This window comes from Cervus elaphus, chromosome X (genome assembly GCF_910594005.1).
Source record: "Cervus elaphus chromosome X, mCerEla1.1, whole genome shotgun sequence".
Classification (NCBI taxonomy): domain Eukaryota; kingdom Metazoa; phylum Chordata; class Mammalia; order Artiodactyla; family Cervidae; genus Cervus; species Cervus elaphus.
The window spans coordinates 4,037,214-4,104,669 of NC_057848.1; positions in this window are offsets into that span (position 1 = coordinate 4,037,214).

Below are 67,456 nucleotides of genomic sequence, written 5' to 3' on the forward strand. Positions count from 1 at the left end.
GGGTCCTGCCCCTGGCCTGTGGGGCCTCTGAGCACAACCGGCCCTCTCCCGCTGGAAGACCTCCCCGGCTGCCTCCAAAGCCGCTTTGCAAGCACTCTCGCCGGCTGTTCCCGCCAGCTGCGCACAATGCTCCCAAGCCCGGGAGAAAAGCGCTTCGGGGTGGTGCTCTCTCCCGGCCCTTGCCCCTGATCCTGGGGGCCAGGCAGGGGGTCCACAGTCCCTGGCCAAGGCAGAACCACATGCACAGGTCTGTTCCTGCCCCATGCACCAGCAGAGAGCTCGGGGGAGCCAGAGACTGTCAGGCAGCTGCTGGGCTGGCCGCCCGTGTGGAAAGGGGCAGAGCCGACCTAGGGGCACACTGGGCCTCTTGCTCTCCCTGCTGCCCTGAGGCTGCTGGGCCAAAGAGTTCTTGGGCATCCAGCCCCTTGCTGGTCCCTTCCCTCTGACGAGGCCCTCTGAGCTCCAGCACCTTGCAGTGTGGAGACAGCCCCTGCCAGCAACCTCCTCTCCAAGGAGGCCTCAAGCGAGGCCTAGGCCCAGGGGAAAGGCACCAGCGGGGATGAGCCTGGGGAGGCGCCCAGGCATGTCAGGGCCCAGTCCCCACAGCCTGCCCCTTGGTGGGGCAGTACCCCCGGAGGCCAGGAAGGTCTGGGCAAAGCTGGCCAGGGGCAGGGGCCCTGCAGGGTCCTGCCCCTGGGTTTGGGGCCTCTGAGCACAACCGGCCCTCTCCCCCTGGAAGACCTCCCCGGCTGCCTCCAAAGGCCGCTTTGCAAGCACTCTCGCCGGCTGTTCCCGCCAGCCGCGCACAATGCTCCCAAGTCCGGGAGAAAAGCGCTTCGGGGTGGTGCTCTAGCCCGGCCCTTCCCCGTGAGACTGAGGGCCAGGCAGTGTGTCCACACTCCCAGGCCAAGGCAGAACCACATGCACACGTCTGTTCCTGCCCCCTGCACCGGCAGAGAGCTCAGGGGAGCCAGAGTCTGTCAGGCAGCTGCTGGGCTGGCCGCCCGTGTGGGAAGGGGCAGAGCCGACCTAGAGGCACAGTGGGCCTCTTGCTCTCCCTGCTGCCCTGAGGCTGCTGGGCCAAAGTGGTCCTGGACATCCAGCCCCTTGCTGGTCCCTTCCCTCTGACGAAGCCCTCTGAGCTCCAGCACCTTGCAGTGTGGAGACAGCCCCTGCCAGCAACCTCCTCTCCAAGGAGGCCTCAACCGAGGCCTAGGCCCATGGGAAAGGCACCAGCGGGGATGAGCCTGGGGAGGCGCCCGGGCATGTCTGGAACCCGTCCCCGCAGCCTGCCCCTTGGTGGGGCAGTACCCCCGGAGGCCAGGAAGGTCTGGGCAAGGCTGGCCAGGGGAAGAGGACCTGCTGGGTCCTGCCCCTGGCCTGTGGGGCCTCTGAGCACAACCGGCCCTCTCCCGCTGGAAGACGTCCCCGGCTGCCTCCAAAGGCCGCTTTACAAGCACTCTCGCCGGCTATTCCCGTCAGCCGCGATCAATGCTCACAAGTCCGGGAGAAAAGCGCTTCGGGGTGGTGCTCTCTCCTGGCCCTTCCCCCTGAGCCTGAGGGCCAGGCACGGGGTCCACACTCCCAGGCCAAGGCAGAACCACATGCACACGTCTGTTCCTGCCCCCTGCACCGGCAGAGAGCTCGGGGGAGCCAGAGTCTGTCAGGCAGCTGCTGGGCTGGCCGCCCGTGTGGGAAGGGGCAGAGCCGACCTAGAGGCACATTGGGCCTCTTGCTCTCCCTGCTGCCCTGAGGCTGCTGGGCCAAAGAGGTATTGGACATCCAGCCCCTTGCTGGTCCCTTCCCTCTGACGAAGACCTCTGAGCTCCAGCACCTTGCAGTGTGGAGACAGCCCCTGCCAGCAACCTCCTCTCCAAGGAGGCCTCAACCGAGGCCTAGGCCCAGGGGACAGGCACCAGAGGGGAAGAGCCTGGGGAGGCGCCCGGGCATGTCTTGACCCACTCCGCGCAGCCTGCCCCTTGGTGGGGCAGTACCCCCGGAGGCCAGGAAGGTCTGGGCAAGGCTCGCCAGGGGAAGGGGACCTACTAGGTCCTGCCCCTTGCCTGTTGGGCGTCTGAGCACAACCGGCCCTCTCCCGCTGGAAGACCTCCCCGGCTGCCTCCAAAGGCCTCTTTGCAAGGACTCTCGCCGGCTGTTCCCGCCAGCTGCGCACAATGCTCCCAAGCCCGGGAGAAAAGCACTTCCGGGTGGTGCTCTCTCCCGGCCCTTGCCCCTGAGCCTGGGGTCCAGGCAGTGGGTCCACAGTCCCTGGCCAAGGCAGAACCACATGCACAGATCTGTTCATGCCCCCTGCACCAGCAGAGAGCTCAGGGGAGCCAGAGACTGTCAGGCAGCTGTTGGGCTGGCCGCCTGTGTGGGAAGGGGCAGAGCCGACCTAGGGGCACACTGGGCCTCTTGCTCTCCCTGCTGCCCTGAGGCTGCTGGGCCAAAGAGGTCTTGGGCATCCAGCCCCTTGCTGGTCCCTTCCCTCTGACGAGGCCCTCTGAGCTCCAGCACCTTGCAGTGTGGAGACAGCCCCTGCCAGCAACCTCCTCTCCAAGGAGGCCTCAACCGAGGCCTAGGCCCAGGGAAAAGGCACCAGCGGGGATGAGCCTGGGGAGGCGCCCGGGCATGTCTGGACCCACTCCCCGCAGCCTGCCCCTTGGTGGGGCAGTACCCCCGGAGGCCAGGAAGGTCTGGGCAAGGCTGTCCTGGGGAAGAGGACCTGCTGGGTCCTGCCCCTGGCCTGTGGGGCCTCTGAGCACAACCGGCCCTCTCCCGCTAGAAGACCTCCCCGGCAGCCTCCAAAGGCTGCTTTGAAAGCACTCTCGCCGGCTGTTCCCGCCAGCCGCGCACAAGGCTCCCAAGTCCGGGAGAAAAGCGCTGCGGGGTGGTGCTCTCTCCCGGCCCTTCCCCCTGAGCCTGAGGGCCAGGCAGGGGGTCCACACTCCCAGGCCAAGGCAGAACCACATGCACACGTCTGTTCCTGCCCCCTGCACCGGCAGAGAGCTCGGGGAAGCCAGAGTCTGTCAGGCAGCTGCTGGGCTGGCCGCCCGTGTGGGAAGGGGCAGAGCCGACCTTGAGGCACAGTGGGCCTGTTGCTCTCCCTGCTGCCCTGAGGCTGCTGGGCCAAAGAGGTCTTGGGCATCCAGCCCCTTGCTGGTCCCTTCCCTCTGACGAAGCCCTCTGAGCTCCAGCACCTTGCAGTGTGGAGAGAGCCCCTGCCAGCAACCTCCTCTCCAAGGAGGCCTCAACCGAGACCTAGGCCCAGGGGAAAGGCACCAGCGGGGATGAGCCTGGGGAGGCGCCCGGGTATGTCTGGACCCAGTCCCCGCAGCCTGCCCCTTGGTGGGGCAGTACCCCCGGAGGCCAGGAAGGTCTGGGCAAGGCTGGCCAGGGGAAGGGGACCTGCTGGGTCCTGCCCCTGGCCTGTGGGGCCTCTGAGCACAACCGGCCCTCTCCCGCTGGAAGACCTCCCCGGCTGCCTCCAAAGGCCGCTTTGCAAGCACTCTCGCCGGCTGTTTCCGCTAGCTGCGCACAATGCTCCCAAGTCCGGGAGAAAAGCGCTTCTGGGTGGTGCTCTCTCCCGGCCCTTGCCCCTGAGCCTGAGGGCCAGGCAGGGGGTCCACAGTCCCTGGCCAAGGCAGAACCACATGCACAGGTCTGTTCCTGCCCCCTGCACCAGCAGAGAGCTCGGGGGAGCCAGAGACTATCAGGCAGCTGCTGGGCTGGCCGCCTGTGTGGGAAGGGGCAGAGCCGACCTAGGGGCACAGTGGGCCTCTTGCTCTCCTTGCTGCCCTGAGGCTGCTGGGCCAAAGAGGTCTTGGGCATCCAGCCCCTTGCTGGTCCCTTCCCTCTGACGAGACCCTCTGAGCTCCACACTTTGCAGTGTGGAGAGAGCCCCTGCCAGCAACCTCCTCTCCAAGGAGGCCTCAATCGAGGCCTAGGCCCAGGGGAAAGGCACCAGCGGGGATGAGCCTGGGGAGGAGCCCGGGCATGTCTGGATCCAGTCCCCGCAGCCTGCCCCTTGGTGGCGCAGTACCCCTGGAGGCCAGGAAGGTCTGGGCAAGGCTGGCCAGGGGAAGGGGACCTGCTGGGTCCTGCCCCTGGCCTGTGGGGCCTCTGAGCACAACCGGCCCTCTCCCGCTGAAAGATCTCTCCGGCAGCCTCCAAAGGCCGATTTGCAAGCACTCTCGCCGGCTGTTCCCGCCAGCTGCGCACAATGCTCCCAAGCCCGGGAGAAAAGCGCTTCGGGGTGGTGCTCTCTCCCGGCCCTTGCACCTGAGCCTGGGGGCCAGGCAGGGGTTCCACAGTCCCTGGCCAAGGCAGAACCACATGCACACGTCTGTTCCTGCCCCCTGCCCCGGCAGAGAGCTCGGGGGAGCCAGAGTCTGTCAGGCAGCTGCTGGGCTGGCCGCCCGTGTGGGAAGGGGCAGAGCCGACCTAGAGGCACAGTGGGCCTCTTGCTCTCCCTGCTGCCCTGAGGCTGCTGGGCCAAAGAGGTCTTGGGCATCCAGCCCCTTGCTGGTCCCTTCCCTCTGACGAAGCCCTCTGAGCTCCAGCACCTTGCAGTATGGAGAGAGCCCCTGCCAGCAACCTCCTCTCCAAGGAGGCCTCAACCGAGGCCTAGGCCCAGGGGAAAGGCACCAGCGGGGATGAGCCTGGGGAGGCGCCCGGGCATGTCTGGACCCAGTCCCCGCAGCCTGCCCCTTGGTGGGGCAGTACCCCCGGAGGCCAGGAAGGTCTGGGCAAGGCTGGCCAGGGGCAAGGGCCCTACTGGGTCCTGCACCTTGCCTGTGGGGCCTCTGAGCACAACCAGCCCTCTCCCACTGGAAGACCTCCCCGGCTGCCTACAAAAGCCGCTTTGCAAGCACACTCGCCGGCTGTTCCCGCCAGCTGCACACAATGCTCCCAAGCCTGGGAGAAAAGCGCTTCGGGGTGGTGCTCTCTCCCGGCCCTTGCACCTGAGCCTGGGGGCCAGGCAGGGGTTCCACAGTCCCTGGCCAAGGCAGAACCACATGCACACGTCTGTTCCTACCCCCTGCCCCGGCAGAGAGCTCGGGGGAGCCAGAGTCTGTCAGGCAGCTGCTGGGCTGGCCGCCCGTGTGGGGAGGGGCAGAGCCGACCTAGAGGCACAGTGGGCCTCTTGCTCTCCCTGCTGCCCTGAGGCTGCTGGGCCAAAGAGGTCTTGGGCGTCCAGCCCCTTGCTGGTCCCTTCCCTCTGACGAGGCCCTCTGAGTTTCAGCACCTTGCAGTGTGGAGACAGCCCCTGCCAGCAACCTCCTCTCCAAGGAGGCCTCAACCGAGGCCTAGGCCCAGGGGAAAGGCACCAGCGGGGATGAGCCTGGGGAGGAGCCCGGGCATGTCTGGGCCCAGTCCCCGCAGCCTGCCCCTTGGTGGGGCAGTACCCCCGGAGGCCAGGAAAGTCTGGGCAAGGCTGGCCAGGGGCAGGGGCCCTGCTGGGTCCTGCCCCTGGCCTGTGGTACCTCTGAGCACAACCGGCCCTCTCCCGCTGAAAGACGTCCCCGGCTGCCTCCAAAGGCCGCTTTGCAAGCACTCTCGCCGGCTGTTCCCGCCAGCCGCGAACAATGCTCCCAAGTCCGGGAGAAAAGACTTCGGGCTGGTGCTCTCTCCCGGCCCTTCCCCCTGAGCCTGAGGGCCAGGCAGGGGGTCCACACTCCCAGGCCAAGGCAGAACCACATGCACACGTCTGTTCCTGCCCCCTGCACCGGCAGAGAGCTCGGGGGAGCCAGAGTCTGTCAGGCAGCTGCTGGGCTGGCCGCCCGTGTGGGAAGGGGCAGAGCCGACCTAGAGGCACAGTGGGCCTCTTGCTCTCCCTGCTGCCCTGAGGCTGCTGGGCCAAAGAGGTCTTGGGCATTCAGCCCCTTGCTGGTCCCTTCCCTCTGACGAAGCCCTCTGAGCTCCAGCACCTTGCAGTGTGGAGAGAGCCCCTGCCAGCAACCTCCTCTCCAAGGAGGCCTCAACCGAGGCCTAGGCCCAGGGGAAAGGCACCAGCGGGGATGAGCCTGGGGAGGCGCCAGGGCATGTCTGGACCCAGTCCCCGCAGCCTGCCCCTTGGTGGGGCAGTACCCCCGGAGGCCAGGAAGGTCTGGGCAAGGCTGGCCAGGGGCAGGGGCCCTGCTGGGTCCTGCCCCTGGCCTGTGGGGCCTCTGAGAACAACCGGCCCTCTCCCGCTGGAAGACCTCCCCGGCTGCCTCCAAAGGCCGCTTTGCAAGCACTCTCGCCGGCTATTCCCGCCAGATGCGCACAATGCTCCAATGCCCGGGAGAAAAGCGCTTCGGGGTGGTGCTCTCTCCCGGCCCTTGCCCCTGAGACTGGGGGAAAGGCAGGGGTTCCACACTCCCAGGCCAAGGCAGAACCACATGCACACGTCTGTTCCTGCCCCCTGCACCGGCAGAGAGCTCGGGGGAGCCAGAGACTGTTAGGCAGCTGCTGGGCTGGCCGCTTGTGTGGGAAGGGGCAGAGCCGACCTAGGGGCACACTGGGCCTCTTGCTCTTCCTGCTGACCTGAGGCTGCTGGGCCAGAGGTCTTGGGCATCCAGCCCCTTGCTGGTCCCTTCCCTCTGACGAGGCCCTCTGAGCTCCAGCACCTTGCAGTGTGGAGAGAGCCCCTGCCAGCAACCTCCTCTCCAAGGAGGCCTCAACCGAGGCCTAGGCCCAGGGGAAAGGCACCAGCGGGGATGAGCCTGGGGAGGCGCCCGGGCATGTCTGGACCCAGTCCCCACAGCCTGCCCCTTGGTGGGGCAGCACCCCCGGAGGCCAGGAAGGTCTGGGCAAGGATGGCCAGGGGCAGGGGCCCTGCTGGGTCCTGCCCCTGGCCTGTGGGGCCTCTGAGCACAACCGGCCCTCTCCCGCTGGAAGACCTCCCCGGCTGCCTCCAAAGGCCGCTTTGCAAGCACTCTCGCCGGCTGTTCCCGCTAGCTGCGCACAATGCTCCCAAGCCCGGGAGAAAAGCGCTTCGGGGTGGTGCTCTCTCCCGGCCCTTGCCCCTGAGCCTGAGGGCCAGGCAGGGTGTCCACACTCCCAGGCCAAGGCAGAATCACATGCACAGGTGTGTTCCTGCCCCCTGCACCGGCAGAGAGCTCGGGGGAGCCAGAGTCTGTCAGGCAGCTGCTGGGTTGGCCGCCCGTGTGGGAAGGGGCAGAGCCGACCAAGAGGCACAGTGGGCCTCTTGGTCTCCCTGCTGCCCTGAGGCTGCTGGGCCAAAAGGTCTTCGGCATCCAGCCCCTTGCTGGTCCCTTCCCTCTGACGAAGCCCTCTGAGCTCCAGCTCCTTGCAGTGTGGAGAGAGCCCCTGCCAGCAACCTCCTCTCCAAGGAGGCCTCAACCGAGGCCTAGGCCCAGGGGAAAGGCACCAGCGGGGATGAGCCTTGGGAGGAGCCCGGGCATGTCTGGACCCAGTCCCCGCAGCCTGCCCCTTGCTGGGGCAGTACCCCCGGAGGCCAGGAAGGTCTGGGCAAGGCTGGCCAGGGGAAGGGGACCTGCTGGGTCCTGCCCCTGGCCTGTGGGGCCTCTGAGCACAACCGGCCCTCTCCCGCTGGAAGACTTCCCCGGCTGCCTCCAAAGGCCGCTTTGCAAGCACTCTCGCCGGCTATACGCGCCGGATGCGCACAATGCTCCCATGCCCGGGAGAAAAGCGCTTCGGAGTGGTGCTCTCTCCCGGCCCTTGCCCCTGAGCCTGGGGGAAAGGCAGGGGGTCCACACTCCCAGGCCAAGGCAGAACCACATGCACACGTCTGTTCCTGCCCCCTGCACCGGCAGAGAGCTCGAGCGAGCCAGAGACTGTCAGGCAAATGCTGGGCTGGCCGCCTGTGTAGAAAGGGGCAGAGCCGACCTAGGGGCACACTGGGCCTCTTGCTCTCCCTGCTGACCTGAGGCTGCTGGGCCAAAGAGGTCTTGGGCATCCAGCCCCTTGCTGGTCCCTTCCCTCTGACGAGGCCCTCTGAGCTCCAGCACCTTGCAGTGTGGAGAGAGCCCCTGCCAGCAACCTCCTCTCCAAGGAGGCCTCAACCGAGGCCTAGGCCCAGGGGAAAGGCACCAGCGGGGATGAGCCTGGGGAGGCGCCCAGGCATGTCTGGGCCCAGTCCCCGCAGCCTGCCCCTTGGTGGGGCAGTACCCCCGGAGGCCAGGAAAGTCTGGGCAAGGCTGGCCAGGGGCAGGGTCCCTGCTTGGTCCTGCCCCTGGCCTGTGGGGCCTCTGAGCACAACCGGCCCTCTCCCGCTGGAAGACCTCCCCGGCTGCCTCCAAAGGCCACTTTGCAAGCACTCTCGCCGGCTGTTCCCGCCAGCCGCGCACAATGCTCCCAAGTACGGGAGAAAAGCGCTTCGGGGTGGTGCTCTTTCCCGGCCCTTGCCCCTGAGCCTGGGGGCCAGGCAGGGGGTCCACAGTCCCTGGCCAATGCAGAACCACATGCACAGGTCTGTTCCTGCCCCCTGCACCAGCAGAGAGCTCGGGGGAGCCAGAGACTGTCAGGCAGCTGCTGGGCTGGCCGCCTGTGTGGGAAGGGGCAGAGCCGACCTAGGGGCACACTGGGCCTCTTGCTCTCCCTGCTGCCCTGAGGCTGCTGGGCCAAAGAGGTCTTGGGCATCCAGCCCCTTGCTGGTCCCTTCCCTCTGACGAGTCCCTCTGAGCTCCAGCACCTTGCAGTGTGGAGACAGCCCCTGCCAGCAACCTCCTCTCCAAGGAGGCCTCGACCGAGGCCTAGGCCCAGGGGAAAGGCACCAGCGGGGATGAGCCTGGGGAGGCGCCCGGGCATGTCTGGACCCAGTCCCCGCAGCCTGCCCTTTTGTGGGGCAGTACCCCCGGAGGCCAGGAAGGTCTGGACAAGGCTGGCCAGGGGAAGGGGACCTGCTGGGTCCTGCCCCTGACCTGTGGTGCCTCTGAGCACAACCGGCCCTCTGCCGCTGGAAGACCTCCCCGGCTGCCTTCAAAGGCCGCTTTGCAAGCACTCTCGCCGGCTGTTCCCGCCAGCTGCGCACAATGCTCCCAAGCCCCGGAGAAAAGCGCTTCGGGGTGGTGCTCTCTCTCGGCCCTTTCCCCTGAGCCTGGGGGCCAGGCAGGGGTTCCACAGTCCCTGGCCAAGTCAGAACCACATGCACAGGTCTGTTCCTGCTCCCTGCACCGGCATAGAACTCGGGGGAGCCAGAGTCTGTCAGGCAGCTGCTGGGCTGGCCGCCCGTGTGGGAAGGGGCTGAGCCGACCTAGAGGCACAGTGGGCCTCTTGCTCTCCCTGCTGCCCTGAGGCTGCTGGGCCAAAGAGGTCTTGGGCATCCAGCCCCTTGCTGGTCCCTTCCCTCTGACGAAGCCCTCTGAGCTCCAGCACCTTGCAGTGTGGAGACAGCCCCTGCCAGCAACCTCCTCTCCAAGGAGGCCTCAACTGAGGCCTAGGCCCAGGGGACAGGCACCAGCGGGGATGAGCCTGGGGAGGCTCCCGGGCATGTCTCTACCCAGTCCCCGCAGCCTGCCCCTTTGTGGGGTAGTACCCCCAGAGGCCAGGAAGGTCCGAGCAAGGATGGCCAGGGGAAGGGGCCCTGCTGGGTCCTGCCCTGGCCTGTGGGGCCTCTGAGCACAACCGGCCCTCTCCCGCTGGAAGACCTCCCCGGCTGCCTCAAAAGGCCGCTTTGCAAGCACTCTCGCCGGCTGTTCCCGCCAGCCGCGCACAGTGATCCCAGGTCCGGGAGAAAAGCGCTTCGGAGTCGTGCTCTCTCCCGGCCCTTCCCCCTGAGCCTGAGGGCCAGGCAGGGTGTCCACACTCCCAGGCAAAGGCAGAACCACATGCACACGTCTGTTCCTGCCCCCTGCACCAGCAGAGAGCTCGGGGGAGCCAGAGACTGTCAGGCAGCTGCTGGGCTGGCCGCCTGTGTGGGAAGGGGCAGAGCCGACCTAGGGGCACACTGGGCCTCTTGCTCTCCCTGCTGCCCTGAGGCTGCTGGGCCAAAGAGGTCTTGGGCATCCAGCCCCTTGCTGGTCCCTTCCCTCTGACGAGTCCCTCTGAGCTCCAGCACCTTGCAGTGTGGAGAGAGCCCCTGCCAGCAACCTCCTCTCCAAGGAGGCCTCAAACGAGGCCTAGGCCCAGGGGAAAGGCACCAGCGGGGATAAGCCTGGGGAGGCGCCCGGGCATGTCTGGACCCAGTCCCCGCAGCCTGCCCCTTGCTGGGGAAGTACCCCCGGAGGCCAGGAAGGTCTGGGCAAGGCTGGCAAGGGGAAGGGGACCTGCTGGGTCCTGCCCCTGGCCTGTGGGGCCTCTGAGCACAACCGGCCCTCTCCCGCTGGAAGACCTCCCCGGCTGCCTCCAAAGGCCGCTTTGCAAGCACTCTCGCCGGCTGTTCCCGCCAGCCGCGCACAATGCTCCCAAGTCCGGGAGAATAGCGCTTCGGGGTGGTGCTCTCTCCCGGCCCTTCCCCCTGAGCCTGAGGGCCAGGCAGGGGGTCAAAACTCCCAGGCCAAGGCAGAACCACATGCACACGTCTGTTCCTGCCCCCTGCACCGGCAGAGAGCTCGGGGGAGCCAGAGTCTGTCAGGCAGCTGCTGGGCTGGCCGCCCGTGTGGGAAGGGGCAGAGCCGACCTAGAGGCACAGTGGGCCTCTTGTTCTCCCTGCTGCCCTGAGGCTGCTGGGCCAAAGAGGTCTTGGGAATCCAGCCCCTTGCTGGTCCCTTCCCTCTGACGAAGCCCTCTGAGCTCCAGCACCTTGCAGTGTGGAGAGAGCCCCTGCCAGCAACCTCCTCTCCAAGGAGGCCTCAACCGAAGCCTAGGCCCAGGGGAAAGGCACCAGCGGGGATGAGCCTGGGGAGGCGCCCGGGCATGTCTGGACCCAGTCCCCGCAGCCTGCCCCTTGGTGGGGCAGTACCCCCGGAGGCCAGGAAGGTCTGGGCAAGGCTGGCCAGGGGCAGGGGCCCTGCTGGGTCCTGCCCCTGGCCTGTGGGGCCTCTGAGCACAACCGGCCCTCTCCCGCTGGAAGACCTCCCCGGCTGCCTCCAAAGGCCGCTTTGCAAGCACTCTCGCCGGCTGTTCCCGCCAGCCGCGCACAATGCTCCCAAGTCCGGGAGAATAGCGCTTCGGGGTGGTGCTCTCTCCCGGCCCTTCCCCCTGAGCCTGAGGGCCAGGCAGGCGGTTCACACTCCCAGGCCAAGGCAGAACCATATGCACACGTCTGTTCCTGCCCCATGCACCAGCAGAGATCTCGTGGGAGCCAGAGTCTGTCAGGAACCTGCTGGGCTGGCCGCCAGTGTGGGAAGGGGCAGAGCCGACCAAGAGGCACAATGGGCCTCTTGGTCTCCCTGCTGCTCTGAGACTGCTGGGCCAAAGAGGTCTTGGGCATCCAGCCCCTTGCTGTTCCCTTCCCTCTGACGAGGCCCTCTGAGCTCCAGCACCTTGCAGTGTGGAGAGTGCCCCTGCCAGCAACCTGCTCTCCAAGGAGGCCTCAACCGAGGCCTAGGCCCAGGGAAAAGGCACCAGCGGGGATGAGCCTGGGGAGGCGCCCGGGCATGTCTGGACCCACTCCACGCAGCCTGCCCCTTGGTGGGGCAGTAGCCCCGGAGGCCAGGAAGGTCTGGGCAAGGCTGGCCAGGGGAAGGGGCCCTGCTGGGTCCTGCCCCTGGCCTGTGGGGCCTCTGAGCACAACCGGCCCTCTCCCGCTGGAAGACCTCCCCGGCTGCCTCCAAAGGCCGCTTTGCAAGCACTCTCGCCGGCTGTTCCCGCCAGCCGCGCACAATGCTCCCAAGCCCGGGAGAAAAGTGCTTCGGGGTGGTGCTCTCTCCCGGCCCTTGCCCCTGAGCCTGGGGGCCAGGCAGGGGGTCCACAGTCCCTGGCCAAGGCAGAACCACATGCACATGTCTGTTCCTGCCCCCTGAACCAGCAGAGAGCTCGGGGGAGCCAGAGACTGTCAGGCAGCTGCTGGGCTGGCCGCCTGTGTGGGAAGGGGCAGAGCCGACCTAGGGGCACACTGGGCCTCTTGCTCTCCCTGCTGCCCTGAGGCTGCTGGGCCAAAGAGGTCTTGGGCATCCAGCCCCTTGCTGGTCCCTTCCCTCTGACGAGTCCCTCTGAGCTCCTGCACCTTGCAGTGTGGAGACAGCACCTGCCAGCAACCTCTTCTCCAAGGAGGCCTCAACCGAGGCCTAGGCCCAGGGGAAAGGCACCAGTGGGGATGAGCCTGGGGGGGCGCCCAGGCATGTCTGGGCCCAGTCCCCGCAGCCTGCCCCTTGGTGGGGCAGTACCCCCGAAGGCCAGGAAAGTCTGGGCAAGGCTGGCCAGGGGCAGGGGCCCTGCTGGGTCCTGCCCCTGGCCTGTGGGGCCTCTGAGCACAACCGGCCCTCTCCCGCTGGAAGACCTCCCCGGCTGCCTCCAAAGGCCGCTTTGCAAGCACTCTCGCCGGCTGTTCCCGCCAGCCGCGCACAATGCTCCCAAGCCCGGGAGAAAAGTGCTTCGGGGTGGTGCTCTCTCCCGGCCCTTGCCCCTGAGCCTGGGGGCCAGGCACGGGTCCACAGTCCCTGGCCAAGGCAGAACCACATGCACATGTCTGTTCCTGCCCCCTGCACCGGCAGAGAGCTTAGGGGAGCCAGAGACTGTCAGGCAGCTGCTGGGCTGGCCGCCTGTGTGGGAAGGGGCAGAGCCGACCTAGGGGCACACTGGGACTCTTGCTCTCCCTGCTGCCCTGAGGCTGCTGGGCCAAAGAGGTCTTGGGCATCCAGCCCCTTGCTGGTCCCTTCCCTCTGACGAAACCCTCTGAGCTCCAGCACCTTGCAGTGTGGAGACAGCCCCTGCCAGCAACCTCCTCTCCAAGGAGGCCTCAACCGAGGCCTAGGCCCAGGGGAAAGGCACCAGCGGGGATGAGCCTGGGGAGGCGCCCGGGCATGTCTGGACCCACTCCCCGCAGCCTGCCCCTTGGTGGGGCAGTACCCCCGGAGGCCAGGAAGGTCTGGGCAAGGCTGGCCAGGGCAGGGGCCCTGCTGGGTCCTGCCCCTGGCCTGTGGGGCCTCTGAGCGCAACCGGCCCTCTCCCGCTGGAAGACCTCCCCGGCTGCCTCCAACGGCCGCTTTGCAAGCACTCTTGCTGGCTGTTCCCGCCAGCTGCGCACAATGCTCCCAAGTCCGGGAGAAAAGCGCTTCGGGGTGGTGCTATCTCCCGGCCCTTGCCCCTGATCCTGGGGGCCAGGCAGGGGGTCCACAGTCCCAGGCCAAGGCAGAACCACATGCACACGTCTGTTCCTGCCCCCTGCACCGGCAGAGAGCTCGGGGGAGCCAGAGACTGTCAGGCAGCTGCTGGGCTGGCCGCCTGTGTGGGAAGGGGCAGAGCCGACCTAGGGGCACACTGAGCCTCTTGCTCTCCCTCCTGCCCTGAGGCTGCTGGGCCAAAGAGGTTTGGGCATCCAGCCCCTTGCTGGTCCCTTCCCTCTGACGAGTCCCTCTGAGCTCCAGCACCTTGCAGTGTGGAGACAGCACCTGCCAGCAACCTCCTCTCCAAGGAGGCCTCAACCGAGGCCTAGGCCCAGGGGAAAGGCACCAGCGGGGATGAGCCTGGGGAGGCGCCCAGGCATGTCTGGACCCAGTCCCCGCAGCCTTTCCATTGGTGGGGCAGTACCCCCGGAGGCCAGGAAGGTCTGGGCAAAGCTGGCCAGGGTCAGGGGCCCTGCTGGGTCCTGCCCCTGGCCTGTGGGGCCTCTGAGCACAACCGGACCTCTCCCGCTGGAAGACCTCCCCGGCTGCCTCCAAAGGCCGATTTGCAAGCACTCTCGCCGGCTGTTCCCGCCAGCCGCGCACAATGCTCCCAAGTCCGGGAGAAAAGCGCTTCGGGGTGGTGCTCTCTCCCGGCCCTTCCCCCTGAGCCTGAGGGCCAGGCAGGGGGTCCACACTCCCAGGCCAAGGCAGAACCACATGCACACGTCTGTTCCTGCCCCTTGCACCAGCAGAGAGCTCGGGGGAGCCAGAGTCTGTCAGGCAGCTGCTGGGCTGGCCGCCTGTGTGGGAAGGGGCAGAGCCGACCTAGGGGCACTCTGGGCCTCTTGCTCTCCCTGCTGCCATGAGGCTGCTGGGCCAAAGAGGTCTTGGGCATCCAGCCCCTTGCTGGTCCCTTCCCTCTGACGAGGCCCTCTGAGCTCCAACACCTTGCAGTGTGGAGACAGCCCCTGCCAGCAACCTCCTCTCCAAGGAGGCCTCAACCGAGGCCTAGGCCCAGGGGAAAGGCACCAGCGGGGATGAGCCTGGGGAGGCGCCCGGGCATGTCTGGACCCAGTCCCCGCAGCCTGCCCCTTGTTGGGGCAGTACCACCGGAGGCCAGGAAGGTCTGGGCAAGGCTGGCCAGGGGAAGGGAACCTGCTGGGTCCTTCCCCTGGCCTGTGGGGCCTCTGAGCACAACCGGCCCTCTCCCGCTGGAAGACCTCCCCGGCTGCCTCCAAAGGCCGCTTTGCAAGCACTCTCGCCGGCTGTTCCCGCCAGCCGTGCACAATGCTCCCAAGCCCGGGAGAAAAGCGCTTCGGGGTGGTGCTCTCTCCCGGCCCTTGCCCCTGAGCCTGGGGGCCAGGCAGGGGGTCCACAGTCCCTGGCCAAGGCAGAACCACATGCACATGTCTGTTCCTGCCCCCTGCACCAGCAAAGAGCTCCGGGGAGCCAGAGACTGTCAGGCAGCTGCTGGGCTGGCCGCCTGTGTGGGAAGGGGCAGAGCCGACCTAGGGGCACACTGGGCCTCTTGCTCTCCCTGCTGCCCTGAGGCTGCTGGGCTAAAGAGGTCTTGGGCATCCAGCCCCTTGCTGGTCCCTTCCCTCTGAAGAGGCCCTCTGAGCTCCAGCACCTTGCAGTGTGGAGACAGCCCCTGCCAGCAACCTCCTCTCCAAGGAGGCCTCAACCGAGGCCTAGGCCCAGGGGAAAGGCACCAGCGGGGATGAGCCTGGGGAGGCGCCCGGGCATATCTGGGCCCAGTCCCCGCAGCCTGCCCCTTGGTGGGGCAGTACCCCCGGAGGCCAGGAAGGTCTGGGCAAGGCTGGCCAGGGGCAAGGGCCCTACTGGGTCCTGCACCTTGCCTGTGGGGCCTCTGAGCACAACCAGCCCTTTCCCACTGGAAGACCTCCCCGGCTGCCTACAAAAGCCGCTTTGCAAGCACACTCGCCGGCTGTTCCCGCCAGCTGCGCACAATGCTCCCAAGCCCGGGAGAAAAGCGCTTCGGGGTGGTGCTCTCTCCCGGCCCCTGCCCCTGAGCCTGGGGGCCAGGCAGGGGGTTCACAGTCCCAGGCCAAGGCAGAACCACATGCACACGTCTGTTCCTGCCCCCTGCACCGGCAGAGAGCTTAGGGGAGCCAGAGACTGTCAGGCAGCTGCTGGGCTGGCCGCCTGTGTGGGAAGGGGCAGAGCCGACCTAGTGGCAGACTGGGCCTCTTGCTCTCCCTGCTGCCCTGAGGCTGCTGGGCCAAAGAGGTCTTGGGCATCCAGCCCCTTGCTGGTCCCTTCCCTCTGACGAAACCCTCTGAGCTCCAGCACCTTGCAGTGTGGAGACAGCCCCTGCCAGCAACCTCCTCTCCAAGGAGGCCTCAACCGAGGCCTAGGCCCAGGGGAAAGGCACCAGCGGGGATGAGCCTGGGGAGGCGCCCGGGCATGTCTGGACCCACTCCCCGCAGCCTGCCCCTTGGTGGGGCAGTACCCCCGGAGGCCAGGAAGGTCTGGGCAAGGCTGGCCAGGGGAAGGGGCCCTGCTTGGTCCTGCCCCTTGCCTGTGGGGCCTCTGAGCGCAACCGGCCCTCTCCCGCTGGAAGACCTCCCCGGCTGCCTCCAACGGCCGCTTTGCAAGCACTCTTGCTGGCTGTTCCCGCCAGCTGCGCACAATGCTCCCAAGTCCGGGAGAAAAGCGCTTCGGGGTGGTGCTATCTCCCGGCCCTTGCCCCTGATCCTGGGGGCCAGGCAGGGGGTCCACAGTCCCAGGCCAAGGCAGAACCACATGCACACGTCTGTTCCTGCCCCCTGCACCGGCAGAGAGCTCGGGGGAGCCAGAGACTGTCAGGCAGCTGCTGGGCTGGCCGCCTGTGTGGGAAGGGGCAGAGCCGACCTAGGGGCACACTGAGCCTCTTGCTCTCCCTCCTGCCCTGAGGCTGCTGGGCCAAAGAGGTTTGGGCATCCAGCCCCTTGCTGGTCCCTTCCCTCTGACGAGTCCCTCTGAGCTCCAGCACCTTGCAGTGTGGAGACAGTACCTGCCAGCAACCTCCTCTCCAAGGAGGCCTCAACCGAGGCCTAGGCCCAGGGGAAAGGCACCAGCGGGAATGAGCCTGGGGAGGCGCCCAGGCATGTCTGGACCCAGTCCCCGCAGCCTTTCCATTGGTGGGGCAGTACCCCCGGAGGCCAGGAAGGTCTGGGCAAAGCTGGCCAGGGTCAGGGGCCCTGCTGGGTCCTGCCCCTGGCCTGTGGGGCCTCTGAGCACAACCGGCCCTCTCCCGCTGGAAGACCTCCCCGGCTGCCTCCAAAGGCCGCTTTGCAAGCACTCTCGCCGGCTGTTCCCGCCAGCCGCGCACAATGCTCCCAAGTCCGGGAGAAAAGCGCTTCGGGGTGGTGCTCTCTCCCGGCCCTTCCCCCTGAGCCTGAGGGCCAGGCAGGGGGTCCACACTCCCAGGCCAAGGCAGAACCACATGCACACGTCTGTTCCTGCCCCCTGCACCGGCAGAGAGCTCGGGGGAGCCAGAGTCTGTCAGGCAGCTGCTGGGCTGGCCGCCTGTGTGGGAAGGGGCAGAGCCGACCTAGGGGCACTCTGGGCCTCTTGCTCTCCCTGCTGCCATGAGGCTGCTGGGCCAAAGAGGTCTTGGGCATCCAGCCCCTTGCTGGTCCCTTCCCTCTGACGAGGCCCTCTGAGCTCCAACACCTTGCAGTGTGGAGACAGCCCCTGCCAGCAACCTCCTCTCCAAGGAGGCCTCAACCGAGGCCTAGGCCCAGGGGAAAGGCACCAGCGGGGATGAGCCTGGGGAGGCGCCCGGGCATGTCTGGACCCAGTCCCCGCAGCCTGCCCCTTGGTGGGGCAGTACCACCGGAGGCCAGGAAGGTCTGGGCAAGGCTGGCCAGGGGAAGGGAACCTGCTGGGTCCTTCCCCTGGCCTGTGGGGCCTCTGAGTACAACCGGCCCTCTCCCGCTGGAAGACCTCCCCGGCTGCCTCCAAAGGCCGCTTTGCAAGCACTCTCGCCGGCTGTTCCCGCCAGCCGCGCACAATGCTCCCAAGCCCGGGAGAAAAGCGCTTCGGGGTGGTGCTCTCTCCCGGCCCTTGCCCCTGAGCCTGGGGGCCAGGCAGGGGGTCCACAGTCCCTGGCCAAGGCAGAACCACATGCACATGTCTGTTCCTGCCCCCTGCACCAGCAAAGAGCTCCGGGGAGCCTGAGACTGTCAGGCAGCTGCTGGGCTGGCCGCCTGTGTGGGAAGGGGCAGAGCCGACCTAGGGGCACACTGGGCCTCTTGCTCTCCCTGCTGACCTGAGGCTGCTGGGCTAAAGAGGTCTTGGGCATCCAGCCCCTTGCTGGTCCCTTCCCTCTGACGAGTCCCTCTGAGCTCCTGCATCTTGCAGTGTGGAGACAGCACCTGCCAGCAACCTCCTCTCCAAGGAGGCCTCAACCGAGGCCTAGGCCCAGGGGAAAGGCACCAGCGGGGATGAGCCTGGGGGGGCGCCCAAGCATGTCTGGGCCCAGTCCCCGCAGCCTGCCCCTTGGTGGGGCAGTACCCCCGGAGGCCAGGAAGGTCTGGGCAAGGCTGGCCAGGGGCAGGGGCCCTGCTGGGTCCTGCCCCTGGCCTGTGGGGCCTCTGAGCACAACCGGCCCTCTCCCGCTGGAAGACCTCCCCGGCTGCCTCCAAAGGCCGCTTTGCAAGCACTCTCGCCGGCTGTTCCCGCCAGCCGCGCACAATGCTCCCAAGTCCGGGAGAAAAGCGCTTAGGGGTGGTGCTCTCTCCCGGCCCTTCCCCATGTGCCTGAGGGCCAGGCAGGGGGTCCACAGTCCCAGGCCAAGGCAGAACCACATGCACACGTCTGTTCCTGCCCCCTGCACCGGCAGAGAGCTCGGGGGAGCCAGAGTCTGTCAGGCAGCTGCTGGGCTGGCCGCCCGTGTGGGAAGGGGCAGAGCCGACCAAGAGGCACATTGGGCCTCTTGGTCTCCCTGCTGCCCTGAGGCTGCTGGGCCAAAGAGGTCTTGGGCATCCAGCCCCTTGCTGGTCCCTTCCCTCTGACGAGGCCCTCTGAGCTCCAGCACCTTGCAGTGTGGAGACAGCCCCTGCCAGCAACCTCCTCTCCAAGGAGGCCTCAACCGAGGCCTAGGCCCAGGGGAAAGGCACCAGCGGGTATGAGCCTGGGGAGGCGCCCGGGCATGTCTGGACCCAGTCCCCACAGCCTGCCCCTTGGTGGGGCAGCACCCCCGGAGGCCAGGAAGGTCTGGGCAAGGCTGGCCAGGGGCAAGGGCCCGGCTGGTCCTGCAACTTGCCTGTGGGGCCTCTGAGCACAACCGGCCCTCTCCCCCTGGAAGACCTCCCCGGCTGCCTCCAAAGGCCGCTTTGCAAGCACTCTCGCCGGCTGTTCCCGCCAGCTGCGCACAATGCTCCCAAGCCCGGGAGAAAAGCGCTTCGGGGTGGTGCTCTCTCCCGGCCCTTGCCCCTGAGCCTGGGGGCCAGGCAGGGGGTGCACAGTCCCAGGCCAGTGCAGAACCACATGCACACGTCTGTTCCTGCCCCCTGCACCGGCAGAGAGCTTGGGGGAGCCAGAGACTGTCAGGCAGCTGCTGGGCTGGCCGCCTGTGTGGGAAGGGGCAGAGCCGACCTAGGGGCAGACTGGGCCTCTTGCTCTCCCTGCTGCCCTGAGGCTGCTGGGCCAACGAGGTCTTGGGCATCCAGCCCCTTGCTGGTCCCTTCCCTCTGACGAGGCCCTCTGAGCTCCAGCACCTTGCAGTGTGGAGAGTGCCCCTGCCAGCAACCTCCTCTCCAAGGAGGCCTCAACCGAGGCCTAGGCCCAGGGGAAAGGCACCAGCGGGGATGAGCCTGGGGAGGCGCCCGGGCATGTCTGGACCCACTCCCCGCAGCCTGCCCCTTGGTGGGGCAGTACCCCCGGAGGCCAGGAAGGTCTGGGGAAGGCTGGCCAGGGGAAGGGGCCCTGCTGGGTCCTGCTCCTTGCCTGTGGGGCCTCTGAGCACAACCGGCCCTCTCCCGCTGGAAGACCTCCCCGGCTGCCTCCAAAGGCCGCTTTGCAAGCACTCTCGCCGGCTGTTCCCGCCAGCTGCGCACAATGCTCCCAAGTCCGGGTGAAAAGCGCTTCGGGGTGGTGCTATCTCCCGGCCCTTGCCCCTGAGCCTGGGGGCCAGGCAGGGGGTCCACAGTCCCAGGCCAAGGCAGAACCACATGCACACGTCTGTTCCTGCCCCCTGCACCGGCAGAGAGCTCGGGGGAGCCAGAGTCTGTCAGGCAGCTGCTGGGCTGGCCGCCCGTGTGGGAAGGGGCAGAACCGACCTATGGGCACACTGGGCCTCTTGCTCTCCCTGCTGACCTGAGGCTGCTGGGCCAAAGAGGTCTTGGGCATCCAGCCCCTTGCTGGTCCCTTCCCTCTGACGAGGCCCTCTGAGCTCCAGCACCTTGCAGTGTGGAGACAGCCCCTGCCAGCAACCTCCTCTTCAAGGAGGCCTCAAGCGAGGCCTAGGCCCAGGGGAAAGGCACCAGCGGGGATGAGCCTGGGGAGGAGCCCGGGCATGTCTGGATCAAGTCCCCGCAGCCTGCCCCTTGGTGGGGCAGTACCCCCGGAGGCCAGGAAGGTCTGGGCAAGGCTGGCCAGGGGAAGGGGACCTGCTGGGTCCTGCCCCTGGCCTGTGGGGTCTCTGAGCACAACCGGCCCTCTCCCGCTGGAAGACCTCCCCGGCTGCCTCCAAAGGCCGCTTTGCAAGCACTCTCGCCGGCTGTTCCCGCCAGCCGCGCACAATGATCCCAAGCCCGGGAGAAAAGTGCTTCGGGGTGGTGCTCTCTCCCGGCCCTTGCCCCTGAGCCTGGGGGCCAGGCAGGGGGTCCACAGTCCCTGGCCAAGTCAGAACCACATGCACATGTCTGTTGCTGCCCCCTGAACCTGCAAAGAGCTCGGGGGAGCCAGAGACTGTCAGGCAGCTGCTGGGCTGGCCGCCTGTGTGGGAAGGGGCAGAGCCGACCTAGGGTCACACTGGGCCTCTTGCTCTCCCTGCTGCCCTGAGGCTGCTGGGCCAAAGAGGTCTTGGGCATCCAGCCCCTTGCTGGTCCCTTCCCTCTGACGATTCCCTCTGAGCTCCTGCACCTTGCAGTGTGGAGACAGCACCTGCCAGCAACCTCCTCTCCAAGGAGGCCTCAACCGAGGCCTAGGCCCAGGGGAAAGGCACCAGCCGGGATGAGCTTGGGGGGGCGCCCAGGCATGTATGGGCCCAGTCCCCGCAGCCTGCCACTTGGTGGGGCAGTACCCCCGGAGGCCAGGAAGGTCTGGGCAAGGCTGGCCAGGGGCAGGGGCCCTGCTGGGTCCTGCCCCTGGCCTGTGGGGCCTCTGAGCACAACCGGCCCTCTCCCCCTGGAAGACCTCCCCGGCTGCCTCCAAAGGCCGCTTTGCAAGCACTCTCGCCGGCTGTTCCCGCCAGCTGCGCACAATGCTCCCAAGCCCGGGAGAAAAGCGCTTCGGGGTGGTGCTCTCTCCCGGCCTCTGCCCCTGAGCCTGGGGGCCAGGCAGGGTGTCCACAGTCCCAGGCCAAGGCAGAACCACATGCACAGGTCTGTTCCTGACCCCTGCACCAGCAGAGAGCTCGGGGGAGCCAGAGACTGTCAGGCAGCTGCTGGGCTGGCCGCCTGTGTGGGAAGGGGCAGAGCCGACCTAGGGGCACACTGGGCCTCTTGCTCTCCCTGCTGCCCTGAGGCTGCTGGGCCAAAGAGGTCTTGGGCATCCAGCCCCTTGCTGGTCCCTTCCCTCTGACGAGGCCCTCTGAGCTCCAGCACCTTGCAGTGTGGAGAGAGCCCCTGCCAGCAACCTCCTCTCCAAGGAGGCCTCAACCGAGGCCTAGGCCCAGGGGAAAGGCACCAGCGGGGATGAGCCTGGGGAGGCGCCCAGGCATGTCTGGGCCCAGTCCCCGCAGCCTGCCCCTTGTTGGGGCAGTACCCCCGGAGGCCAGGAAAGTCTGGGCAAGGCTGGCCAGGGGCAGGGGCCCTGCTGGGTCCTGCCCCTGGCCTGTGGGGCCTCTGAACACAACCGGCCCTCTCCCGCTGGAAGACCTCCCCGGCTGCCTACAAAGGCCGCTTAGCAAGCACTCTCGCCGGCTGTTCCCGCCAGCCGCGCACAATGCTCCCAAGTTCGGGAGAAAAGCGCTTCGGGGTGGTGCTCTCTCCCGGCCCTTCCCCCTGAGCCTGAGGACCAGGCAGGGTGTCCACACTCCCAGGCCAAGGCAGAACCACATGCACACATCTGTTCCTGCCCCCTGCACCGGCAGAGAGCTCGGGGGAGCCAGAGTCTGTCAGGCAGCTGCTGGGCTGGCCGCCCGTGTGGGAGGGGGCAGAGCCGACCAAGAGGCACAGTGGGCCTCTTGGTCTCCCTGCTGCCCTGAGGCTGCTGGGCCAAAGAGGTCTTGGGCATCCAGCCCCTTGCTAGTCCCTTCCCTCTGACGAGGCCCTCTGAGCTTCAGCACCTTGCAGTGTGGAGACAGCCCCTGCCAGCAACCTCCTTTCCAAGGAGGCCTCAACCGAGGCCTAGGCCCAGGGGAAAGGCACCAGCGGGGATGAGCCTGGGAGGGCGCCCGGGCATGTCTGGACCCAGTCCCCGCAGCCTGCCCCTTGGTGGGGCAGTACCCCCGGAGGCCAGGAAGGTCTGGGCAAGGCTGGCCAGAGGAAGGCGACCTGCTGGGTCCTGCCCCTGGCCTGTGGGGCCTCTGAGCACAACCGGCCCTCTCCCGCTGGAAGACCTCCCCGGCTGCCTCCCAAGGCCGCTTTGCAAGCACTCACGCCGGCTGTTCCCGCCAGCTGCGCACAATGCTCCCAAGCCCGGGAGAAAAGCGCTTGGGGTTGGTGCTCTCTCCCGGCCCTTGCCCCTGAGCCTGGGGGCCAGGCAGGGGTTCCACAGTCCCTGGCCAAGGCAGAACCACATGCACAGGTCTGTTCCTGACCCCTGCACCGGCATAGAGCTCGGGGGAGCCAGAGTCTGTCAGGCAGCTGCTGGGCTGGCCGCCCGTGTGGGATGGGGCAGAGCCGACCTGGAGGCACAGTGGGCCTCTTGCTCTCCCTGTTGCCCTGAGGATGCTGGGCCAAAGAGGTCTTGGGCATCCAGCCCCTTGCTGGTCCCTTCCCTCTGACGAAGCCCTCTGAGCTCCAGCACCTTGCAGTGTGGAGAGAGCCCCTGCCAGCAACCTCCTCTCCAAGGAGGCCTCAACCGGGGCCTAGGCCCAGGGGAAAGGCACCAGCGGGGATGAGCCTGGGGAGGGGCCCGGGCATGTCTGGACCCAGTCCCCGCAGCCTGCCCCTTGGTGGGGCAGTACCCCCAGAGGCCAGGAAGGTCTGGGCAAGGCTGGCCAGGGGCAGGGGCCCTGCTGGGTCCTGCCCATGGCCTGTGGGGCCTCTGAGTACAACCGGCCCTCTCCCGCTGGAAGACCTCCCCGGCTGCCTCCAAAGGCCGCTTTGCAAGCACTCTCGCCGGCTGTTCCCGCCAGCCGCGCACAATGCTCCCAGGTCCGGGAGAAAAGCGCTTCGGGGTGGTGCTCTCTCCCGGCCCTTCCCCCTGAGCCTGAGGGCCAGGCAGGGTGTCCACACTCCCAGGCCAAGGCAGAACCACATGCACACGTCTGTTCCTGCCCCTTGCACCAGCAGAGAGCTCGGGGGAGCCAGAGACTGTCAGGCAGCTGCGGGGCTGGCCGCCTGTGTGGGAAGGGGCAGAGCCGACCTAGGGGCACATTGGGCCTCTTGCTCTCCCTGCTGCCCTGAGGCTGCTGGGCCAAAGAGGTCTTGGGCATCCAGCCCCTTGCTGGTCCCTTCCCTCTGACGAGGCCCTCTGAGCTCCAGCACCTTGCAGTGTGGAGACAGCCCCTGCCAGCAACCTCCTCTCCAAGGAGGCCTCAACCGAGGCCTAGGCCCAGGGGAAAGGCACCAGCGGGGATGAGCCTGGGGAGGCGCCCGGGCATGTCTGGACCCAGTCCCCGCAGCCTGCCCCTTGGTGGGGCAGTACCCCCGGAGGCCAGGAAGGTTGGGCAAGGCTGGCAAGGGGAAGGGGACCTGCTGGGTCCCGCCCCTGGCCTGTGGGGCCTCTGAACACAACCGGCCCTCTCCCGCTGGAAGACCTCCCCGGCTGCCTCCAAAGGCCGCTTTGCAAGCACTCTCGCCGGCTGTTCCCGCCAGCTGCGCACAATGCTCCCAAGCCCGGGAGAAAAGCGCTTCGGGGTGGTGCTCTCTCCCGGCCCTTATCCCTGAGCCTGGGGGGCAGGCAGGGGGTCCACAGTCCCTGGCCAAGGTAGAACCACATGCACAGGTCTGTTCCTGCCCCCTGCACCAGCAGAGAGCTCGGGGGAGCCAGAGACTGTCAGGCAGCTGCTGGGCTGGCCGCCTGTGTGGGAAGGGGCAGAGCCGACCTAGGAGCACACTGGGCCTCTTGCTCTCCCTGCTGCCCTGAGTCTTCTGGGCCAAAGAGGTCTTGGGCATCCAGCCCCTTGCTGGTCCCTTCCCTCTGACAAGTCCCTCTGAGCTCCAGCACCTTGCAGTGTGGAGACAGCCCCTGCCAGCAACCTCCTCTCCAAGGAGGCCTCAACGGAGGCCTAGGCCCAGGGGAAAGGCACCAGCGGGGATGAGCCTGGGGAGGCGCCCAGGCATGTCTGGGCCCAGTCCCCGCAGCCTGCCCCTTGGTGGGGCAGTACCCCCGGAGGCCAGGAAGGTCTGGGCAAGGCTGGCCAGGGGCAGGGGCCCTGCTGGGTCCTGCCCCTGGCCTGTGGGGCCTCTGAGCACAACCGGCCCTCTCCCGCTGGAAGACCTCCCTGGCTTCCTCCAAAGGCCGCTTTGCAAGCACTCTCGCCGGCTGTTCCCGCCAGCCGCGCACAATGCTCCCAAGTCCGGGAGAAAAGCGCTTCGGGGTGGTGCTCTCTCCCGGCCCTTCCCCCTGAGCCTGAGGGCCAGGCAGGGGGTCCACACTCCCAGGCCAAGGCAGAACCACATGCACACGTCTGTTCCTGCCCCCTGCACCGGCAGAGAGGTCGGGGGAGCCAGAGTCTGTCAGGCAGCTGCTGGGCTGGCCGCCCGCGTGGGAAGGGGCAGAGCCGATCTAAAGGCACTGTGGGTCTTTTGCTCTCCCTGCTGCCCTGAGGCTGCTGGGCCAAAGAGGTCTTGGGCATCCAGCCCCTTGCTGGTCCCTTCCCTCTGACAAAGCCCTCTGAGCTCCAGCACCTTGCAGTGTGTTGAGAGCCCCTGCCAGCAACCTCCTCTCCAAGGAGGCCTCAAGCGAGGCCGAGGCCCAGGGGAAAGGCACCAGCGGGGATGAGCCTGGGGAGGCGCCCGGGCATGTCTGGGCCCAGTCCCCGCAGCCTGCCCATTGGTGGGGCAGTACCCCCAGAGGCCAGGAAGGTCTGGGCAAGGCTGGCCAGGGGAAGGGGACCTGCTGGGTCCTGCCCCTGGCCTGTGGGGCCTCTGAGCACAACCGGCCCTCTCCCGCTGGAAGAACTCCCCGGCTGCCTCCAAAGGCCGCTTTGCAAGCACTCTCGCCGGCTATTCCCGCCAGATGCGCACAATGCTTCCAAGTCCGTGAGAAAAGCTCTTCGGGGTGGTGCTCTCTCCCGGCCCTTGCCCCTGAGCCTGAGGGCCAGGCAGGGGGTCCACAGTCCCTGGCCAAGGCAGAACCACATGCACATGTCTGTTCCTGCCCCCTGCACCAGCAGAGAGCTCGGGGGAGCCAGAGACTATCAGGCAGCTGCTGGGCTGGCCGCCTGTGTGGGAAGGGGCAGAGCCGACATAGCGGCACACTGGGCCTCTTGCTCTCCCTGCTGCCCTGAGGCTGCTGGGCCAAAGAGGTCTTGGGCATCCAGCCCCTTGCTGGTCCCTTCCCTCTGACAAAGCCCTCTGAGCTTCAGCACCTTGCAGTGTGGAGAGAGCCCCTGCCAGCAACCTCCTCTCCAAGGAGGCCTCAACCGAGGCCTATGCCCAGGGGAAAGGCACCAGCGGGGATGAGCCTGGGGAGGCGCCCGGGCATGTCTGGACCCAGTCCCAGCAGCCTGCACCTTGGTGGTGCAGTACCCCCAGAGGCCAGGAAGGTCTGTGCAAGGCTGGCCAGGGGCAGGGGCCCGGCTGGGTCCTGCCCATGGCCTGTGGGGCCTCTGAGTACAACCGGCCCTCTCCCGCTGGAAGACCTCCCCGGCTGCCTCCAAAGGCCGCTTTGCAAGCACTCTCGCCGGCTGTTCCCGCCAGCCGCGCACAATGCTCCCAGATCCGGGAGAAAAGCGCTTCGGGGTGGTGCTCTCTCCCGGCCCTTCCCCCTGAGCCTGAGGGCCAGGCAGGGGGTCCACACTCCCAGGCCAAGGCAGAACCACATGCACACGTCTTTTCCTGCCCCCTGCACCAGCAGAGAGCTCGGGGGAGCGAGAGACTGTCAGGCAGCTACTGGGCTGGCCGCCTGTGTGGGAAGGGGCAGAACCGACCTAGGGGCACATTGGGCCTCTTGCTCTCCCTGCTGCCCTGAGGCTGCTGGGCCAAAGAGGTCTTGGGCATCCAGCCCCTTGCTGGTCCCTTCCCTCTGACGAGGCCCTCTGAGCTCCAGCACCTTGCAGTGTGGAGACAGCCCCTGCCAGCAACCTCCTCTCCAAGGAGGCCTCAACCGAGGCCTAGGCCCAGGGGAAAGGCACCAGCGGGGATGAGCCTGGGGAGGCGCCCGGGCATGTCTGGACCCAGTCCCCGCAGCCTGCCCCTTGCTGGGGCAGTACCCCCGGAGGCCAGGAAGGTCTGGGCAAGGCTGGGCAGGGGCAGGGTCCCTACTGGGCCACTGCCCCTGGCCTGTGGGGCCTCTGAGCACAACCGACCTCTCCCGCTGGAAGACCTCCCCGGCTGCCTCCAAAGGCCGCTTTGCAAGCACTCTCGCCGGCTGTTCCCGCCAGCCGCGCACAATGCTCCCAGATCCGGGAGAAAAGCGCTTCGGGGTGGTGCTCTCTCCCGGCCCTTCCCCCTGAGCCTGAGGGCCAGGCAGGGGGTCCACACTCCCAGGCCAAGGCAGAACCACATGCACACGTCTTTTCCTGCCCCCTGCACCAGCAGAGAGCTCGGGGGAGCGAGAGACTGTCAGGCAGCTACTGGGCTGGCCGCCTGTGTGGGAAGGGGCAGAACCGACCTAGGGGCACATTGGGCCTCTTGCTCTCCCTGCTGCCCTGAGGCTGCTGGGCCAAAGAGGTCTTGGGCATCCAGCCCCTTGCTGGTCCCTTCCCTCTGACGAGGCCCTCTGAGCTCCAGCACCTTGCAGTGTGGAGACAGCCCCTGCCAGCAACCTCCTCTCCAAGGAGGCCTCAACCGAGGCCTAGGCCCAGGGGAAAGGCACCAGCGGGGATGAGCCTGGGGAGGCGCCCGGGCATGTCCGGGCCCAGTCCCCGCAGCCTGCCCCTTGGTGGGGCAGTACCCCCAGAGGCCAGGAAAGTCTGGGCAAGGCTGGCCAGGGGCAGGGGCCCTGCTGTGTCCTGCCCCTGGCCTGTGGGGCCTCTGAGCACAACCGGCCCTCTCCCGCTGGAAGACCTCCCCGGCTGCCTCCAAAGGCCGCTTTGCAAGCACTCTCGCCGGCTGTTCCCGCCAGCCGCGCACAATGCTCCCAAGTCCGGGAGAAAAGCGCTTCGGGGTGGTGCTCTCTCCCGGCACTTCCCCCTGAGCCTGAGGACCAGGCAGGGTGTCCACACTCCCAGGCCAAGGCAGAACCACATGCACACGTCTGTTCCTGCCCCCTGCACCGGCAGAGAGCTCGGGGGAGCCAGAGTCTGTCAGGCAGCTGCTGGGCTGGCCGCCTGTGTGGGAAGGGGCAGAGCCGACCTACGGGCACACTGGGCCTCTTGCTCTCCCTGCTGACCTGAGGCTGCTGGGCCAGAGGTCTTGGGCATCCAGCCCCTTGCTGGTCCCTTCCCTCTGACGAGGCCCTCTGAGCTCCAGCACCTTGCAGTGTGTAGAGAGCCCCTGCCAGCAACCTCCTCTCCAAGGAGGCCTCAACCGAGGCCTAGGCCCAGGGGAAAGGCACCGGCGGGGATGAGCCTGGGGAGGCGCCCGGGCATGTCTGGGCCCAGTCCCCGCAGCCTGCCCATTGGTGGGGCAGTACCCCCAAAGGCCAGGAAGGTCTGGGCAAGGCTGGCCAGGGGAAGGGGACCTGCTGGGTCCTGCCCCTGGCCTGTGGGGCCTCTGAGCACAACCGGCCCTCTCCCGCTGGAAGACCTCCCCGGCTGCCTCCAAAGGCCGCTTTGCAAGCACTCTCGCCAGCTATTCCCGCCAGATGCGCACAATGCTCCCATGCCCGGGAGAAAAGCGCTTCGGGGTGGTGCTCTCTCCCGGCCCTTGCCCCTGAGCCTGGGGGAAAGGCAGGGGGTCCACACTCCCAGGCCAAGGCAGAACCACATGCACACGTCTGTTCCTGCCCCCTGCACCGGCAGAGAGCTCGGGGGAGCCAGAGACTGTTAGGCAGCTGCTGGGCTGGCCGCCTGTGTGGGAAGGGGCAGAGCCGACCTAGGGTCACACTGGGCCTCTTGCTCTCCCTGCTGACCTGAGGCTGCTGGGCCAGAGGTCTTGGGCATCCAGCCCCTTGCTGGTCCCTTCCCTCTGACGAGGCCCTCTGAGCTCCAGCACCTTGCAGTGTGGAGAGAGCCCCTGCCAGCAACCTCCTCTCCAAGGAGGCCTCAACCGAGGCTTAGGCCCAGGGGAAAGGCACCAGCGGGGATGAGCCTGGGGAGGCGCCCGGGCATGTCTGGGCCCAGTCCCCGCAGCCTGCCCCTTGGTGGGGCAGTACCCCCGGAGGCCAGGAAGGTCTGGGCAAGGCGGGCCAGGGGCAGGGGCCCTGCTGGGTCCTGCCCCTGGCCTGTGGGGTCTCTGAGCACAACCGGCCCTCTCCCGTTGGAAGACCTCCCCGGCTGCCTCCAAAGGCCGCTTTGCAAGCACTCTCGCCAGCTGTTCCCGCCAGCCGCGCACAATGCTCCCAAGTCCGGGAGAAAAGCGCTTCGGGGTGGTGCTCTCTCCCGGCCCTTGCCCCTGAGCCTGAGGGCCAGGCAGGGGGTCCACAGTCCCTGGCCAAGGCAGAACCACATGCACAGTTCTGTTCCTGCCCCCTGCACCAGCAGAGAGCTCGGGGGAGCCAGAGACTATCAGGCAGCTGCTGGGCTGGCCGCCTGTGTGGGAAGGGGCAGAGCCGACCTAGCGGCACACTGGGCCTCTTGCTCTCCCTGCTGCCCTGAGGCTGCTGGGCCAAAGAGGTCTTGGGCATCCAGCACCTTGCTGGTCCCTTCCCTCTGACGAAGCCCTCTGAGCTTCAGCACATTGCAGTGTGGAGAGAGCCCCTGCCAGCAACCTCCTCTCCAAGGAGGCCTCAACCGAGGCCTATGCCCAGGGGAAAGGCACCAGCGGGGATGAGCCTGGGGAGGCGCCCGGGCATGTCTGGACCCAGTCCCCGCAGCCTGCACCTTGGTGGTGCAGTACCCCCAGAGGCCAGGAAGGTCTGTGCAAGGCTGGCCAGGGGCAGGGGCCCGACTGGGTCCTGCCCATGGCCTGTGGGGCCTCTGAGTACAACCGGCCCTCTCCCGCTGGAAGACCTCCCCGGCTGCCTCCAAAGGCCGCTTTGCAAGCACTCTCGCCGGCTGTTCCCGCCAGCCGCGCACAATGCTCCCAGATCCGGGAGAAAAGCGCTTCGGGGTGGTGCTCTCTCCCGGCCCTTCCCCCTGAGCCTGAGGGCCAGGCAGGGTGTCCACACTCCCAGGCCAAGGCAGAACCACATGCACACGTCTTTTCCTGCCCCCTGCACCAGCAGAGAGCTCGGGGGAGCCAGAGACTGTCAGGCAGCTACTGGGCTGGCCGCCTGTGTGGGAAGGGGCATAACCGACCTAGGGGCACATTGGGCCTCTTGCTCTCCCTGCTGCCCTGAGGCTGCTGGGCCAAAGAGGTCTTGGGCATCCAGCCCCTTGCTGGTCCCTTCCCTCTGACGAGGCCCTCTGAGCTCCAGCACCTTGCAGTGTGGAGACAGCCCCTGCCAGCAACCTCCTCTCCAAGGAGGCCTCAACCGAGGCCTAGGCCCAGGGGAAAGGCACCAGCGGGGATGAGCCTGGGGAGGCGCCCGGGCATGTCTGGGCCCAGTCCCCGCAGCCTGCCCCTTGGTGGGGCAGTACCCCCAGAGGCCAGGAAAGTCTGGGCAAGGCTGGCCAGGGGCAGGGGCCCTGCTGGGTCCTGCCCCTGGCCTGTGGGGCCGCTGAGCACAACCGGCCCTCTCCCGCTGGAAGACCTCCCCGGCTGCCTCCAAAGGCCGCTTTGCAAGCACTCTCGCCGGCTGTTCCCGCCAGCCGCGCACAATGCTCCCAAGTCCGGGAGAAAAGCGCTTCGGGGTGGTGCTCTCTCCCGGCACTTCCCCCTGAGCCTGAGGGCCAGGCAGGGTGTCCACACTCCCAGGCCAAGGCAGAACCACATGCACACGTCTGTTCCTGCCCCCTGCACCAGCAGAGAGCACGGGGGAGCCAGAGACTGTCAGGCAGCTGCTGGGCTGGCCGCCTGTGTGGGAAGGGGCAGAGCCGACCTAGGGGCACACTGGGCCTCTTGCTCTCCCTGCTGACCTGAGGCTGCTGGGCCAGAGGTCTTGGGCATCCAGCCCCTTGCTGGTCCCTTCCCTCTGACGAGGCCCTCTGAGCTCCAGCACCTTGCAGTGTGGAGAGAGCCCCTGCCAGCAACCTCCTCTCCAAGGAGGCCTCAACCGAGGCCTAGGCCCAGGGGAAAGGCACCAGCGGGTATGAGCCTGGGGAGGCGCCCGGGCATGTCTGGACCCAGTCCCCACAGCCTGCCCCTTGGTGGGGCAGCACCCCCGGAGGCCAGGAAGGTCTGGGCAAGGCTGGCCAGGGGAAGGGGACCTGCTGGGTCCTGCCCCTGGCCTGTGGGGCCTCTGAGCACAACCGGCCCTCTCCCGCTGGAAGACCTCCCCGGCTGCCTCCAAAGGCCGCTTTGCAAGCACTCTCGCCGGCTGTTCCCGCCAGCTGCGCACAATGCTCCCAAGCCCGGGAGAAAAGCGCTTCGGGGTGGTGCTCTCTCCCGGCCCTTGCCCCTGAGCCTGAGGGCCAGGCAGGGGGTCCACAGTCCCTGGCCAAGGCAGAACCACATGCACAGGTCTGTTCCTGCCCCCTGCACCAGCAGAGAGCTCGGGGGAGCCAGAGACTATCAGGCAGCTGCTGGGCTGGCCGCCTGTGTGGGAAGGGGCAGAGCCGACCTAGCGGCACACTGGGCCTCTTGCTCTCCCTGCTGCCCTGAGGCTGCTGGGCCAAAGAGGTCTTGGGCATCCAGCCCCTTGCTGGTCCCTTCACTCTGACGAGACCCTCTGAGCTCCACACCTTGCAGTGTGGAGACAGCCCCTGCCAGCAACCTCCTCTCCAAGGAGGCCTCAACCGAGGCCTAGGCCCAGGGGAAAGGCACCAGCGGGGATGAGCCTGGGGAGGCGCCCGGGCATGTCTGGGCCCAGTCCCCGCAGCCTGCCCCTTGGTGGGGCAGTACCCCCGGAGGCCAGGAAGGTCTGGGCAAGGCGGGCCAGGGGCAGGGGCCCTGCTGTGTCCTGCCCCTGGCCTGTGGGGCCTCTGAGCACAACCGGCCCTCTCCCGCTGGAAGACCTCCCCGGCTGCCTCCAAAGGCCGCTTTGCAAGCACTCTCGCCGGCTGTTCCCGCCAGCCGCGCACAATGCTCCCAAGTCCGGGAGAAAAGCGCTTCGGGGTGGTGCTCTCTCCCGGCACTTCCCCCTGAGCCTGAGGACCAGGCAGGGTGTCCACACTCCCAGGCCAAGGCAGAACCACATGCACACGTCTGTTCCTGCCCCCTGCACCGGCAGAGAGCTCGGGGGAGCCAGAGTCTGTCAGGCAGCTGCTGGGCTGGCCGCCCGTTTGGGAAGGGGCAGAGCCGACCAAGAGGCACAGTGGGCCTCTTGCTCTCCCTGCTGCCCTGAGGCTGCTGGGCCAAAGAGGTCTTGGGCATCCAGCCCCTTGCTGGTCCCTTCCCTCTGACGAAGCCCTCTGAGCTTCAGCACCTTGCAGTGTGGAATGAGCCCCTGCCAGCAACCTCCTCTCCAAGGTGGCCTCAACCGAGGCCTAGGCCCAGGGGAAAGGCACCAGCGGGGATGAGCCTGGGAGGGCGCCCGGGCATGTCTGGACCCTGTCCCCGCAGCCTGCCTCTTGGTGGGGCAGTACCCCCGGAGGCCAGGAAGGTCTGGGCAAGGCTGGCCAGAGGAAGGCGACCTGCTGGGTCCTGCCCTTGGCCTGTGGGGCCTCTGAGCACAACCGGCCCTCTCCCGCTGGAAGACCTCCCCGGCTGCCTCCAAAGGCCGCTTTGCAAGCACTCTCGCCAGCTGTTCCCGCCAGCTGCGCACAATGCTCCCAAGCACGGGAGAAAAGCGCTTCGGGGTGGTGCTCTCTCCCGGCCCTTGCCCCTGAGCCTGGGGGCCAGGCAGGGGTTCCACAGTCCCTGGCCAAGGCAGAACCACATGCACAGGTCTGTTCCTGCCCCCTGCACCGGCAGAGAGCTCGGGGGAGCCAGAGTCTGTCAGGCAGCTGCTGGGCTGGCCGCCCGTGTGGGATGGGGCAGAGCCGACCTAGAGGCACAGTGGGCCTCTTGCTCTCCCTGCTGCCCTGAGGCTGCTGGGCCAAAGAGGTCTTGGGCATCCAGCCCCTTGCTGGTCCCTTCCCTCTGACGAAGCCCTCTGAGCTCCAGCACCTTGCAGTGTGGAGAGAGCCCCTGCCAGCAACCTCCTCTCCAAGGAGGCCTCAACCGAGGCCTAGGCCCAGGGAAAAGGCACCAGCGGGGATGAGCCTGGGGAGGCGCCCGGGCATGTCTGGACCGAGTCCCCGCAGCCTGCCCCTTGGTGGGGCAGTACCCCCAGAGGCCAGGAAGGTCTGGGCAAGGCTGGCCAGGGGCAGGGGCCCTGCTGGGTCCTGCCCATGGCCTGTGGGGCCCCTGAGTACAACCGGCCCTCTCCCGCTGGAAGACATCCCCGGCTGCCTCCAAAGGCCGCTTTGCAAGCACTCTCGCCGGCTGTTCCCGCCAGCCGCGCACAATGCTCCCAGGTCCGGGAGAAAAGCGCTTCGGGGTGGTGCTCTCTCCCGGCCCTTCCCCCTGAGCCTGAGGGCCAGGCAGGGTGTCCACACTCCCAGGCCAAGGCAGAACCACATGCACACGTCTGTTCCTGCCCCCTGCACCAGCAGAGAGCTCGGGGGAGCCAGAGACTGTCAGGCAGCTGCTGGGCTGGCCGCCTGTGTGGGAAGGGGCAGAGCCGACCTAGGGGCACACTGGGCCTCTTGCTCTCCCTGCTGACCTGAGGCTGCTGGGCCAGAGGTCTTGGGCATCCAGCCCCTTGCTGGTCCCTTCCCTCTGACGAGGCCCTCTGAGCTCCAGCACCTTGCAGTGTGGAGAGAGCCCCTGCCAGCAACCTCCTCTCCAAGGAGGCCTCAACCGAGGCCTAGGCCCAGGGGAAAGGCACCAGCGGGTATGAGCCTGGGGAGGCGCCCGGGCATGTCTGGACCCAGTCCCCACAGCCTGCCCCTTGGTGGGGCAGCACCCCCGGAGGCCAGGAAGGTCTGGGCAAGGCTGGCCAGGGGAAGGGGACCTGCTGGGTCCTGCCCCTGGCCTGTGGGGCCTCTGAGCACAACCGGCCCTCTCCCGCTGGAAGACCTCCCCGGCTGCCTCCAAAGGCCGCTTTGCAAGCACTCTCGCCGGCTGTTCCCGCTAGCTGCGCACAATACTCCCAAGCCCGGGAGAAAAGCGCTTCGGGGTGGTGCTCTCTCCCGGCCCTTGCCCCTGAGCCTGAGGGCCAGGCAGGGGGTCCACAGTCCCTGGCCAAGGCAGAACCACATGCACAGGTCTGTTCCTGTCCCCTGCACCAGCAGAGAGCTCGGGGGAGCCAGAGACTATCAGGCAGCTGCTGGGCTGGCCGCCTGTGTGGGAAGGGGCAGAGCCGACCTAGCGGCACACTGGGCCTCTTGCTCTCCCTGCTGCCCTGAGGCTGCTGGGCCAAAGAGGTCTTGGGCATCCAGCCCCTTGCTGGTCCCTTCACTCTGACGAGACCCTCTGAGCTCCACACCTTGCAGTGTGGAGACAGCCCCTGCCAGCAACCTCCTCTCCAAGGAGGCCTCAACCGAGGCCTAGGCCCAGGGGAAAGGCACCAGCGGGGATGAGCCTGGGGAGGCGCCCGGGCATGTCTGGGCCCAGTCCCCGCAGCCTGCCCCTTGGTGGGGCAGTACCCCCGGAGGCCAGGAAGGTCTGGGCAAGGCGGGCCAGGGGCAGGGGCCCTGCTGGGTACTGCCCCTGGCCTGTGGGGCCTCTGAGCACAACCGGCCCTCTTCCGTTGGAAGACCTCCCCGGCTGCCTCCAAAGGCCGCTTTGCAAGCACTCTCGCCGGCTTTTCCCGCCAGCCGCGCACAATGCTCCCAAGTCCGGGAGAAAAGCGCTTCGGGGTGGTGCTCTCTCCCGGCCCTTGCCCCTGAGCCTGAGGGCCAGGCAGGGGGTCCACATTCCCTGGCCAAGGCAGAACCACATGCACAGGTCTGTTCCTGCCCCCTGCACCAGCAGAGAGCTCGGGGGAGCCAGAGACTATTAGGCAGCTGCTGGGCTGGCCGCCTGTGTGGGAAGGGGCAGAGCTGACCTAGCGGCACACTGGGCCTCTTGCTCTCCCTGCTGCCCTGAGGCTGCTGGGCCAAAGAGGTCTTGGGCATCCAGCCCCTTGCTGGTCCCTTCACTCTGACGAGACCCTCTGAGCTCCACACCTTGCAGTGTGGAGACAGCCCCTGCCAGCAACTTCCTCTCCAAGGAGGCCTCAACCGAGGCCTAGGCCCAGGGGAAAGGCACCAGAGGGGATGAGCCTGGGGAGGCGCCCGGGCATGTCTGGGCCCAGTCCCCGCAGCCTGCCCCTTGGTGGGGCAGTACCCCCGGAGGCCAGGAAGGTCTGGGCAAGGCTGGCCAGGGTCAGGGGCCCTGCTGGGTCCTGCCCCTGGCCTGTGGGGCCTCTGAGCACAACCGGCCCTCTTCCGTTGGAAGACCTCCCCGGCTGTCTACAAAGGCCGCTTTGCAAGCACTCTCACCGGCTGTTCCCGCCAGCCGCGCACAATGCTCCCAAGTCCGGGAGAAAAGCGCTTCGGGGAGGTGCTCTGTCCCGGTCCTTCCCCCTGAGCCTGAGGGGCAGGCAGGGGGTCCACACTCCCAGGCCAAGGCAGAACCACATGCACACGTCTGTTCCTGCCCCCTGCACCGGCAGAGAGCTCGGGGGAGCCAGAGTCTGTCAGGCAGCTGCTGGGCTGGCCCCCGTGTGGAATGGGGCAGAGCCGACCTAGAGGCACAGTGGGCCTCTTGGTCTCCCTGCTGCCCTGAGGCTGCTGGGCCAAAGAGGTCTTGGGCATCCAGCCCCTTGCTGGTCCCTTCCCTCTGACGAAGCCCTCTGAGCTCCAGCACCTTGCAATGTGGAGAGAGCCCCTGCCAGCAACCTCCTCTCCAAGGAGGCCTCAACCGAGGCCTAGGCCCAGGGGAAAGGCACCAGCGGGGATGAGCCTGGGGAGGCGCCCGGGCATGTCTGGACCCAGTCCCCGCAGCCTGCCCCTTGCTGGGGCAGTACCCCCAGAGGCCAGGAAGGTCTGGGCAAGTCTGGCCAGGGGAAGGGGACCTGCTGGGTCCTGCCCCTGGCCTGTGGGGCCTCTGAGCACAACCGGCCCTCTCCCGCTGGAAGACCTCCCCGGCTGCCTCCAAAGGCCGCTTTGCAAGCACTCTCGCCGGCTATTTCCGCTAGATGCGCACAATGCTCCCATGCCCGGGAGAAAAGCGCTTCGGGGTGGTGCTCTCTCCCGGCCCTTGCCCCTGAGCCTGGGGGAAAGGCAGGGGGCCCACACTCCCAGGCCAAGGCAGAACCACATGCACACGTCTGTTCCTGCCCCCTGCACCGGCAGAGAGCTCGGGGGAGCCAGAGACTGTTAGGCAGCTGCTGGGCTGGCCGCCTGTGTGGGAAGGGGCAGAGCCGACCTAGGGGCACACTGGGCCTCTTGCTTTCCCTGCTGCCCTGAGGCTGCTGGGCCAAAGAGGTCTTGGGCATCCAGCCCCTTGCTGGTCCCTTCCCTCTGACGAGGCCCTCTGACCTCCAGCACCTTGCAGTGTGGAGAGAGCCCCTGCCAGCAACCTCCTCTCCAAGGAGGCCTCAACCGAGGCCTAGGCCCAGGGGAAAGGCACCAGCGGGTATGAGCCTGGGGAGGCGCCCGGGCATGTCTGGACCCAGTCCCCACAGCCTGCCCCTTGGTGGGGCAGTACCCCCGGAGGCCAGGAAGGTCTGGGCAAGGCTGGCCAGGGGCAGGGGACTTGCTGGGTCCTGCCCCTGGCCTGTGGGGCCTCTGAGCACAACCGGCCCTCTCCCGCTGGAAGACCTCCCCGGCTGCCTCCAAAGGCCGCTTTGCAAGCACTCTCGCCGGCTGTTCCCGCCAGCTGCGCACAATGCTCCCAAGCCCGGGAGAAAAGCGCTTCGGGGTGGTGCTCTCTCCCGGCCCCTGTCCCTGAGCCTGGGGGCCAGGCAGGGGGTCCACAGTCCCTGGCCAAGGCAGAACCACATGCACAGGTCTGTTCCTGCCCCGTGCACTGGCAGAGAGCTCGGGGGAGCCAGAGTCTGTCAGGCAGCTGCTGGGCTGGCCGCCCGTGTGGGAAGGGGCAGAGACGACCTAGAGGCACACTGGGCCTCTTGCTGTCCCTGCTGCCCTGAGGCTGCTGGGCCAAACAGGTCTTGGGCATCCAGCCCCTTGCTGGTCCCGTCCCTCTGACGAAGCCCTCTGAGCTCCAGCACCTTGCAGTGTGGAGAGAGCCCCTGCCAACAACCTCCTTTCCAAGGAGGCCTCAACCGAGGCCTAGGCCCAGGGGAAAGGCACCAGCGGGGATGAGCCTGGGGAGGCGCCCGGGCATGTCTGGAACCAGTCCCCGCAGCCTGCCCCTTGGTGGGGCAGTACCCCCGGAGGCCAGGAAGGTCTGGGCAAGGCTGGCCAGGGGCAGGGGCCCTGCTGGGTCCTGCCCCTGGCCTGTGGGGCCTCTGAGCACAACCGGCCCTCTCCCGCTGGAAGACCTCCCCGGCTGCCTCCAAAGGCCGCTTTGCAAGCACTCTCGCCGGCTGTTCCCGCCAGCTGCGCACAATGCTCCCAAGTCCGGGAGAAAAGCTCTTCGGGGTGGTCCTCTCTCCCGGCCCTTCCCCCTGAGCCTGAGGGCCAGGCAGGGGGTCCACACTCCCAGTCCAAGGCAGAACCACATGCACATGTCTGTTCCTGTCCCCAGCACCGGCAGAGAGCTTGGGGGAGCCAGAGTCTGTCAGGCAGCTGCTGGGGTGGCCCCACGTGTGGGAAGGGGCAAGCCGACCAAGAGGCACAGTGGGCCTCTTGATCTCCCTGCTGCTCTGAGGCTGCTGGGCCAAAGAGGTCTTGGGCATCCAGCCCCTTGCTGGTCCCTTCCCTCTGACGAGGCCCTCTGAGCTCCAGCACCTTCCAGTGTGGAGAGTGCCCCTGCCAGCAACCTCCTCTCCAAGGAGGCCTCAATCGAGGCCTAGGCCCAGGGGAAAGGCAACAGCGGGGATGAGCCTGGGGAGGCGCCCGGGCATGTCTGGACCCAGTCCCCGCAGCCTGCCCCTTGGTGGGGCAGTACCCCCGGAGGCCAGGAAGGTCTGGGCAAGGCTGGCCAGGGGAAGGGGACCTGCTGGGTCCTGCCCCTGGCCTGTGGGGCCTCTGAGCACAACCGGCCCTCTCCCGCTGGAAGACCTCCCCGGCTGCCTCCAAAGGCCGCTTTGCAAGCACTCTCGCCGGCTATTCCCGCCAGATGCGCACAATGCTCCCATGCCCGGGAGAAAAGCGCTTCGGGGTGGTGCTCTCTCCCGGCCCTTGTCCCTGAGCCTGGGGGAAAGGCAGGGGGTCCACACTCCCAGGCCAAGGCAGAACCACATGCACACGTCTGTTCCTGCCCCCTGCACCGGCAGAGAGCTCGGGGGAGCCAGAGACTGTTAGGCAGCTGCTGGGCTGGCCGCCTGTGTGGGAAGGGGCAGAGCCGACCTAGGGGCACACTGGGCCTCTTGCTCTCCCTGCTGCCCTGAGGCTGCTGGGCCAAAGAGGTCTTGGGCATCCAGCCCCTTGCTGGTCCCTTCACTCTGACGAGACCCTCTGAGCTCCACACCTTGCAGTGTGGAGACAGCCCCTGCCAGCAACCTCCTCTCCAAGGAGGCCTCAACCGAGGCCTAGGCCCAGGGGAAAGGCACCAGCGGGGATGAGCCTGGGGAGGCGCCGGGCATGTCTGGGCCCCGTCCCCGCAGCCTGCCCCTTGGTGGGGCAGTACCCCCGGAGGCCAGGAAGGTCTGGGCAAGGCGGGCCAGGGGCAGGGGCCCTGCTGGGTCCTGCCCCTGGCCTGTGGGGCCTCTGAGCACAACCGGCCCTCTTCCGTTGGAAGACCTCCCCGGCTGCCTCCAAAGGCCGCTTTGCAAGCACTCTCACCGGCTGTTCCCGCCAGCCGCGCACAATGCTCCCAAGTCCGGGAGAAAAGCGCTTCGGGGTGGTGCTCTGTCCCGGTCCTTCCCCCTGAGCCTGAGGGGCAGGCAGGGGGTCCACACTCCCAGGCCAAGGCAGAACCACATGCACACGTCTGTTCCTGCCCCCTGCACCGGCAGAGAGCTCGGGGGAGACAGAGTCTGTCAGGCAGCTGCTGGGCTGGCCCCCGTGTGGGATGGGGCAGAGCCGACCTAGAGGCACAGTGGGCCTCTTGCTCTCCCTGCTGCCCTGTGGCTGCTGGGCCAAAGAGGCCTTGGGCATCCAGCCCCTTGCTGGTCCCTTCCCTCTGACGAAGCCCTCTGAGCTCCAGCACCTTGCAGTGTGGAGAGAGCCCCTGCCAGCAACCTCCTCTCCAAGGAGGCCTCAACCGAGGCCTAGGCCCAGGGGAAAGGCACCAGCGGGGATGAGCCTGGGGAGGCGCCCGGGCATGTCTGGACCCAGTCCCCGCAGCCTGCCCCTTGCTGGGGCAGTAGCCCCGGAGGCCAGGAAGGTCTGGGCAAGTCTGGCCAGGGGAAGGGGATCTGCTGGGTCCTGCCCCTGGCCTGTGGGGCCTCTGAGCACAACCGGCCCTCTCCCGCTGGAAGACCTCCCCGGCTGCCTCCAAAGGCCGCTTTGCAAGCACTCTCGCCGGCTATTTCCGCTAGATGCGCACAATGCTCCCATGCCCGGGAGAAAAGCGCTTCGGGGTGGTGCTCTCTCCCGGCCCTTGCCCCTGAGCCTGGGGGAAAGGCAGGGGGCCCACACTCCCAGACCAAGGCAGAACCACATGCACACGTCTGTTCCTGCCCCCTGCACCGGCAGAGAGCTCGGGGGAGCCAGAGACTGTTAGGCAGCTGCTGGGCTGGCCGCCTGTGTGGGAAGGGGCAGAGCCGACCTAGGGGCACACTGGGCCTCTTGCTCTCCCTGCTGACCTGAGGCTGCTGGGCCAAAGAGGTCTTGGGCATCCAGCCCCTTGCTGGTCCCTTCCCTCTGACGAGGCCCTCTGACCTCCAGCACCTTGCAGTGTGGAGAGAGCCCCTGCCAGCAACCTCCTCTCCAAGGAGGCCTCAACCGAGGCCTAGGCCCAGGGGAAAGGCACCAGCGGGGATGAGCCTGGGGAGGCGCCCGGGCATGTCTGGACCCAGTCCCAACAGCCTGCCCCTTGGTGGAGCAGCACCCCCGGAGGCCAGGAAGGTCTGGGCAAGGCTGGCCAGGGGAAGGGGACCTGCTGGGTCCTGCCCCTGGCCTGTGGGGCCTCTGAGCACAACCGGCCCTCTCCCGCTGGAAGACCTCCCCGGCTGCCTCCAAAGGCCGCTTTGCAAGCACTCTCGCCGGCTGTTCCCGTTAGCCGCGCACAATGCTCCCAAGCCCGGGAGAAAAGTGCTTCGGGGTGGTGCTCTCTCCCGGCCCTTGCCCCTGAGCCTGGGGGCAGGCAGGGGGTCCACATTCCCTGGCCAAGGCAGAACCACATGCACAGGTCTGTTCCTGCCCCCTGCACCAGCAGAGAGCTCGGGGGAGCCAGAGACTGTCAGGCAGCTGCTGAGCTGGCTGCCTGTGTCGGAAGGGGCAGAGCCGACCTAGGGGCGCACTGGGCCTCTTCCTCTCCCTGCTGACCTGAGGCTGCTGGGCCAAAGAGGTCTTGGGCATCCAGCCCCTTGCTGGTCCCTTCCCTCTGACGAGGCCCTCTGAGCTCCAGCACCTTGCAGTGTGGAAACAGCACCTGCCAGCAACCTCTTCTCCAAGGAGTCCTCAACCGAGGCCTAGGCCCAGGGGAAAGGCACCAGCGGGGATGAGCCTGGGGAGGCGCCCAGGCATGTCTGGGCCCAGTGCCCGCAGCCTGCCCCTTGGTGGGGCAGTACCCCCGGAGGCCAGGAAGTTCTAGGCAAGGCGGGCCAGGGGCAGGGGCCCTGCTGGGTCCTGCCCCTGGCCTGTGGGGCCTCTGAGCACAACCGGCCCTCTCCCGCTAGAAGACCTCCCTGGCTGCCTGCAAAGGCCGCTTTGCAAGCACTCTCGCCGGCTGTTCCCGCCAGCCGTGCACAATGCTCCCAAGTCCGGGAGAAACCGCTTCGGGGTGGTGCTCTCTCCCGGGCTTCCCCCTGATCCTGAGGGCTAGGCAGGGGGTCCACACTCTCAGGCCAAGGCAGAACCACATGCACACGTCTGTTCCTGCGCCCTGCACCGGCAGAGAGCTCGGGGGAGCCAGAGACTGTCAGGCAGCTGCTGGGCTGGCCGCCTGTGTGGGAAGGGGCAGAGCCGACCTAGGGGCACACTGGGCCTCTTGTTCTCCCTGCTGACCTGAGGCTGCTGGGCCAAAGAGGTCTTGGGCATCCAGCCCCTTGCTGGTCCCTTCCCTCTGACGAGTCCCTCTGAGCTCCAGCACCTTGCAGTGTGGAGACAGCCCCTGCCAGCAACCTCCTCTCCAAGGAGGCCTCAACCGAGGCCTAGGCCCAGGGGAAAGGCACCAGCGGGGATGAGCCTGGGGAGGCGCCCAGGCATGTCTGGGCCCAGTCCCCGCAGCCTGCCCCTTGGTGGGGCAGAACCCCCGGAGGCCAGGAAGGTCTGGGCAAGGCTGGCCAGGGGAAGGGGCCCTGCTGGGTCCTGCCCCTGGCCTGTGGGGCCTCTGAGCACAACCGGCCCTCTCCCGCTGGAAGACCTCCCCGGCTGCCTCCAAAGGCCGCTTTGCAAGCACTCTCGCCGGCTATTTCCGCCAGCCGCGCACAATGCTCCCAAGTCCGGGAGAAAAGCGCTTCGGGGTGGTGCTCTCTCCCGGCCCTTCCCCCTGAGCCTGAGGGCCAAGCAGTGTGTCCACACTCCCAGGCCAAGGCAGAACCACATGCACACGTCTGTTCCTGCCACCTGCACCGGCAGAGAGCTCGGGGGAGCCAGAGTCTGTCAGGCAGCTGCTGGGCTGGCCGCCCGTGTGGGATGGGGCAGAGCCGACCAATAGGCACTGTGGGCCTCTTGGTCTCCCTGCTGCTCTGAGGCTGCTGGGCCAAAGAGGTCTTGGGCATCCAGCCCCTTGCTGGTCCCTTCCCTCTGACGAGGCCCTCTGAGCTCCAGCACCTTGCAGTGTGGAGAGAGCCCCTGCCAACAACCTCCTCTCCAAGGAGGCCTCAACCGATGCCTAGGCCCAGGGGAAAGGCACCAGCGGGGATGAGCCTGGGGAGGCGCCCGGGCATGTCTGGACCCAGTCCCCGCAGCCTGCCCCTTGGTGGGGCAGTACCCCCGGAGGCCAGGAAAGTCTGGGCAAGGCTGGCCAGGGGAAGGGGACCTGCTGGGTCCTGCCCCTGGCCTGTGGGGCCTCTGAGCACAACCGGCCCTCTCCCGCTGGAAGACCTCCCCGGCTGCCTCCAAAGGCCGCTTTGCAAGCACTCTCGCCGGCTGTTCCCACCAGCTGCGCACAATGCTCCCAAGCCCGGGAGAAAAGCGCTTCGGGGTGGTACTCTCTCCCGGCCCTTGCCCCTGAGCCTGGGGGCCAGGCAGGGGGTCCACAGTCCCTGGCCAAGGCAGAACCACATGCACAGGTCTGTTCCTGCCCCCTGCACCGGCATAGAGCTCGGGGGAGCGAGAGTCTGTCAGGCAGCTGCTGGGCTGGCCCCCGTGTCGGATGGGGCTGAGCCTACCTAGAGGCACAGTGGGCCTCTTGCTCTCCCTGCTGCCCTGTGGCTGCTGGGCCAAAGAGGTCTTGAGCATCCAGCCCCTTGCTGGTCCCTTCCTTCTGACGAAGCCCTCTGAGCTCCAGCACCTTGCAGTGTGGAGAGAGCCCCTGCCAGCAACCTCCTCTCCAAGGAGGCCTCAACCGAGGCCTAGGCCCAGGGGAAAGGCACCAGCGGGAATGAGCCTGGGGAGGCGCCCGGGCATGTCTGGACCCAGTCCCCGCAGCCTGCCCCTTGGTGGGGCAGTACCCCCGGAGGCCAGGAAGGTCTGGGAAAGGCTGGCCAGGGGAAGGGGACCTGCTGGGACCTGCCCCTGGCCTGTGGGGCCTCTGAGCACAACCGGCCCTCTCCCGCTGGAAGACCTCCCCGGCTGCCTCCAAAGGCCGCTTTGCAAGCACTCTTGCCGGCTGTTCCCGCCAGCTGCGCACAATGCTCCCAAGCCCGGGAGAAAAGCTCTTCGGGGTGGTCCTCTCTCCCGGCCCTTCCCCCTGAGCCTGAGGGCCAGGCAGGGGGTCCACACTCCCAGTCCAAGGCAGAACCACATGCACATGTCTGTTCCTGCCCCCTGCACCGGCAGAGAGCTCGGGGGAGCCAGAGTTTGTCAGGCAGCTGCTGGGGTGGCCCCACGTGTGGGAAGGGGCAAGCCGACCAAGAGGCACAGTGGGCCTCTTGCTCTCCCTGCTGCTCTGAGCCTGCTGGGCCAAAGAGGTCTTGGGCATCCAGCCCCTTGCTGGTCCCTTCCCTCTGACGAGGCCCTCTGAGCTCCAGCACCTTGCAGTGTGGAGAGTGCCCCTGCCAGCAACCTCCTCTCCAAGGAGGCCTCAATCGAGGCCTAGGCCCAGGGGAAAGGCACCAGCGGGGATGAGCCTGGGGAGGCGCCCGGGCATGTCTGGACCCAGTCCCCGCAGCCTGCCCCTTGGTGGGGCAGTACCCCCGGAGGCCAGGAAGGTCTGGGCAAGGCTGGCCAGGGGAAGGGGACCTGCTGGGTCCTGCCCCTGGCCTGTGGGGCCTCTGAGCACAACCGGCCCTCTCCCGCTGGAAGACCTCCCCGGCTGCCTCCAAAGGCCGCTTTGCAAGCACTCTCGCCGGCTGTTCCCGCCAGCTGCGCACAATGCTCCCAAGCCCGGGAGAAAAGCGCTTCGGGGTGGTGCTCTCTCCCGACCCCTGCCCCTGAGCCTGGGGGCCAGGCAGGGGGTCCACAGTCCCTGGCCAAGGCAGAACCACATGCACAGGTCTGTTAATGCCCCGTGCACTGGAAGAGAGCTCGGGGGAGCCAGAGTCTGTCAGGCAGCTGCTGGGCTGGCCGCCCGTGTGGGAAGGGGCTGAGCCGACCTAGAGGCACAGTGGGCCTCTTGCTCTCCCTGCTGCCCTGAGGCTGCTGGGCCAAAGAGGTCTTGGGCATCCAGCCCCTTGTTGGTCCCTTCCCTCTGACGAAGCCCTCTGAGCTCCATCACCTTGCAGTGTGGAGAGAGACCCTGCCAGCAACCTCCTCTCCAAGGAGGCCTCAAGCGAGGCCTAGGCCCAGGGGAAAGGCACCAACGGGGATGAGCCTGGGGAGGCGCCCAGGCATGTCTGGACCCAGTCCCCGCAGCCTGCCCCTTGCTGGGGCAGTACCCCCGGAGGCCAAGAAGGTCTGGGCAAGGCTGGCCAGGGGAAGGGGACATGCTGGGTCCTGCCCCTGGCCTGTGGGGCCTCTGAGCACAACCGGCCCTCTCCCGCTGGAAGACCTCCCCGGCTGCCTCCAAAGGCCGCTTTGCAAGCACTCTCGCCGGCTGTTCCCGCCAGCTGCGCACAATGCTCCCAAGCCCGGGAGAAAAGCGCTTCGGGGTGGTGCTCTCTCCCGGCCCCTGCCCCTGAGCCTGGGGGCCAGGCAGGGGGTCCACACTCCCAGGCCAAGGCAGAACCACATGCACACGTCTGTTCCTGCCCCCTGCACCAGCAGAGAGCTCGGGGGAGCCAGAGACTGTCAGGCAGCTGCTGGGCTGGCCGCCTGTGTGTGAAGGGGCAGAGCCGACCTAGGGGCACACTGGGCCTCTTGTTCTCCCTGCTGACCTGAGGCTGCTGGGCCAAAGAGGTCTTGGGCATCCAGCCCCTTGCTGGTCCCTTCCCTCTGACGAAGCCCTCTGAGCTCCAGCACCTTGCAGTGTGGAGACAGCCCCTGCCAGCAACCTCCTCTCCAAGGAGGCCTCAACCGAGGCCTAGGCCCAGGGGAAAGGCAGCAGCGGGGATGAGCCTGGGGAGGCGCCCAGGCATGTCTGGGCCCAGTCCCCGCAGCCTGCCCCTTGGTGGGGCAGTACCCCCGGAGGCCAGGAAGGTCTGGGCAAGGCTGGCCAGGGGAAGGGGCCCTGCTGGGTCCTGCCCCTGGCCTGTGGGGCCTCTGAGCACAACCGGCCCTCTCCCGCTGGAAGACCTCCCCGGCTGCCTCCAAAGGCCGCTTTGCAAGCACTCTCGCCGGCTGTTCCCGCCAGCCGCGCACAATGCTCCCAAGTCCGGGAGAAAAGCGCTTCGGGGTGGTCCTCTCTCCCGGCCCTTCCCCCTGAGCCTGAGGACCAGGCAGGGGTTCCACACTCCCAGGCCAAGGCAGAACCACATGCACACGTCTGTTCCTGCCCCCTGCACCGGCAGAGAGCTCGGGGGAGCCAGAGTCTGTCAGGCAGCTGCTGGGCTGGCCGCCCGTGTGGGAAGGGGCAGAGCCGACCTAGGGGCACAGTGGGCCTCTTGCTCTCCCTGCTGCCCTGAGGCTGCTGGGCCAAAGAGGTCTTGGGCATCCAGCCCCTTGCTGGTCCCTTCCCTCTGACGAAGCCCTCTGAGCTCCAGCACCTTGCAGTGTGGAGAGAGCCCCTGCCAGCAACCTCCTTTCCAAGGAGGCCTCAACCGAGGCCTAGGCCCAGGGGAAATGCACCAGCGGGGATGAGCCTGGGGAGGCGCCCGGGCATGTCTGGACCCAGTCCCTGCACTCTGTCCCTTGGTGGGGAAGTACCCCCGGAGGCCAGGAAGGTCTGGGCAAGGCTGGCCAGGGGCAGCGGCCCTGCTGGGTCCTGCCCCTGGCCTGTGGGGCCTCTGAGCACAACCGGCCCTCTCCCGCTGGAAGACCTCCCCGGCTGCCTCCAAAGGCCGCTTTGCAAGCACTCTCGCCGGCTGTTCCCGCCAGCTGCGCACAATGCTCCCAAGCCCGGGAGAAAAGCGCTTCGGGGTGGTGCTCTCTCCCGGCCCTTGCCCCTGAGCCTGGAGGCCAGGCAGGGGGTCCACACTCCAAGGCCAAGGCAGAACCACATGCACACGTCTGTTCCTGCCCCCTTCACCGGCAGAGAGCTCGGGGGAGCCAGAGACTGTCAGGCAGCTGCTGGGCTGGCCGCCTGTGTGGGAAGGGGCAGAGCCGACCTAGGGGCACACTGGGCCTCTTGCTCTCCCTGCTGCCCTGAGGCTGCTGGGCCAAAGAGGTCTTGGGCATCCAGCCCCTTGCTCGTCCCTTCCCTCTGACGAGGCCCTCTGAGCTCCAGCACCTTGCAGTGTGGAGACAGCCCCTGCCAGCAACCTCCTCTCCAAGGAGGCCTCAACCGAGGCCTAGGCCCAGGGGAAAGGCACCAGCGGGGATGAGCCTGGGGAGGCGCCTGGGCATGTCTGGGCCCAGTCCCCGCAGCCTGCCCTTTGGTGAGGCAGTACCCCCAGAGGCCAGGAAGTTCTGGGCAAGGCTGGCAAGGGGCAGGGGCCCTGCTGGGTCCTGCCCCTGGCCTGTGGGGCCTCTGAGCACAACCGGCCCTCTCCCGCTAGAAGACCTCCCCGGCTGCCTCCAAAGGCCGCTTTGCAAGCACTCTCGCCGGCTGTTCCCGCCAGCCGCGCACAATGCTCCCAAGTCCGGGAGAAAAGCGCTTCGGGGTGGTGCTCTCTCCCGGCCCTTCCCCCTGAGCCTGAGGGCCAGGCATGGGGTCCACACTCCCAGGCCAAGGCAGAACCACATGCACACGTCTGTTCCTGCCCCCTGCACCGGCAGAGAGTTCGGGGGAGCCAGAGTCTGTCAGGCAGCTGCTGGGCTGACCGCCCGTGTGGGAAGGGGCAGAACCGACCTAGAGGCACTGTGGGCCTCTTGCTCTCCCTGCTGCCCTGAGGCTGCTGGGCCAAAGAGGTCTTGGGCATCCAGCCCCTTGCTGGTCCCTTCCCTCTGACGAGGCCCTCTGAGCTCCAGCACCTTGCAGTGTGGAGACAGCCCCTGCCAGCAACCTCCTTTCCAAGGAGGCCTCAACCAAGGCCTAGGCCCAGGGGAAAGGCACCAGCGGGGATGAGCCTGGGGAGGCGCCCGGGCATGTCTGGACCCAGTCCCCGCAGCCTGCCCCTTGGTGGGGCAGTACCCCCGGAGGCCAGGAAAGTCTGGGCAAGGCTGGCCAGGGGAAGGGGACCTGCTGGGTACTGACCCTGGCCTGTGGGGCCTCTGAGCACAACCGGCCCTCTCCCGCTGGAAGACCTCCCCGGCTGCCTCCAAAGGCCGCTTTGCAAGCACTCTCGCCGGCTGTTCCCGCCAGCTGCACACAATGCTCCCAAGCCCGGGAGAAAAGCGCTTCGGGGTGGTGCTCTCTCCCGGCCCTTGCCCCTGATCCTGGGGGCCAGGCAGGGTGTCCACACTCCCAGGCCAAGGCAGAACCACATGCACACGTCTGTTCCTGCCCCCTGCACCGGCAGAGAGCTCGGGGGAGCCAGAGTCTGTCAGGCAGCTGCTGGGCTGGCCGCCTGTGTGGGAAGGGGCAGAGCCGACCTAGGGGCACAGTGGGCCTCTTGCTCTCCCTGCTGCCCTGAGGCTGCTGGCCAAAGAGGTCTTGGCCATCCAGCCCCTTGCTTGTCCCTTCCCTCTGACGAGGCCCTCTGAGCTCCAGCACCTTGCAGTGTGGAGAAAGCCCCTGTCAGCAACCTCCCCTCCAAGGAGGCCTCATGCGAGGCCTAGACCCAGGGGAAAGGCGCCAGCGGGGATGAGCCTGGGGAGGCACACGGGCATGTCTGGACCCAGTCCCCGCAGCCTGCCCCTTGGTGGGGCAGTACCCCCGGAGGCCAGGAAGGTCTGGGCAAGGCTGGCCAGGGGCAGGGGCCCTGCTGGGTCCTGCCCCTGGCCAGTGGGGCCTCTGAGCACAACCGGCCCTCTCCCGCTGGAAGACGTCCCCGGCTGCCTCCAAAGGCCGCTTTGCAAGCACTCTCGCCGGCTGTTCCTGCCAGCAGCGCACAATGCTCCCAAGCCCGGGAGAAAAGCGCTTCGGGGTGGTGCTCTCTCCAGACCCTTCCCCCTCAGCCTTGGGGCCAGCCTGGGGGTCCAAACTCCCAGGCCCAGGCAGAACCAAATCCACACGTCTGTTCCTGCCGCTGTACCGTCTGAGAGCTAGGGGGAGCCAGAGTCTGTCAGACAGCTGCTGTGCTAGCCGCCTGTGTGAGAAGAGGCAGAGCCGACCTAGGCGCGCACTGGGCTCATGCTCTCCCTGCTACCCTGAAGTAGCTGGGTCAAAGAGGTCTTGGGCATCCAGCCCCTTGTTCGCCCCTTCCCTCTGATGAGGCCCTCTGAACTCCAGCACCTTGCAGTGTGGAGATAGCCCCTGACAGAAACCTCCCATTCAAGGAGGCCTCAAGCGAGGCCTAGACCCAGGGGAAAGACACCAGCGGGGATGAGCCTGGGGAGGTGCCCGGGAATGTCTGGACCCAGACCCCGCAGCCTGCCCCTAGTTGGGGCAGTACCGCGGAGGCCAAGAATGTCTGGGCAAGCCTTGCCAGGGGCAGGGGCCCTGCTGGGTCCTGCCCATGGCCTGTGCGGCCTCTGAGCATAACCAGCCCTCTCCCGCTGGAAGACCACCCCGGTTGGCTCCAAAGGCCGCTTTGCAGGCACTCTCGCCGGCTGTTCCCGCCAGCCGCGCACAATGCTCCCAAGCCCGGGAGAAAAGCGATTCGGGGTGGTGCTCTCTCCCGACCTTTGCCCCTGAGCCTGGGGGCCAGCCTGGTGGTCCACACTCCTAGGCCGCCGCAGAACTACATGCACATGTCTGTTCCTCACGCTGTACCGTCAGAGAGCTAGGGGGAGCCAGAGTCTGTCAGGCAGCTGCTGTGCTAGCCGCCTGTGTGGGAAGGGGCAGAGCCGACCTAGGGGCACACTGGGCCTCTTGCTCTCCCTGCTGCCCTGAGGCTGCTGTGTCAAAGAGGTCTTGGGCATCCAGCCCCTTGCTGGTCCCTTCCCTCTGACGAGGCCCTCTGAGCTCCACGAACTTGCAGTGTGGAGACAGCCCCTGCCAGTAACCTCCTCTCCAAAGAGGCCTCAGCCAAGGCCTAGGCCCAGGGGAAAGGCACCAGCGGGGATGAGCCTGGGAAGGCGCCCGGGCATGTCTGGACCCAGTCCGCGCAGCCTGCCCCATGGTGGGGCAGTATCCCCGTAGGCCAGGAAGGTATGAGCAAGGCTGCCCAGGGGCAGGGGCCCTGCTGGGTCCTGCCCCTGGCCTGTGGGTCCGCTGAGCACCACCGGCCCTCTCCCGCTGGAAGACCTCCCCGGCTGCCTCCAAAGGCCGCTTTGCAAGCACTCTCGCCCGCTGTTCCCGCGAGCCGCGCACAATGCTCCCATGCCCGGGAGAAAAGCGCTTCTGGGTGCTGCTCTCTCCCGGCCCTTGCCCCTGAGCCTGGGGGCCAGGCAGGGGGTCCACACTCCCAGGCCAAGGCAGAACCACATGCACACGTCTGTTTCTGCCCCCTGCACCGGCACAGAGCTCGGGATAGCCAGAGTCTGTCAGGCAGCTGCTGGGCTGGCCGCCTGTGGGGGAAGGGGCAGAGCCGACCTAGGGGCACACTGGGCCTCTTGCTCTCCCTGCTGCCCTGAGGCTGCTGGGCCAAAGAGGTCTTGGGCATCCAGCCACTTGCTGGTCCCTTCCATCTGACGAGGCCCTCTGAGCTCTAGCACCTTGCAGTGTGGAGAAACCCCTGCCAGCAAACTCCTCTCCAAGGAGGCCTCAACCGAGGCCTAGGCCCAGGGGAAAGGCACCAGCGGGGATGAGCCTGGGGAGGCGTCCGGGCATGTCTGGACCCAGTCCCCACAGCCTGCCCTTTGGTTGGGCAGTAGCCCCGGAGGCCAGGAATGTCTGGGAAAGGCTGGCCAAGGGAAGGGGCCGTGTTGGGTCCTGCCCCTGGACTTTGGGGCCTCTGACCACAACCGGCACTCTCCCGCTGGACGACCTCCTCGGGTGCCTACAAGGGCCGCTTTGCAAGCACTCTCGCCGGCTGTTCCCGCCAGCCACGCACAATGCTCCCAAGCCCGGGAGAAAAGCGCTTCGGGGTGGTGCTCTCTCCGGGCCCTTGCCCCTGAGCCTGGGGGCCAGGCAGGGGGTCCACACTCGCAGGCCAAGGCAGAACCACATGAACACGTCTGTTCCTGCCCCCTGCACCGGCAGAGAGCTCGGGGAAGCCAGAGTCTGTCAGGTAGCTGCTGGGCTGGCCGCCTGTGTGGAAAGGGGCAGAGCCGACCTAGGGGCACACTGGGCCTCTTGCTCTCCCTGCTGCCCTGAGGCTGCTGGGCCAAAGAGGTCTTGGGCATCCAGCCCCTTGCTGGTCCCTACCCTCTGATGAGGCCCTCTGAGCTCCAGCACCTTGCAGTGTGGAGACAGCCCCTGCCAGCAACCTCCTCTCCAAGGAGGCCTCAACTGAGGCCTAGGCCCAGGGGAAAGGCACCAGCGGGGATGAGCCTGGGGAGGCGTCCGGGCCTCTCTGGACCCAGTCCCCGCAGCCTGCCCCTTGGTGGGGCAGTATTCCCGGAGGCCAGGAAGGTCTGGGCAAGCCTGGCCAGGGGCAGGGGCCGTGTTGGGTCCTGCCCCTGGACTTTGGGGCCTCTGAGCACAACCGGCACTCTCCCGCTGGTAGGTCTCCCCAGCTGCCTACAAGGGCCGCTTTGCAAGCACTCTCGCCCGCTGTTCTCGCCAGCTGCGCACAATGCTCCCAAGCCCGGGAGAAAAGCGCTTCGGGGTGGTGCTCACTCCGGGCCGTTGCCCCTGAGCCTGGGGGCCAGGCAGGGGGTCCACAGTCCCAGGCCAAGGCAGAACCACATGCACACGTCTGTTCCTGCCCCCTGCACCGGCAGAGAGCTCGGTGGAGCCAGAGACTGTCAGCCAGCTGCTGGGCTGGCCGCCTGTGTGGGAAGGGGCAGAGCCGACCTAGGGGCACACTGGGCCTCTTGCTCTCCCTGCTGCCCTGAGGCTGCTGTGTCAAAGAGGTCTTGGGCATCCAGCCCCTTGCTGGTCCCTTCCCTCTGACGAGGCCCTCTGAGCTACAGCACCTTGCAGTGTGGAGACAGCCCCTGCCAGCAACCTCCTCTCCAAGGAGGCCTCAACCGAGGCCTAGGCCCAGGGGAAAGGCACCAGCGGGGATGAGCCTGGCGAGGTGCCGGGGCATGTATGGACCCAGTCCCCGCAGCCTGCCCCTTGGTGGGGCAGTACCCCCGGAGGCCAGGAATGTCTGGGCAAGGCTGGCCAGGGGCAGGGGCCTGCTGGGTCCTGCCCCTGGCCTGTGGGGCCTCTGAGCACAACCGGCCCTCTCCCGCTGGAGGACCTCCCCGGCTGCCTCCAAAGGCCGCTTTGCAAGCACTCTCGCCGGCTGTTCCCCCCAGCCGCGCACAATGCTCCCAAGTCCGGGAGATAAGCGCTTCGGGGTGGTGCTCTCTCCCGGCCCTTCCCCCTGAACCTGAGGGCCAGGCAGGGGGTCCACACTCCCAGGCCAAGGCAGAACCACATGCACACATCTGTTCCTGCCCCCTGCACCAGCAGAGAGCTCGGGGGAGCCAGAGACTCTCAGGCAGCTGCTGGACTGTCCGCCGATGTGGGAAGGGGCAGAGCCGACGTAGAGGCACAATGGGCCTCTTGCTCTCCCTGCTGCCCTGAGGCTGCTGGGCCAAAGAGGTCTTGGGCATCCAGCCCCTTGCTGGTCCCTTCCCTCTGACGAGGCGCTCTGAGCTCCAGGACCTTGCAGTGTGGAGACAGCCCCTGCCAGCTACCTCCTCTCCAAGGAGGCCTCAACCGAGGCCTAGGCCCAGGGGAAAGGCACCAGCGGGGATGAGCCTGGGGAGGCGCCCGGGCATGTCTGGACCCAGTCCCCGCAGCCTGCCCCTTGGTGGGGCAGTAGCCCCGGGGGCCAGGAAGGTCTGGGCAATGCTGGCCAGGGGCAGGGGCCCTGCTGGGTCCTGCCCCTGGCCTGTGGGACCTCTGAGCACAACCGGCCCTCTCCCGCTGGAAGACCTCCCCGGCTGCCTCCAAAGGTCGCTTTGCAAGCACTCTCGCCGGCTGTTCCCGCCAGCCGCGCACAATGCTCCTAGTCCGGGAGAAAAGCGCTTCGGGGTGGTGCGCTCAACCGGTCATTCCCCCTGAGCCTGAGGGCCAGGCAGCGGGTCCACACTCCCAGGCCAAGGCATAACCACATGCACACGTCGGTTCCTGCCCCCTGCACCGGCAGAGAGCTCGGGGGAGCCAGAGACTGTCAGGCAGCTGCTGGGCTGGCCGCCTGTGTGGGAAGGGGCAGAGCCGACCTAGGGGCACACTGGGCCTCTTGCTCTCCCTGCTGCCCTGAGGCTGCTGGGCCAAAGAGGTCTTGGGCATCCAGCCCCTTGCGGGTCCCTTCCCTCTGACGAGGCCCTCTGAGCTCCAGCACCTTGCAGTGTGGAGACAGCCCCTGCCAGCAACCTCCTCTCCAAGGAGGCCTCAACCGAGGCCTAGGCCCAGGGGAAAGGCACCAGCGGGGATGAGCCTGGGGAGGCGCTCGGGCATGTCTGGACCCAGTCCCCGCAGCCTGCCCCTTGGTGGGGCAGTACCCCCGGAGGCCAGGAAGGTCTGGGCAAGGCTGACCAGGGGCAGGGGCCCTGCTGGGTCCTGTCCCTGGCCTGTGGGGCCTCTGAGCACAACCGGCCCTCTCCCGCTGGAAGACCTCGCCGGATGCCTTCAAAGGCCACTTTGCAAGCACTCTGGCCGGCTGTTCCCGCCAGCCGCGCACAATGCTCCCAAGTCCGGGAGAAAAGCGCTTCGGGGTGGTGCTCTCTCCCGGCCCTTCCCCCTGAGCCTGAGGGCCAGGCAGGGGGTCCACACTCCCAGGCCAAGACAGAACCACATGCACACGTCTGATCCTGCCCCCTGCACCGGCAGAGAGCTCGGGGGAGCCAGAGTCTGTCAGGCAGCTGCTGGGCTGGCCTCCCTTGTGGGAAGGGGCAGAGCCGACCTAGAGGCACAGTGGGCCTCTTGCTCTTCCTGTTGCCCTGAGGCTGCCGGGCCAAAGAGGTCTTGGGCATCCAGCCCCTTGCTGTCCCTTCTTTCTGATGAGGCCCTCTGAGCTCCAGCACCATGCAGTGTGGAGAGAGCCCCGGCCAGCAACCTCCTCTCTAAGGAGGCCTCAACCGAGGCCTAGGCCCAGGGTAAAGGCACCAGCGGGGATGAGCCTGGGGAGGCGCCTGGGCATGTCTGAACCCAGTCCCCGCAGCCTGCCCCTTGGTGGGGCAGTACCCCCGGAGGCCAGGAAGGTCTGGGCAAGGCTGGCCAGGGGAAGGGGACCTGCTGGGTACTGCCCCTGGCCTGTGGGGCCTCTGAGCACAACCGGCCCTCTCCCGCTGGAAGACCTCCCCGGCTGCCTCCAAAGGCCGCTTTGCAATCAATCTCGCCGGCTGTTCCCGCCATCCGCGCACAATGCTCCCAAGTCCGGGAGAAAAGCGCTTCGGGGTGGTGCTCTCTCCCGGCCCTTCCCCCTGAGCCTGAGGGCCAGGCAGGGGGTCCACACTCCCAGGCCAAGACAGAACCACATGCACACGTCTGTTCCTGCCCCCTGCACCGGCAGAGAGCTCGGGGGAGCCAGAGACTGTCAGGCAGCTGCTGGGCTGGCCGCCCGTGTGGGAAGGGGCAGAGCCGACCTAGAGGCACAGTGGGCCTCGTGCTCTCCCTGCTGCCCTGAGGCTGCTGGGCCAAAGAGGTCTTGGGCATCCAGCCCCTTGCTGGTCCCTTCTTTCTGACGAGGCCCTCTGAGCTCCAGCACCATGCAATTTGGAGAGAGCCCCGGCCAGCAACCTCCTCTCCAAGGAGGCCTCAACCGAGGCCTAGGCCCAGGGGAAAGGCACCAGCGGGGATGAGCCTGGGGAGGCGCCTGGGCATGTCTGAACCCAGTCCCCGCAGCCTGCCCCTTGGTGGGGCAGTACCCCCTGAGACCAGGAACGTCTGGGCAAGGCTGGCCAGGGGAAGGGGACCTGCTGGGTACTGCACATGGCCTGTCGGGCCTCTGAGCACCACCGGCCCTCTCCCGCTGGAAGACCTCCTCGGCTGCCTCCAAAGGCCGCTTTGCAAGCACTCTCGCCGGCTGTTCCCGCCATCCGCGCACAATGCTCCCAAGTCCGGGAGAAAAGCGCTTCGGGGTGGTGCTCTCTCCCGGCCCTTCCCCCTGATCCTGAGGGCCAGGAAGGGGATCCACACTCCCAGGCCAAGACAGAACCACATGCACACGTCTGTTCGTGCCACCTGCACCGGCAGAGAGCTCGGGGGAGCCAGAGACTGTCAGTCAGCTGCTGGGCTGGCCGCCTGTGTGGGAAGGGGCAGAGCCGACCTTGAGGCAAAGTGGGCCTCTTGCTCTCCCTGCTGCCCTGAGGCTGCTGGGCCAAAGAGGTCTTGGGCATCCAGCCCCTTGCTGGTCCCTTCCCTCTGACAAGGCCCTCTTAGCTCCAGCACCTTGCAGTGTGGAGAAAGCCCCTGCCAGCAACCTCCACTCCAAGGAGGCCTCAACCGAGGCCTAGGCCCAGGGGAAAGGCACCAGCGGGGATGAGCCTGGGGAGGCGCCCGGGCATGTCTGGACCCAGTCCCCGCAGCCTGCCCCTTGGTGGGGCAGTACCCCCGGACGCCAGGAAGGTCTGGGCAAGGCTTGCCAGGGGAAGGGGCCCTGCTGGGTCCTGCCCCTGGCCTGTGGGGCCTCTGAGCACAACCGGCCCTCTCCCGCTGGAAGACCTCCGCGGCTGCCTCCAAAGGCCGCTTTGCAAGCACTCTCGCCGGCTGTTCCCGCCAGCTGCGCACAGTGCTCCCAAGCCCGGGAGAAAAGTGCTTCGGGGTGGTGCTCTCTCCCTGCCCTTGCCCCTGAGACTGGGGGCCAGGCAGGGGTTCCACACTCCCAGGCCAAGGCAGAACCACATGCACACGTCTGTTCCTGCCCCCTGCACCGGCAGAGAGCTCGGGGGAGCCAGAGACTGTCAGCCAGCTGCTGGGCTGGCCGCCTGTGTGGGAAGGGGCAGAGCCGACCTAGGGGCACACTGGGCCTCTTGCTCTCCCTGCTGCCCTGAGGCTGCTGGGCCAAAGAGGTCTTGGGCATCCAGCCCCTTGCGGGTCCCTTCCCTCTGACGAGGCCCTCTGAGCTCCAGCACCTTGCAGTGTGGAGACAGCCCCTGCCAGCAACCTCCTCTCCAAGGAGGCCTCAACCGAGGCCTAGGCCCAGGGGAAAGGCACCAGCGGGGATGAGCCAGGGGAGCGCCTGGGCATGTCTGGACCCAGTCCCCGCAGCCTGCCCCTTGGTGGGGCAGTACCCCCGGAGGCCAGGAAGGTCTGGGCAAGGCTGGCCAGGGGCAGGGGCCCTGCTGGGTCCTGTCCCTGGCCTGTGGGGCCTCTGAGCACAACCGGCCCTCTCCCGCTGGAAGACCTCCCCGGATGCCTTCAAAGGCCACTTTGCAAGCACTCTAGCCGGCTGTTCCCGCCAGCCGCGCACAATGCTCCCAAGTCCGGGAGAAAAGGGCTTCGGGGTGGTGCTCTCTCCCGGCCCTTCCCCCTGAGCCTGAGGGCCAGGCAGGGGGTCCACACTCCCAGGCCAAGACAGAACCACATGCACACGTCTGATCCTGCCCCCTGCACCGGCAGAGAGCTAGGGGAAGCCAGAGTCTGTCAGGCAGCTGCTGGGCTGGCCTCCCTTGTGGGAAGGGGCAGGGCCGACCTAGAGGCACAGTGGGCCTCTTGCTCTTCCTGCTGCCATGAGGCTGCTGGGCCAAAGAGGTCTTGGGCATCCAGCCCCTTGCTGTCCCTTCTTTCTGACGAGGCCCTCTGAGCTCCAGCACCATGCAGTGTGGAGAGAGCCCCGGCCAGCAACCTCCTCTCTAAGGAGGCCTCAACCGAGGACTAGGCCCAGGGTAAAGGCACCAGCGGGGATGAGCCTGGGGAGGTGCCTGGGCATGTCTGAACCCAGTCCCCGCAGCCTGCCCCTTGGTGGGGCAGTACCCACGGAGAGCAGGAAGGTCTGGGCAAGGCTGGCCAGGGGAAGGGGACCTGCTGGGTACTGCCCCTGGCCTGTGGGGCCTCTGAGCACAACCGGCCCTCTCCCGCTGGAAGACCTCCCCTGCTGCCTCCAAAGGCCGCTTTGCAAGCACTCCCTCCGGCTGTTCCCGCCAGCCGCGCACAATGCTCCCAAGTCCGGGAGAAAAGTGCTTCGGGGTGGTGCTCTCTCTCGGCCCTTCCCCCTGAGCCTGAGGGCCAGGCAGGGGGTCCACACTCCCAGGCCAAGGCAGAACCACATGCACACGTCTGTTCCTGCCCCCTGCACCGGCAGAGAGCTCGGGGGAGCCAGAGACTGTCAGCCAGCTGCTGGGCTGGCCGCCTGTGTGGGAAGGGGCAGAGCCGACCTAGAGGCACACTGGGCCTCTTGCTCTCCCTGCTGCCCTGAGGCTGCTGGGCCAAAGAGGTCTTGGGCATCCAGCCCCTTGCTGGTCCCTTCCCTCTGACGAGGCCCTCTGAGCTCCAGCACCTTGCAGTGTGGAGACAGCCCCTGCCAGCAACCTCCTCTCCAAGGAGGCCTCAACCGAGGCCTAGGCCCAGGGGAAAGGCACCAGCGGGGATGAGCCTGGGGAGGCGCCCGGGCATGTCTGGACCCAGTCCCCGCAGCCTGCCCCTTGGTGGGGCAGTACCCCCGGAGGCCAGGAAGGTCTGGGCAAGGCTGGCCAGGGGCAGGGGCCCTGCTGGGTCCTGCCCCTGGCCTGTGGGGCCTCTGAGCACAACCGGCCCTCTCCCGCTGGAAGACCTCCCCGGATGCCTTCAAAGGCCACTTTGGAAGCACTCTGGCCGGCTGTTCCCACCAGCCGCGCACAATGCTCCCAAGTCCAGGAGAAAAGCGCTTCGGGGTGGTGCTCTCTCCCGGCCCTTCCCCCTGAGCCTGAGGGCCAGGCATGGGGTCCACAATCCCAGGCCAAAGCAGAACCACATGCACACGTCTGTTCCTGCCCCCTGCACCGGCAGAGAGCTCGGGGGAGCCAGAGTCTGTCAGGCAGCTGCTGGGCTGGCCTCCCGTGTGGGAAGGGGCAGAGCCGACCTAGAGGCACAGTGGGCCTCTTGCTCTCCCTGCTGCCCTGAGGCTGCTGGGCCAAAGAGGTCTTGGGAATCCAGCCCCTTGCTGGTCCCTTCTTTCTGACGAGGCCCTCTGAGCTCCAGCACCATGCAGTGTGGAGAGAGCCCCGGCCAGCAACCTCCTCTCCAAGGAGGCCTCAACCGAGGCCTAGGCCCAGGGGAAAGGCACCAGCGGGGATGAGCCTGGGGAGGCGCCTGGGCATGTCTGAACCCAGTCCCCGCAGCCTGCCCCTTGGTGGGGCAGTACCCCCGGAGACCAGGAAGGTCTGGGCAAGGCTGGCCAGGGGAAGGGGCCCTGCTGGGTACTGCCCCTGGCCTGTCGGGCCTCTGAGCACAACCGGCCCTCTCCCGCTGGAAGACCTCCCCGGCTGCCTCCAAAGGCCGCGTTGCAAGCACTCTCGCCGGCTGTTCCCGCCAGCCGCGCACAATGCTCCCAAGCCCGGAAGAAAAGTGCTTCGGGGTGGTGCTCTCTACCGGCCCTTGCCCCTGAGCCTGGGGGCCAGGCAGGGGATCCACACTCCCAGGCCAAGGCAGAACCACATTTACACGTCTGTTCCTGCCCCCTGCACCAGCAGAGAGCTCGGGGGAGCCAGAGTCTCCTGAGAACAACCGGCCCTCTCCCGCTGAAAGACCTCCCCTGCTGCCTCCAAAGGCCGCGTTGCAAGCACTCTGGCCGGCTGTTCCCAACAGCCGCGCACAATGCTCCCAAGTCCGGGAGAAAAGTGCTTCAGGGTGGTGCTCTCTCTCGGCCCTTGCCCCTGAGCCTGAGGATCAGGAAGGGGGTCCATACTCCCAGGCCAAGGCAGAACCACATGCACACGTCTGATCCTGCCCCCTGCACCGGCAGAGAGCTCGGGGGAGCCAGAGTCTGTCAGGCAGCTGCTGGGCTGGCCGCCCGTGTTGGAAGGGGCAGCGCCGACCTAGGGGCACACTGGGCCTCTTGCTCTCCCTGCTGCCCTGAGGCTGCTGGGCCAAAGAGGTCTTGGGCATCCAGCCCCTTGCGGGTCCCTTCCCTCTGACGAGGCCCTCTGAGCTCCAGCACCTTGCAGTGTGGAGACAGCCCCTGCCAGCAACCTCCTCTCCAAGGAGGCCTCAACCGAGGCCTAGGCCCAGGGGAAAGGCACCAGCGGGGATGAGCCTGGGGAGGCGCTCGGGCATGTCTGGACCCAGTCCCCGCAGCCTGCCCCTTGGTGGGGCAGTACCCCCGGAGGCCAGGAAGGTCTGGGCAAGGCTGGCCAGGGGCAGGGGCCCTGCTGGGTCCTGTCCCTGGCCTGTGGGGCCTCTGAGCACAACCGGCCCTCTCCCGCTGGAAGACCTCGCCGGATGCCTTCAAAGGCCACTTTGCAAGCACTCTGGCCGGCTGTTCCCGCCAGCCGCGCACAATGCTCCCAAGTCCGGGAGAAAAGCGCTTCGGGGTGGTGCTCTCTCCCGGCCCTTCCCCCTGAGCCTGAGGGCCAGGCAGGGGGTCCACACTCCCAGGCCAAGACAGAACCACATGCACACGTCTGATCCTGCCCCCTGGACCGGCAGAGAGCTCGGGGGAGCCAGAGTCTGTCAGGCAGCTGCTGGGCTGGCCTCCCTTGTGGGAAGGGGCAGAGCCGACCTAGAGGCACAGTGGGCCTCTTGCTCTTCCTGCTGCCCTGAGGCTGCCGGGCCAAAGAGGTCTTGGGCATCCAGCCCCTTGCTGTCCCTTCTTTCTGATGAGGCCCTCTGAGCTCCAGCACCATGCAGTGTGGAGAGAGCCCCGGCCAGTAACCTCCTCTCTAAGGAGGCCTCAACCGAGGCCTAGGCCCAGGGTAAAGGCACCAGCGGGGATGAGCCTGGGGAGGCGCCTGGGCATGTCTGAACCCAGTCCCCGCAGCCTGCCCCTTGGTGGGGCAGTACCCCCGGAGGCCAGGAAGGTCTGGGCAAGGCTGGCCAGGGGAAGGGGACCTGCTGGGTACTGCCCCTGGCCTGTGGGGCCTCTGAGCACAACCGGCCCTCTCCCGCTGGAAGACCTCCTCGGCTGCCTCCAAAGGCCGCTTTGCAAGCACTCTCGCCGGCTGTTCCCGCCATCCGCGCACAATGCTCCCAAGTCCGGGAGAAAAGCGCTTCGGGGTGGTGCTCTCTCCCGGCCCTTGCCCCTGATCCTGAGGGCCAGGAAGGGGATCCACACTCCCAGGCCAAGACAGAACCACATGCACACGTCTGTTCGTGCCACCTGCACCGGCAGAGAGCTCGGGGGAGCCAGAGACTGTCAGTCAGCTGCTGGGCTGGCCGCCTGTGTGGGAAGGGGCAGAGCCGACCTTGAGGCAAAGTGGGCCTCTTGCTCTCCCTGCTGCCCTGAGGCTGCTGGGCCAAAGAGGTCTTGGGCATCCAGCCCCTTGCTGGTCCCTTCCCTCTGACAAGGCCCTCTGAGCTCCAGCACCTTGCAGTGTGGAGACAGCCCCTGCCAGCAACCTCCACTCCAAGGAGGCCTCAACCGAGGCCTAGGCCCAGGGGAAAGGCACCAGCGGGGATGAGCCTGGGGAGGCGCCCGGGCATGTCTGGACCCAGTCCCCGCAGCCTGCCCCTTGGTGGGGCAGTACCCCCGGAGGCCAGGAAGGTCTGGGCAAGGCTTGCCAGGGGAAGGGGCCCTGCTGGGTCCTGCCCCTGGCCTGTGGGGCCTCTGAGCACAACCGGCCCTCTCCCGCTGGAAGACCTCCCCGGCTGCCTCCAAAGGCCGCTTTGCAAGCACTCTCGCCGGCTGTTCCCGCCAGCTGCGCACAGTGCTCCCAAGCCCGGGAGAAAAGTGCTTCGGGGTGGTGCTCTCTCCCTGCCCTTGCCCCTGAGACTGGGGGCCAGGCAGGGGTTCCACACTCCCAGGCCAAGGCAGAACCACATGCACACGTCTGTTCCTGCCCCCTGCACCGGCAGAGAGCTCGGGGGAGCCAGAGACTGTCAGCCAGCTGCTGGGCTGGCCGCCTGTGTGGGAAGGGGCAGAGCCGACCTAGGGGCACACTGGGCCTCTTGCTCTCCCTGCTGCCCTGAGGCTGCTGGGCCAAAGAGGTCTTGGGCATCCAGCCCCTTGCGGGTCCCTTCCCTCTGACGAGGCCCTCTGAGCTCCAGCACCTTGCAGTGTGGAGACAGCCCCTGCCAGCAACCTCCTCTCCAAGGAGGCCTCAACCGAGGCCTAGGCCCAGGGGAAAGGCACCAGCGGGGATGAGCCAGGGGAGCGCCTGGGCATGTCTGGACCCAGTCCCCGCAGCCTGCCCCTTGGTGGGGCAGTACCCCCGGAGGCCAGGAAGGTCTGGGCAAGGCTGGCCAGGGGCAGGGGCCCTGCTGGGTCCTGTCCCTGGCCTGTGGGGCCTCTGAGCACAACCGGCCCTCTCCCGCTGGAAGACCTCCCCGGATGCCTTCAAAGGCCACTTTGCAAGCACTCTAGCCGGCTGTTCCCGCCAGCCGCGCACAATGCTCCCAAGTCCGGGAGAAAAGGGCTTCGGGGTGGTGCTCTCTCCCGGCCCTTCCCCCTGAGCCTGAGGGCCAGGCAGGGGGTCCACACTCCCAGGCCAAGACAGAACCACATGCACACGTCTGATCCTGCCCCCTGCACCGGCAGAGAGCTAGGGGAAGCCAGAGTCTGTCAGGCAGCTGCTGGGCTGGCCTCCCTTGTGGGAAGGGGCAGGGCCGACCTAGAGGCACAGTGGGCCTCTTGCTCTTCCTGCTGCCATGAGGCTGCTGGGCCAAAGAGGTCTTGGGCATCCAGCCCCTTGCTGTCCCTTCTTTCTGACGAGGCCCTCTGAGCTCCAGCACCATGCAGTGTGGAGAGAGCCCCGGCCAGCAACCTCCTCTCTAAGGAGGCCTCAACCGAGGACTAGGCCCAGGGTAAAGGCACCAGCGGGGATGAGCCTGGGGAGGTGCCTGGGCATGTCTGAACCCAGTCCCCGCAGCCTGCCCCTTGGTGGGGCAGTACCCACGGAGAGCAGGAAGGTCTGGGCAAGGCTGGCCAGGGGAAGGGGACCTGCTGGGTACTGCCCCTGGCCTGTGGGGCCTCTGAGCACAACCGGCCCTCTCCCGCTGGAAGACCTCCCCTGCTGCCTCCAAAGGCCGCTTTGCAAGCACTCCCTCCGGCTGTTCCCGCCAGCCGCGCACAATGCTCCCAAGTCCGGGAGAAAAGTGCTTCGGGGTGGTGCTCTCTCTCGGCCCTTCCCCCTGAGCCTGAGGGCCAGGCAGGGGGTCCACACTCCCAGGCCAAGGCAGAACCACATGCACACGTCTGTTCCTGCCCCCTGCACCGGCAGAGAGCTCGGGGGAGCCAGAGACTGTCAGCCAGCTGCTGGGCTGGCCGCCTGTGTGGGAAGGGGCAGAGCCGACCTAGAGGCACACTGGGCCTCTTGCTCTCCCTGCTGCCCTGAGGCTGCTGGGCCAAAGAGGTCTTGGGCATCCAGCCCCTTGCTGGTCCCTTCCCTCTGACGAGGCCCTCTGAGCTCCAGCACCTTGCAGTGTGGAGACAGCCCCTGCCAGCAACCTCCTCTCCAAGGAGGCCTCAACCGAGGCCTAGGCCCAGGGGAAAGGCACCAGCGGGGATGAGCCTGGGGAGGCGCCCGGGCATGTCTGGACCCAGTCCCCGCAGCCTGCCCCTTGGTGGGGCAGTACCCCCGGAGGCCAGGAAGGTCTGGGCAAGGCTGGCCAGGGGCAGGGGCCCTGCTGGGTCCTGCCCCTGGCCTGTGGGGCCTCTGAGCACAACCGGCCCTCTCCCGCTGGAAGACCTCCCCGGATGCCTTCAAAGGCCACTTTGGAAGCACTCTGGCCGGCTGTTCCCACCAGCCGCGCACAATGCTCCCAAGTCCAGGAGAAAAGCGCTTCGGGGTGGTGCTCTCTCCCGGCCCTTCCCCCTGAGCCTGAGGGCCAGGCATGGGGTCCACAATCCCAGGCCAAAGCAGAACCACATGCACACGTCTGTTCCTGCCCCCTGCAACGGCAGAGAGCTCGGGGGAGCCAGAGTCTGTCAGGCAGCTGCTGGGCTGGCCTCCCGTGTGGGAAGGGGCAGAGCCGACCTAGAGGCACAGTGGGCCTCTTGCTCTCCCTGCTGCCCTGAGGCTGCTGGGCCAAAGAGGTCTTGGGCATCCAGCCCCTTGCTGGTCCCTTCTTTCTGACGAGGCCCTCTGAGCTCCAGCACCATGCAGTGTGGAGAGAGCCCCGGCCAGCAACCTCCTCTCCAAGGAGGCCTCAACCGAGGCCTAGGCCCAGGGTAAAGGCACCAGCGGGGATGAGCCTGGGGAGGCGCCTGGGCATGTCTGAACCCAGTCCCCGCAGCCTGCCCCTTGGTGGGGCAGTACCCCCGGAGACCAGGAAGGTCTGGGCAAGGCTGGCCAGGGGAAGGGGCCCTGCTGGGTACTGCCCCTGGCCTGTCGGGCCTCTGAGCACAACCGGCCCTCTCCCGCTGGAAGACCTCCCCGGCTGCCTCCAAAGGCCGCGTTGCAAGCACTCTCGCCGGCTGTTCCCGTCAGCCGCGCACAATGCTCCCAAGCCCGGAAGAAAAGTGCTTCGGGGTGGTGCTCTCTACCGGCCCTTGCCCCTGAGCCTGGGGGCCAGGCAGGGGATCCACACTCCCAGGCCAAGGCAGAACCACATTTACACGTCTGTTCCTGCCCCCTGCACCAGCAGAGAGCTCGGGGGAGCCAGAGTCTCCTGAGAACAACCGGCCCTCTCCCGCTGAAAGACCTCCCCTGCTGCCTCCAAAGGCCGCGTTGCAAGCACTCTGGCCGGCTGTTCCCAACAGCCGCGCACAATGCTCCCAAGTCCGGGAGAAAAGTGCTTCAGGGTGATGCTCTCTCTCGGCCCTTGCCCCTGAGCCTGAGGATCAGGAAGGGGGTCCATACTCCCAGGCCAAGGCAGAACCACATGCACACGTCTGATCCTGCCCCCTGCACCGGCAGAGAGCTCGGGGGAGCCAGAGTCTGTCAGGCAGCTGCTGGGCTGGCCGCCCGTGTTGGAAGGGGCAGCGCCGACCTAGGGGCACACTGGGCCTCTTGCTCTCCCTGCTGCCCTGAGGCTGCTGGGCCAAAGAGGTCTTGGGCATCCAGCCCCTTGCGGGTCCCTTCCCTCTGACGAGGCCCTCTGAGCTCCAGCACCTTGCAGTGTGGAGACAGCCCCTGCCAGCAACCTCCTCTCCAAGGAGGCCTCAACCGAGGCCTAGGCCCAGGGGAAAGGCACCAGCGGGGATGAGCCTGGGGAGGCGCTCGGGCATGTCTGGACCCAGTCCCCGCAGCCTGCCCCTTGGTGGGGCAGTACCCCCGGAGGCCAGGAAGGTCTGGGCAAGGCTGGCCAGGGGCAGGGGCCCTGCTGGGTCCTGTCCCTGGCCTGTGGGGCCTCTGAGCACAACCGGCCCTCTCCCGCTGGAAGACCTCGCCGGATGCCTTCAAAGGCCACTTTGCAAGCACTCTGGCCGGCTGTTCCCGCCAGCCGCGCACAATGCTCCCAAGTCCGGGAGAAAAGCGCTTCGGGGTGGTGCTCTCTCCCGGCCCTTCCCCCTGAGCCTGAGGGCCAGGCAGGGGGTCCACACTCCCAGGCCAAGACAGAACCACATGCACACGTCTGATCCTGCCCCCTGGACCGGCAGAGAGCTCGGGGGAGCCAGAGTCTGTCAGGCAGCTGCTGGGCTGGCCTCCCTTGTGGGAAGGGGCAGAGCCGACCTAGAGGCACAGTGGGCCTCTTGCTCTTCCTGCTGCCCTGAGGCTGCCGGGCCAAAGAGGTCTTGGGCATCCAGCCCCTTGCTGTCCCTTCTTTCTGATGAGGCCCTCTGAGCGCCAGCACCATGCAGTGTGGAGAGAGCCCCGGCCAGTAACCTCCTCTCTAAGGAGGCCTCAACCGAGGCCTAGGCCCAGGGTAAAGGCACCAGCGGGGATGAGCCTGGGGAGGCGCCTGGGCATGTCTGAACCCAGTCCCCGCAGCCTGCCCCTTGGTGGGGCAGTACCCCCGGAGGCCAGGAAGGTCTGGGCAAGGCTGGCCAGGGGAAGGGGACCTGCTGGGTACTGCCCCTGGCCTGTGGGGCCTCTGAGCACCACCGGCCCTCTCCCGCTGGAAGACCTCCTCGGCTGCCTCCAAAGGCCGCTTTGCAAGCACTCTCGCCGGCTGTTCCCGCCATCCGCGCACAATGCTCCCAAGTCCGGGAGAAAAGCGCTTCGGGGTGGTGCTCTCTCCCGGCCCTTGCCCCTGATCCTGAGGGCCAGGAAGGGGATCCACACTCCCAGGCCAAGACAGAACCACATGCACACGTCTGTTCCTGCCACCTGCACCGGCAGAGAGCTCGGGGGAGCCAGAGACTGTCAGTCAGCTGCTGGGCTGGCCGCCTGTGTGGGAAGGGGCAGAGCCGACCTTGAGGCAAAGTGGGCCTCTTGCTCTCCCTGCTGCCCTGAGGCTGCTGGGCCAAAGAGGTCTTGGGCATCCAGCCCCTTGCTGGTCCCTTCCCTCTGACAAGGCCCTCTGAGCTCCAGCACCTTGCAGTGTGGAGACAGCCCCTGCCAGCAACCTCCACTCCAAGGAGGCCTCAACCGAGGCCTAGGCCCAGGGGAAAGGCACCAGCGGGGATGAGCCTGGGGAGGCGCCCGGGCATGTCTGGACCCAGTCCCTGCAGCCTGCCCCTTGGTGGGGCAGTACCCCCGGAGGCCAGGAAGGTCTGGGCAAGGCTTGCCAGGGGAAGGGGCCCTGCTGGGTACTGCCCCTGGCCTGTGGGGCCTCTGAGCACAACCGGCCCTCTCCCGCTGGAAGACCTCCCCGGCTGCCTCCAAAGGCCGCTTTGCAAGCACTCTCGCCGGCTGTTCCCGCCAGCTGCGCACAGTGCTCCCAAGCCCGGGAGAAAAGTGCTTCGGGGTGGTGCTCTCTCCCTGCCCTTGCCCCTGAGACTGGGGGCCAGGCAGGGGTTCCACACTCCCAGGCCAAGGCAGAACCACATGCACACGTCTGTTCCTGCCCCCTGCACCGGCAGAGAGCTCGGGGGAGCCAGAGACTGTCAGCCAGCTGCTGGGCTGGCCGCCTGTGTGGGAAGGGGCAGAGCCGACCTAGGGGCACAGTGAGCCTCTTGCTCTTCCTGCTGCCATGAGGCTGCTGGGCCAAAGAGGTCTTGGGCATCCAGCCCCTTGCTGTCCCTTCTTTCTGACGAGGCCCTCTGAGCTCCAGCACCATGCAGTGTGGAGAGAGCCCCGGCCAGCAACCTCCTCTCTAAGGAGGCCTCAACCGAGGACTAGGCCCAGGGTAAAGGCACCAGCGGGGATGAGCCTGGGGAGGTGCCTGGGCATGTCTGAACCCAGTCCCCGCAGCCTGCCCCTTGGTGGGGCAGTACCCACGGAGGCCAGGAAGGTCTGGGCAAGGCTGGACAGGGGAAGGGGACCTGCTGGGTACTGCCCCTGGCCTGTGGGGCCTCTGAGCACAACCGGCCCTCTCCCGCTGGAAGACCTCCCCTGCTGCCTCCAAAGGCCGCTTTGCAAGCACTCCCTCCGGCTGTTCCCGCCAGCCGCGCACAATGCTCCCAAGTCCGGGAGAAAAGTGCTTCGGGGTGGTGCTCTCTCTCGGCCCTTCCCCCTGAGCCTGAGGGCCAGGCAGGGGGTCCACACTCCCAGGCCAAGGCAGAACCACATGCACACGTCTGTTCCTGCCCCCTGCACCGGCAGAGAGCTCGGGGGAGCCAGAGACTGTCAGGCAGCTGCTGGGCTGGCCGCCTGTGTGGGAAGGGGCAGAGCCGACCTAGAGGCACACTGGGCCTCTTGCTCTCCCTGCTGCCCTGAGGCTGCTGGGCCAAAGAGGTCTTGGGCATCCAGCCCCTTGCTGGTCCCTTCCCTCTGACGAGGCCCTCTGAGCTCCAGCACCTTGCAGTGTGGAGACAGCCCCTGCCAGCAACCTCCTCTCCAAGGAGGCCTCAACCGAGGCCTAGGCCCAGGGGAAAGGCACCAGCGGGGATGAGCCAGGGGAGGCGCCTGGGCATGTCTGGACCCAGTCCCCGCAGCCTGCCCCTTGGTGGGGCAGTACCCCCGGAGGCCAGGAAGGTCTGGGCAAGGCTGGCCAGGGGCAGGGGCCCTGCTGGGTCCTGACCCTGGCCTGTGGGGCCTCTGAGCACAACCGGCCCTCTCCCGCTGGAAGACCTCCCCGGATGCCTTCAAAGGCCACTTTGGAAGCACTCTGGCCGGCTGTTCCCGCCAGCCGCGCACAATGCTCCCAAGTCCAGGAGAAAAGCGCTTCGGGGTGGTGCTCTCTCCCGGCCCTTCCCCCTGAGCCTGAGGGCCAGGCATGGGGTCCACAATCCCAGGCCAAAGCAGAACCACATGCACACGTCTGTTCCTGCCCCCTGGACCGGCAGAGAGCTCGGGGGAGCCAGAGTCTCCTGAGAACAACCGGCCCTCTCCCGCTGAAAGACCTCCCCTGCTGCCTCCAAAGGCCGCTTTGCAAGCACTCTGGCCGGCTGTTCCCGCCAGCCGCGCACAATGCTCCCAAGTCCGGGAGAAAAGTGCTTCAGGGTGGTGCTCTCTCTCGGCCCTTGCCCCTGAGCCTGAGGATCAGGAAGGGGGTCCATACTCCCAGGCCAAGGCAGAACCACATGCACACGTCTGATCCTGCCCCCTGCACCGGCAGAGAGCTCGGGGGAGCCAGAGTCTGTCAAGCAGCTGCTGGGCTGGCCGCCCGTGTTGGAAGGGGCAGCGCCGACCTAGGGGCACACTGGGCCTCTTGCTCTCCCTGCTGCCCTGAGGCTGCTGGGCCAAAGAGGTCTTGGGCATCCAGCCCCTTACTGGTCCCTTCCCTCTGACGAGGCCCTCTGAGCTCCAGCACCTTGCAGTGTGGAGAGAGCCCCTGCCAGCAACCTCTTCTCCAAGGAGGCCTCAACCGAAGCCTAGGCCCAGGGGAAAGGCACCAGCGGGGATGAGCCTGGGGAGGCGCCCAGGCATGTCTGGGCCCAGGCCCCGCAGCGTGCCCCTTGGTGGGGCAGTACCCCCGGAGGCCAGGAAGGTCTGGGCAAGGCTGACCAGGGGAAGGGGACCTGCTCGGTCCTGCCCCTGGCCTGTGGGGCCTCTGAGCACAACCAGCCCTTTCCCGCTGGAAGACCTCCCCGGCTGCCTCCAAAGGCCACTTTGCAAGCACTCTCGCCGGCTGTTCCCACCAGCCGTTCACAATGCTCCCAAGTCCGGGAGAAAAGCGCTTCGGGGTGGTGCTGTCTCCAGGCCCTTGCCCCTGAGCCTGAGGGCCAGGCAGGGGGTCCACACTCCCAGGCCAAGGCAGAACCACATGCACACGTATGTTCCTGCCCCCTGCACCGGCAGAGAGCTCGGGGGAGCCAGCGTCTGCTGAGCATAACCGGCCCTGTCCCGATGAAAGTCCTCCCCTGCTGCCTCCAAAGGCCGCTTTGCAAGCACTGTCGCCGGCTGTTCCCGCCAGCCGCGCACAATGCTCCCAAGTCCGGGAGAAAAGCGCTTCGGGATGGTGCTCTCTCCCGGCCCTTCCCCCTGAGCCTGAGGGCCAAGCAGGGGGTCCACACTCCCAGGCCAAAGCAGAACCACATGCACAAGTCTGTTCCTGCCCCCTGCACCGGTAGAGAGCTCGGGGGAGCCAGAGTCTCTCAGGCAGCTGCTGGGCTGGCCGCCCGTGTGGGAAGGGGCAGAGCCGACCTAGAGGCACAGTGGGCCTCTTGGTCTCCCTGCTGCCCTGAGGCTGCTGGGCCAAAGAGGTCTTGGGCATCCAGCCCCATGCTGGTCCCTTCCCTCTGACGAGGCCCTCTGAGCTCCAGCACCTTGCAGTGTGGAGAGAGCTCCTACCAGCAACCTCCTCTCCAAGGAGACCTCAACCGAGGCCTAGGCCCAGATGAAAGGCACCAGCGAGGATGATCCTGGGGAGGCGCCCGGGAATGTCTGGGCCCAGTCCACGCAGCGTGCCCCTTAGTGGGGCAGTAACCCCAGATGCTAGGAATGTCTGGGCAATGCTGGCCAGGGGCAGGGCCCCTGCTGGGTCCTGCCCCTGGCCTGTGGGGCCTCTGAGCACAACCGGCCCTTTCCCGCTGGAAGACCTCCCCGGCTGCCTCCAAAGGCCGCTTTGCAATCACTCTCGCCGGCTATTCCCGCCAGCTGCGCAAAATGCTCCCAAGTCCGGGAGAAAATTACTTCGGGGTGGTGCTCTCTCCCGGCCCTTGCCCCTGAGCCTGAGGGCCAGGCAGGGGGTCCACACTCCCAGGCCAAGGCAGAACCACATGCACACGTCTGTTCCTGCCCCCTGCACCGGCAGAGAGCTCGGGGGAGCCAGAGACTGTCAGGCAGCTGCTGGACTGGCCGCCTGTGTGGGAAGGGGCAGAGCCGACCTGGGGGCACACTGGGCCTCTTACTCTCCCTGCTGCCCTGAGGCTGCTGGGCCAAAGAGGTCTTGGGCATCCAGCCCCTTGCTGGTCCCTTCCCTCTGACGAAGCCCTCTGAGCTCCAGCACCTTGCAGTGTGGAGACAGCCCCTGCCAGCAACCGCCTCTCCAAGGAGGCCTCAACCGAGGCCTAGGCCCAGGGGAAAGGCACCAGCGGGGATGAGCCTGGGGAGGCGCCCGGGCATGTCTGGACCCAGTCCCCGCAGCCTGCCCCTTGGTGGGGCAGTACCACCGGAGGCCAGGAAGGTCTGGGCAAGGCTGGCCAGGGGAAGGGGACCTGCTGGGTCCTGCCCCTGGCCTGTGGGGCCTCTGAGCACAACCGGCCCTCTCCCGCTGGAAGACCTCCCCGGCCGCCTCCAAAGGCCGCTTTGCAAGCACTCTCGCCGGCTGTTCCCCCCAGCTGCGCACAATGCTCCCAAGTCCGGGAGAAAAGCCTTTCGGGATGGTGCT